This window comes from Strongylocentrotus purpuratus, unplaced genomic scaffold, assembly GCF_000002235.5.
Source record: "Strongylocentrotus purpuratus isolate Spur 01 unplaced genomic scaffold, Spur_5.0 spur5_scaffold_12, whole genome shotgun sequence".
Classification (NCBI taxonomy): Eukaryota; Metazoa; Echinodermata; class Echinoidea; order Camarodonta; family Strongylocentrotidae; genus Strongylocentrotus; species Strongylocentrotus purpuratus.
The window spans coordinates 31,014,279-31,086,367 of record NW_022145597.1 but is presented as its reverse complement, the minus strand read 5'-3'; the positions used below and the strand labels follow the sequence as shown (position 1 = coordinate 31,086,367).

The following is a 72,089-nucleotide window of genomic DNA, read 5'->3' as shown; positions in this document are numbered from 1 at the left end:
TTTGTCAAGATGGCCGCCATTTATAGACAAAGCTTTTTGATCATATAGTATATGTATGTATAGTAGATGATATTTTATCACATAACTTTGTCTTCGATTTGTCAAATCAGAAACAAAAATCAGAAATTGAATGATTTTCTCTCTCTTTCACAGTCCACAAACAAGCACTAAATACTAAAGTGCAAACAGTTAGTGCTTGCCTGTGGTCAATGACTATGTACTACATGTACAAACAAAACACAGTGGCACAGCCGTAAATGATTGTTCTTTAATCAATGAGCAACGTTTAAACTACCGAGTACTAGGATAGAGATGTTAAAAATATCTACAGTGCAAGATGTCAAAATTAGTTGTCAATGACTATGGGACCTCAACATTCAACTACAGTAGCATAGCTACCTCACATTCGACGCCTTCTGATGACGGCTTAAAAAGATTGCTATTAAAAAAGCTTGGTTTGGGCTACAGCACTGAGAAAAATGTCATGGTTTTACAAGTTTTAGTCTCACACTCTTTTAAATACTGACATGAGGAAAGTTAAACATTCTCGCAATAATACGTGCAGATCTGTATTAAAACTCTTAGTACCTGTTAGTTTTCAGTGGTCTAGGACATATCCGTTTAAAGGCGTAGCCGTGCACTGGTCAACCACATATAATTATATTGTGTAAAATATGTATCAAGCAAACCTGAGTAAATTTAAAAATCCTTTCCTCATAAGCAAGTTTGAAACTATTTTTGGGGTTTGGGTTTTCCTGCATGTTCATAGAACTGTTCCCATGTTTAAGGGGATGTAGGGTGTTTCCCCCTTATTTATAAGAAAAAATACATTAATAAGATAAAATAAAGAAGCATCAAAGCAATTATAATATAAGTCCATGCACAGCTCTTTTCTTTTTCTAAATAAGGTGTAAAAACTACGTACTTCTGCACATTTAGATTTTACAAGCACACATTTCTATACCTGATGTAACTTCAAACTGGTTCTATGACATGAAGATACATGGGTAGGGGTGGGGGCAGGGGGCACAGTGCCCCCACTCTTTCGAGTACCCCAAAAGTGCCCCTTTTTACATAGGAAAATTGCCCCTTTAACTTTGTAAGAAGTCCCCTTTTTAACATAAGAAAAGTACCCCTTTTACTTTGACAAATGCCCCTTTAATTTGTAAAAGTGCCCTTCCCCTTTTCACCTCTAGTAAGTGCCCCTTTTATTTTGACACATACCCCTTTCATTTCGACAAATTTCCATTTACCATTGCAATAAGTATCCATTTTCCATTCTCATAAGTGCCTTTGTTAATCTCTAGTAAGTGCCCCTTTTCAGGTACGAGAAGTGTCCCTTTTCACTTTTGATAAATGCACCCTTCACGTCTGATAATTGCCCTAATATAATCTGAGAGGTGCCCCTTTCCTTTGTAAGAATTTCCTATGCCTTTGTTAATAACTACCCCTTTTTAACTCGGATAAGCACACCTTATACTTTCTCATGTGCCCCCTTTCCTTTCTAACAGAAAGAGGAACAGGAAAAGGAAGGAGAGTTATGGACTCTACATCTACAAAGTCCGCAAGCAGGTTCATCCAGATACCGGCATCTCCAGTCGGGCCATGGTCATCATGAACAGCTTCGTCAACGACATCTTCGAGCTTATATTTTCTCATGTGCCCCTTTTTCTGTTGATGAGTGCCTTCATTTGAAACAAGAGACCAGTTCCCCTTTTCACAAATGCCCCTTTTCACCTATGAAAAAAAGTGTCTATTTTCATTCTCATAAGAGCCCCTTTTCATTTCTGTTTCTGGTAAATGACCCTTTGCAGGTACGTGAAGTTACTCGGATACTCGTTTTACTTTGAGAATTGCCCCACCCCCTGATAAGTGCTCTTTTCATCTTTAATGAGCGTCCCTTTTCATCTTAATTAACTGCCCCTTTTATTTTGACACATGCCCCTATTCCTTCCTAATAAACGCCCCTTTTCCTTCTTATAAGTGCCCCTTCCCCTTCTCATAATTACCCCTTTTGATCTATGATAAGTGCCCCGTTTATTTTAACAAGTGCCTCTTCTCATAAAAGCACCCTTTCACCTCCGATAAATTCCCCTATTAAAATCTGATCGGTGCCTCTTTTCTTTCAACAAATTGCACATTTTTCTTTATTATAAGTGCCCCTTTTCATTCTCATGAGTGCCCCTTTTCATATCTGGTAAGTGCCCCATTTCACCTCTGATAATGACCCTTTTAACAATGATACGTGCCCCTTTTCCATTCTAATAAGGGACCTATCCCATTTTCGCCTCTTATAAATGCCCATGTAAAAATCTGATGGTTGCCCCTCTTCCGTCGACAAACGCCCATTTCTCATTCTCATAAGTACCCCTTTTCATCCCTATTGAGTGCCTCTTTTTTAGGTGTAAGAAGTGACACATTTTCACCTCTTTGAGACCTGCTCCTTTTCTATTCTAATAAGTGTTTTATCCCTTTCGATGAGTGTCCCCCTTTTTTTCATCATTAAAAGTGCTCCTAATGTCAAGCGACTAGAAGCAATTTCCCCCAGAGCTCGTTCGCTACGCTCGCTAGCATTTATAGATAATATAATTATGTTACTTATCAAAGGTCTTTCCAGTCTTCCGTTATGAGAATGTGCTTATATCCCCATCAGGATTGTTTTTTCCTCTTTATAACTTTTTAATTTTCGTACTGCGACCTCACAAATCTTTACATTTTTCAGACCATCTCACCCAACTGCAAAGTATGATGCTTAAGTAATATCTTATATCACGTTTATATAAAAAGAAATATTGAAATCATCCCTAATGATGTTACCACAATATAGGGGTATATACCAATGTCTACAAAATTGTTTATTTTCACTTCGAGATTTCCCTTTGTAGGTGCCCTTTTATCTGGAAAGTGCCCCTTTTTACTTTGAAATTCGCTCCATCGTCCCTGCATGGCAACCAATATCTGTATAAACACTCATAAAATTCAAAAGATTTGGAAAACCGATAATCATTAATTCATAAACTTACGAAAATACAGTACACGAGGAAATCTCGTTTTGAGCAGGCAGGACATTATGTGCTTGCACAGAACCATTGACATCTTGAGGTCGCAAATCAAATTATAAGAATACTTTTTAAAATTTCCAGGAAAACTTACCAAACTTTCACCTACCAACTTTCTTGTGTAATTCTCAATAATGGCATCAACCTGAAGTTGTAAACAATATTACAATAATAATTCATTTTATAAGACGGGGCCCAGTTCTGTTTAAAATAAATTCTAATTTCTTCAAAAAAATTATGTTTCAATGCATTTAAATTTTTATTACGTATTCTGAACTGAATGAAATGAAATAAATATTAAAAACCAAATACATTCCTTGAATAAGTCTTTTACTTATGAAGCTTAAAATATATATATAGGGTGCATTGAGATCAAAACACATCAAAAACCAAGAGCAAACAGTCCAAAGACTGACACCTGTCTTGGCTACAAAGTAAAATTTAAATCAAATATACATAATAATCTCGTCGTATTATGAATAGCGACTCTGATTTCATATTATGAATAGCGGTCCTTATGATTAATGACCCTTCATGTGAATTATGAATAGCGACCCTCATCTCCCGTTATGAATAGCGGTCCTTATGATTAACGAACCTTATTTCTTTATGAATAGTGACCCTCTTTTTCCATTATGAATAGCGGACCAGGAAGTACGGGAATTTACACGGTATGAATAGCTTTCCTTATGAATAGCGGACCTTATGAATAGCGGTCCTTATGAATAGCGAATAGACCCCATTTCAATAGTTGTGGGACAAGTCTATTGAAATGGTTTCTCAGTTTTATTTTGCGAAGGTATTTGCAATCTTATATACTGTTAGCATCACCCATCTATCTGTCTCTAAAGTCAGCGGCGTGAGTATAAATTTCGTTTTTTATGGCACCCTGGGAAAATAATAAATTTGCGTCACCCCTGTTCAAACGTATGAGCTCAAAATACAAACAAGCTTACTTCTCATTCACATCATTCAGAAATTATAGCAATGTAGTGAAAATGATTTTAACGCATTTAATCCGGGAATTGGTAACCCAAAGCTTAATTAGTCTACGAGTTATCAAAGCGAGGGATGAAAAGCAACCATGAGGTGAAATTGATTGATTGATTGTATTCGTTAAATACAGTGTAGGCCTAAATAAATTTGTATTATGAAAAATACAACATTGAAAGGAAATACCTTCAGATCATTTGATAACACGTGAAAGCGGAGATCTTGTTGAGATATAAATATAATTACACTGATTTGTTGACAAACTCCTTTAGTTTTTTTGTAGACTGCCAAGTATTTCCAATATAACGAGAGTACTATAAACGGGATAGGCTCTTTTTTTGTTGCATTTCACCATTCAGAACGCGATTTCTTAAGCGTATTACATGTTGGGGGGAAACATTCCAACCGACGGTGTTTCAGAGTTTAGAAATAGAAAAATGCTACTCTATTCAATTCTTTCTATATTTCTAGCAGTATGCTAAGTCACGGTACCCTCTTAAGAAATGAAAAGTCTCTCCCAAATCCCAAAGTCTTTACAGACTATTAATTTTGCATGACTCTGGCTCTCGTCAAGTGCTATGCACACACGTATGGGCACATTTAAGAATAAAAAGGAGAAGACATTTTCAAACTGGTAAAAAATTAGTTTGTAATCCACTCATTAGAAACTATTTAGAGTACTGTATGCGGGCACCTTGCCGCCGAATGTACATAAATAAAAAGTGATATATTCGGTCATGTCACCTTGATACACGAATATGAGGATATTCGGGCCTCTCGTTGCTCTTATTTGCCTTGCTGTCAAAATATTGTCAACGAGCGAGGAAGGAAGACATTTTAGTATCTTCAAAATTTTATTTTCCCATGTATTTACATGTTTTAACCGTTTCTGGTATTTTTTTTTTTTTACAAAATCAACGTTTTCCAAATCATTCTCTTGCGGCACCCCGGTTGAAAAACGCTGTGCTGGAGTTACAAAATCAAATGAGATGAATTACCAAAGAGCGGATATTCATTTTCTTTTGACATGGCACCGTACATATAACTTGAAGGCAATTTCTATTTCAAAATAATTTAACGTACACAAAAATATATTATACTTCAGCATGACAACCAGGGGCGGCGATTTCTGTTCATGACCGGGGGACGAAATGCGAATTTTTTACAAGGATGTTTTGCGAGGGAGCGTAGCGACCGAGCGAAATTTTTTTTGTAATTTTATTAGTCTAAACACTGCACTCTTGGGCCCTCCGGAGCCTAAAAGTGTATTGCAGTCATTATTCAGTATATACTATACAATTTTGTTTGCCTTTTCTCAAATTTTCCGGGGGGGGGGGACGATCCCCCCCCCTAAAAAAATTGAGGGGGGGGGGGGGACATGTGTCCCCCCCCCGTCCCCCCCCCCCCCCGGGATCGCCGCCCCTGATGACAACAGAAATAAATAGATATCGTGAAGAAAACCTTAATTATGGATCATGACATGGATGAGGGCCCATTATACATACAAAGACAAATACACGATCAGATGATTAAAAAAGTTACAGAGGATGCATAAAGGAAATCTTATATCCTAATTTTGTGTTGTGCCATTGTTGGTGAGAGAGGCTGTAACCCGTACTCATCTGCGCGCAATGTATTGTTCAATTTCTAAGAAATGTAATTTCTGTTCTTTACTCGGTAGTAAGACTACAGAGGAATTGGGCAACCCCCCCCCCCCCCCCCCCCCATATCGAAAATATTGAAATGAACTTCATAATTAACAAAGAAAATGAAGGTTCATGCAATTTTCTGTAAATAGCAATTTTGGAGAGAAACTTGCGTTATACGTCACAGAGTTATAAATTCCTCGGGGTGATTGTATTGGGGGTAGTAGTCCTCCGGGGGTTATTGTCCTGGGGGGGGGGGAGTTGTCCTCGAAGGGGGGAGGGGTAGTTGTCCTCGGGGGTAATTGTCCTCAGGGGTGATAGTTGTTCTCGAGGGTAATAATAATAATGTTTTATTTACCCAGGGTAGCCACATTAGTTATGAAACTGCTCTTCCAGCGGGCCCTGCATAACATATTATGTTATTACTACCCTTCTCCAATCTAATTTGCTAAGCGCCTAGCTAGAAGGCAGAAGGTCCCATTGTTATAAGTCTTTGGTATGACTCGGCCGGGGTTCGAACCCACGACCTCCCGTTCATGAGGCGGGCGCTCTAACCACTGAGCCACCATGCCCAGTAGAGTCCATGGGGGGTAATTGTCCTCGGGGGGGGGGGGTAATTGTCCCGGGGGGGAGTTGTCAGGGGGTTAATTTTCTGGGGGGTAATTTTCCGGGGGTAATTATCCTTGGGGGTAATTGTCCTTGGGGGGGGGGGTAATTCTCCGGGGGTAATTTTCCGGGGGGGGGGGTGAATGCCCAGGGGGTTATTGTCCTGATACGATGTTAAAAAGACTGAGACATAATTAGGATACGTGTTATATGACAAGACGTTGTTATTATCTCTCATCTTCCCAGAAACAATAGACTTCTCATCGCCTCCCTAACATTTTCCCCTAATTTAAAGCGACTGAGAGCATGTGTTCCCTTCAAATGTCCTCCAAAACCCGCTCGCTATGTTCGCTTACTTTAAAGTTTATCTCATTAAGAAGCACATTGAAGTTCTCATTTATTATTTCATTATGAAATTGTGCTTAAAACCCCATGTGGATAGGTTTGTCTAATAATGAAAAGTAATCGTTCGTAATGTGACCTCAAAAAACCTTACAGTGTTTCGTCGCTTGCTTAGCTCACTCGCAAAGGAATATTTAGACCATCACACACAACAGCATAGCATGGTACTGAAGCAATATCTTTGACCAAGTAAAGAGTACATCTTGAAGATAATCCCTGGTAATGTATTAATTACGCTTTAGGATAATATCACTTTAACGTTACCCTTTGTAGGTGCCCTTTTCTCTTCCAAAGAGTGCCCTTTTTTAATGGTGCCCCCCCCCCCCATTTGAAAAAGATGATCTGCCGCCGTTTTAATTTTTCAATGTTATTGTCTTGACTATATATGCTTGTAAGAAATCTATTGTTGCATTCTTTGATTTTAGCATGTCTTGTCAAGAAAATGGTCTATACAAATTCAGTTTAAATTAAATTCAAACTTCAACCAATCCGTTGTCCACATTGATTGTCTTCTTTCTACAGAGATAAGCAAGAAAATGAATATAATGATAGGATACAATTTCAAATATTCCAATCTAAAAAAAACATTCTATTTTCAATTTCAATTTCAATTTATTTCATTTGTCATATAAAAACATATATAATTATAACATTGATATTTACATTAATAAATAAAGAACATACAAATAACATAACGAAAGATGAACATAAAATACAAATATATAAACGAATGAGGAACCAGCAAGAAAGGACAATTAAGTCTTATGTATGTGGTGCTGGTCCCTTGCGAAATAATAAAGAATTTTAACCTAAAACACTTAACACCTTACACCTTACACCTTACACCTAACACATATAACAACTAACATCTAACACCTGATTGCATATATATATATATAAAAACTAATAAAATACTATTCACAAAAATGTAATTAGATGCTGCTTGTAAGTGTCGGCTTGCATGGTGATGTAGATATACAGTAGGCTCGCGGGTGCACCATGTGTGAGAGAGAGAGAGAGAGAGAGAGGATTGAGGAGTCCTGAAAAGGACAGTCGGTAATCTTTCTTGAGGATGTGTAGTCCTGAAAAAACTGTTTGTGTAAAACGTAATTGTTTGTATCTCTTTTTAAATGTATTCAGATTTGGACTTGCTTTAACATTCTGTCACTCCTCTGTCTCTCTTCTTTCTCCTCTCTATTATCTCGTTTTTTCCCTCTCCCCCTCTCTCCCTCGCACCTCTGCCTCCCACTCTATCTCTCTTTGTAATTCTTTTAACATACTCCCCCGGTCGCTACGCTCCCTCGCATAATTATGATACGGAATTTAATGCTAAACACTATTAGACATAGCTCACATTTCCAAAAGTTCGTTAAATCCTTCAGAATTATGAACCCCTTTTAATTTTTGGAACTACAAATCTTTTGAATAACAATCATTTAGAATAAGAAAACCTCAGGTTGATAAACTTTTGGACTAACTGACCTTCGCAAATATTCACCTTCGGAAATATAAATCTTTGGGGGGAAAAGACATGTAACCGATCTTGATGACTTCTAGGTTCGTGTATATCTATAGCCTAATAAAGAAGTATAGTTGAATAAGAGATAGATTGATTAATTCTACTTTCCAATGATCCGCCCATATATCTTTATTTCTTTTTCTCAGAGAATACAAAGTCTCTCAAATCAAATAAAGTTATCAGTTATCAAAACATCTGGCCAACCTCATCGGTCCTATCAATCATTACACGCACGCAAGAATGATCAAAGAGGCTCAGATGAAGAAAGTGGTGAGGAATAATTCCATAAAAGCGAAGCCATAATCGGTTCGAGTCATCAATTCAGGAGCTGATCTCACCCGCAACAAGCTGCCTTCAGAACTATCTCACCAGATTGGTAAGCATCTGTTTCCTACTTTGCACACTATATTTAAAGAACTTTACTTTATAAGCGATTTTTCGATAATATTTTTATGGGGACCCATTTTTAAATCTTGCTTCATTCAAATGGCATATTACTTGTTTCTTTATTATTCACCAATACAATGCATATATTTTACAACCTGCCTTATTGGTGTATTTAATTTTAAATTCATAACTTTGATGTACGTTTACGCTAGATTTGTTATGTTTGTTATGTCTTCGGACTACAATCGTGTATCAGTGTATGAAGATATCAATCATGTAGAGGTGATGCGGTCATGTGGATGAGTCAAATCAAGTCTGGATTACGTAACGCATCGTTGTTATGTTCGCACATTTTAATAGGTGTTGGACAAGTCTATTGAAATCGCTTTTCAATTTGATTTTGCAAAGGTATTTGAATCGTATATTACTGTTATCATCACCCATCTATCTATCTCTAAGGTCACTTTTTTATGGCACCCTGGGCAAATAATACATTTGCGCCGCCTCTGATCGAACTTATGAGCTAACAAGCTTAGTTCTCATCAATATCGTTCAGAAATTATAGAATGTATTGAAAATCCGGGAATTGGTAACCCAAAACCTTTATTAGTCTATGAGTTATCCACGCGAGGTAATTCGTTAATTTATTGTTTAGGCTTGAGTAAATTTGCATTATGGAACATATAAAATAGAAAGGAAATACCTTCATGTGATAACGTGTTGGGATAAGAAAAGAATTACACTGATTTGATGACAACTTTCTTAAGTTCAATACTCATGTCAATTTTCCGAAAAATCTGTAGATTGGCACATTCTGTTTTTCTGTATTTCCAATAGAGAGAGTCCTAACGGGAAAGGTTTTTTTTTAATGAAATTAAATCTATGCACAATTTTAATTGTCACCATTCAAAACGCGATTTCTTAAGCGTTTAAAATTATTTGGGGAAAAATTCCAACCGACGGTGTTTCTGAGTTTGAAAATAGAAAAATGCTATTCTATTCAATTCTTTCTATATTCTAGCAATATGATAAGGACGAACATTTTCGAGGAATTTAGCACAGAAATACGGTACCAGAACATTGGGGATAACTCCCAATTCTCGTTTGTTTTGCTCTTCTTTTTAAAAAACCAAACAGAATAGCCTTTCACATATTACAGGCTGCTTCCCAAGTTAAACTAGTCAAGATGATGATGAAACTAGCTGTTGTTCTCTGTGCTATTGTGGCAACCAGTATAGTGTGCGCCAAGGATTTTGAGGAGCAAGATGCATTAGACACTTGTAAGTATGTAAGTCAGCCAGGGACCTCAATGCTTGAAAAGTTTTGACCGCCCCATTAAGAAGTCTGTCAGAAAAGCTGTAAAATTAAGACACTTCGTTAACACATAATATGTCGTACGACCCTGTTTTACTCGAGGGGAGGGGGGCGGTAAGAATATAATGTGTTTTCCAGGCACGGGTACTCTAAATGCATTTTAAAAAACTCAACAAACTTTCCTTGTTTCCCTCTCATTTTTTGCCTATTTATTTGACACCCTAAATGCGTCACTCGCCTTAACTAGCCAAAACTTGTTTTAATCGCGCGTATTATATTTGAAAGCTCACCCCTGGTTTTTTCTTTGTTTTCATTACATCTCGTTTCTATGGCAACCATGCAGTGCTGAATCTGATGCTCTCGGAAGAGGCTGCATCTCCTGATGACGCCGTAGCCTTGCAGAGGTGGTTCAAACACCATCATATACATCATCATTATCATCATTTCATACACCATTATGGATTGCACCGGGGCCTCCAAGTTGCACGGAACGTATGCAAGGGGTTTGCTCATTCTCCAGAAGAAGCTCGTAAGTAGCCACACTAATATTTTTTTTTGCCCCCCCCCCCCGAAATTTTAAAATGGGGGGTAAGGGGTTAAGGGGGTAAGAAGGGTAAGGGAGCGGGGTAATTAGGGCGGTAAGGATTTGTTTTTGTTTAATATATTTTTTTTTACACTAACAGAAAAATTGCGTACGTGTTTGCATGCGATTAACACAGTATTATCCCGTTCGCTGGATTCCATTGCTACTCGGCACGTAATATTTGTCCACACTCCCCGGGGAGTACATATAGTATAACATATATTCCTGACAGGCACAATTTTGTAAGCGCACATGTTATATTATTGACACCCATGTGTGCCGGTGCCTGTTAGTGTCGAGTCCTGCCTAATAATCCAGCCAAATTAACGCTCGCATCCTACCGCGTATACCATTCAAATCGTAGGTGGGGAGAAACAATGAATTAAAATGCCTTGCTTATAGCTTATAGGGACATATGGTTAGTGCCTTGTCGGGTATTAAACCCACAACCTTCGAATCTCCATTAAGTGTTTTAAGCCCCCCCCCCCCCAAACAAAAAACAACAACAACAAAAAAATGTTTGGCGTCCTGCATTTTTGGAAAAAAGGAAGGAGTCCCTTTTTCTTCTCAAAATAGCCGCCCAGCACATTTCCCCAAGACGTCCATGATGGCCGCCAGCATTTATATTTTATTCTAATTTTTTCTCTGAAAAAAAATCATTTTAGCAGTATGTTTTTTGTGTTTTTCCTTTAAAAAAAAAAGTGGCCTGGTTTCATTAAACTTTCAAATTTTATGTTCATCTTAGGTGCTAAAATTCTGGCTGCGATCCCAGAGATGAAAGAAGAGGATCTCAGCGAAGAGTATCTTCGATTGATCTGCGCAGGTCACTACCATCACCACCACCATGGCCGTTAGACTCGGTACGTATATTTGTACAATAACAATAACAATATAATATTAGTGCATTATATTCAACCAATGATTTTCCACTCACAGTATATATATACAGAGTTGCATTTTAATCATCAAATTTCAAATTAGACTCAATCACTTTTTATCAATTTTTTTTTTATGTAGGAGAAGGTGGGGGGGGGGGGGGAGGTAATGGCAAGCGGGCAGATCAAAACTCTAAATGAGTATTAAAACAATCCACCACTTATAAACCTTTTACATGTATTTTGCTTTAACAATTTAGATACCTGTCAAGTCTCAAGTAAGCAATGTTTAAGACTATAATATTATGGGCCTATACGATACTGTGGACATGAGCCAGTGGCGGATCCAGGGAGTAAAAACACGTTAATTTTACTTTTATTTGGAGACGGGCCCCTCCCCTGGTGCTAAAGGTGCTTTTCTCCCACTTTCTCTCTGTCTCACCCTCTCTCTCTCTCTCCCTCTCCCGTCTATCTCTGACTCCTTTTTTCCCACAATTTCCTCATTATTTTTCAAACAAAATATATTGTCTTCTTTTATTTCTCACATAGGAAGAGACCATGAGGCAACATCCGGGACACTTGATGTTGATTCTTCTTGAAGAAACAATGAAATAAAAGCAAGAAATTATCACCATCCATCGTGTTTTTGCAACTTCCTAATATAATTAGAATCTTCTTTATCCCTCCTGTATTGTTTAAACCTTAAACCTTGTTAATCCTCTAAAATGAAATGATGGTGAGTGGTTTTCATTATTATTACATATTTTGCCTTTACTTCCATGTATCCATTCATTATACATCTTTTCAAGGTGTATACAAATATGTAGGGTTACAAGTATAACCATTCTTAAAATCTAGCATAATAATATACATCTTTTCAGCATAAGCTTCAAGTTAAAAATATTCTCCCAGTTTTGCTCTTTTTTCGCCCTACGAAACAATAAGACATTGTAATCATGGTATTAGGGGAATAACTAATAGTATTAGAAATAATGCCGATAATAAACTCACATGAACATGAAAAAACATACCTAGCGTGTTTGTTTTGGGTATTTTGTTATATGCTATAAAGCCAGTAGTGTATTATTAATAGAATAATGTTGGCATACGTGGAAAATACGAAAAAACAACACTTCGATAAGAAAAAGTGAGAGAGGCAAATATAAAACAAAGTGAAAGGTTGAATAGAAGAAAAAAGATAGAGAGAGAAGAGAGGGGGCACGGGAGAGCAGGGAGAAGAGCGCGAAAGAAAGAGAAAGTGTGTGAGAGAGAGAGAGAGGAAGTGAGGCAAAGAAAGCGGAAAAAGAGAAAGAGGAGTGATAACAGAATAGACTCCTAAAGACAGAAAGGGAAAGAATGAAAGAGAGAGAGAGAGAGAGCGCGAGAAATGCAGTGACAGGTGAGAAGCAATAAATAAGCAATTGAGGAGCATTTAAGACGGAGATAAGACTAAGAGAGAGGGGAGCAGAGAGGAAAAGGATAAAAAGAAGGGGAGTAATGGTTTTGTGGGTGTGTGTGTGTTTGCGTGTGCGTGCGTGTTTGTGCGTGCGTGCGCGTGCGTGCGCGTGTGTGTATGTGTATGAGGCACACATATTTCTCAGTTGCCGTGTACGCTCTGTACTTAGTTTGACACAGCATGAAACTGACAGGTCTAGGCTCTGCTCACGGCTTTAAGAATTGTGGGTTTGTAGTAAAGTGTTATATCAGAGTATATGCTTGCAAACTATGGAGAAGCAGAGGAGTACCTAGGCCCGTAGGGTCTTAGGGGTCTGATCCCAAAATATTTGAAAAACTGAAGCCATTTTTATTATAAAGGCATACTAAAATCCACAGCTATAATGGACAAATACATGTATCTGGACCTACAAATGGGAGGGGCAAGATAATGCACAATATTTTATTTCCTTAACCCTATAATCACACATCATGGATATCAAGACTACACATTCAACAGCATTTTGTCTTGAAAACTTGTATTAAAATAGGTAAATGGATCCTTTCGTGCCTCGTGTTCTAGGGGTGATACCATTTTTAACTAAGCATAATTATGGTTGAATATTAGGGGTCGCAAAATTGGCCAAATTTTACTACATAAAAGAAGCTAGATGAAGTTTATTAAAAAAAAACCTTGTTATAACCTTTATAACATTGGGACATCAGCATGATATAAACCCCTCATAAAAGTTTGGAAACTCAGTCATCACTTCCTCTTCTTCTTTAGGATAATCTGCCTCCTTCACTGCTGAAGATTTTTGCAGATGTGTGCGAGTGCATTTTGTTTAGTATCAATAGAAAGTGTGCTAATTCATTTTGTGAATGATGTCATAGTGTAGCCATGGAAAAGCAGTACATTAGAATTAGGGGGCAGTATCAAAAGGAATAGTTGCAAAATGCACTGGTTAGTAGTGGAATTATATGCAAAGAACTATGCAAAAGAACCCATTGTAGTATTCTATTAAATAATGGATTGCTTTGATGAAATCCGAGTGCGGAAAAGTTTGGAACCCCATCCGAGTCTACCCGTTTGTGAAGCCGGCATTATTCTCAAAGTCGCACGCATAGGCATTGATCGTTTTGTCTGGCCAAGTTGGAGGAAAGATCTTATGCGGGTTGTTTGTTGATGGATGGCTGGCGCCGCTGTAAAGGGAGGCCCGGACGGGAGGACTTTCGCACGCATAGGCATTCATCATTTTGTCTGGCCAAGTCGTAGGAAAGATCGTATGCAGGTTGTTTGATGATGGATGACTGGCGCCGCTGTTAATGGAGAACTTAAACAAAAATAATAGTCATTATTTTGTCGAGGTCATAAGTGAATACATTATTAATTTGATATTTTAATCTAACCGATGCCCATTTTACTTTGAAAAGTGCCCCTTTTTCTTTTTAATCAATGTCCCTTTTCCCTTCTTATAAGTGCCCCTCTTCAGGTGTAAGATGTGCACCCTTTTTACCTCTGAAAACTGCATATTTTATTTTAACACGTGCCCATCTTCTTTTCCAATAACTGACCCTTTCTCTTCGATAAGTACCCCTTTTCGTTTTATAAACGTCGTCTTTTCAAATCTGATAAGTACCCCGATCCAGATCTGATAAATTCTCTCCTTTACTTTGACAAGTGTCCCTTTTCATTTGTAATACGTGCATTTTACCATCAAAGAACTGCCCCCTTCGACCACTGATGAGTGCCTCTTTTATGTATGAGAAATGTCCTATTCCCTTCCGATAGTGCCCATTTTCCCTTTTTAATAACTGCCCCTTTCCCCTTCTAATAAATGCCACTTTTCACATCTGATTAGTTTCCTTGTTACTTTTGATGTGATTGGCTTTTGATGTGAGTGCCCATCATTTGTTTTATCCACATTTCCCACTGCCGCTTAAAAATTGTGCCCTTATGCGATCATCTAAAGTCCCATATCTAGTTGGTTGGTTGGTTTTAACGTGACAAGGGGGCGATGGTTTTAAAGTCATTATCTCCGAGGGACTTGGTAGTAAGGACTAATGCCTTATCAAAGGGCACTAGCTCACCGACCTGGTTTCGAACCCTACTAAGCCAATGATTGCACCTTCTAGTTTTATCACCACGATGGCGAGGTGTGGCCTTCAAGGTATAAGGTATATCCAAAGAATCGGAGCAGCTTTGTGTAATAACTGGAAACTTTTTTCTTCTACTAAAAGAAAGGTAGTGGAGCCGGGAGAAGGGCAGGGGGCACAATGTCCCACATTTCATAAGAACGAAGTGTGCCCCTTTTCAGAAAAACAACCGTGTTCCTTTTTTAAAAGCTATAAAACGTCCCTTCCGTAAGCCAAGGTAATCAATTGACCTTTGTTCAAAAATATAAAGTTTGAGACCATGCACCTTTGATTTTTCAAACTCAACTCAAATGCATTTCCATTACCAAATGTCATTCATGTTAAAAAGACTGAGACATAATTACGATACGTGTTATATGACAAGACGTTGTTATTATCCCTCATCTTCCCAGAAACAATACACTTCTCATAGCCTCCCTAACATTTTCCCCTAATTTAAAGCGGCTAAGAGTATTTTCCCCTACAAATGTCCTCCAAAACCCGCTCGCTACGTTCGCTTACTTTAAAGTTTATCTCATTAAGAAGCACATTGAAGTTCTCATTAATTATTTCATTATGAAATTGTGCTTAAAACCCCATGTGGATAGGTTCGTCTTGCTTAGCTCACTCGCAAAGGAATATTTAGACCATCACACACAACAGCATAGCATGGTACTGAAGCAATATCTTTGACCTAGTAAAGAGTACATCTTGAAGATAATCCCTGGTAATGTATTAATTACGCTTTAGGATAATATCGCTTTGACGTTACCCTTTGTAGGTGCCCTTTTCTCTTCCAGAGAGTGCCCTTTTTTAATGGTGCCCCCCCCCCCATTTGAAAAAGATGATCTGCCGCCGTTTTAATTTTTCAATGTTATTGTCTTGACTATATATGCTTGTAAGAAATCTATTATTGCATTCTTTGATTTTAGCATGTCTTGTCAAGAAAATGGTCTATACAAATTCAGTCTAAATTAAATTCGAACTTCAACCAATCCGTTGTCCACATTGATTGTCTTCTTTCTACAGAGATAAGCAGGAAAATGAATATAATAATAGGATACAATTTCAAATATTCCAATCTAAAAAAAAACATTCTATTTTCAATTTCAATTTCAATTTATTTCATTTGTCATATAAAAACATATATAATTATAACATTGATATTTACATTAATAAGTAAAGAACATACAAATAACATAACGAAAGATGAACATAAAATACAAATATATAAACGAATGAGGAACCAGCAAGAAAGGACAATTAAGTCTTATGTATGTGGTGCTGGTCCCTTGCGAAATAATAAAGAATTTTAACCTAAAACACTTAACACCTTACACCTTACACCTTACACCTAACACATATAACAACTAACATCTAACACCTGATTGCATATATATATATATATATATATATATATATAAACTAATAAATTACTATTCACAAAAATGTAATTAGATGCTGCTTGTAAGTGTCGGCTTGCATGGTGATGTAGATATACAGTAGGCTCGCGGGTGCACCATGTGAGAGAGAGAGAGAGAGAGAGAGAGGATTGAGGAGTCCTGAAAAGGACAGTCGGTAATCTTTCTTGAGGATGTGTAGTCCTGAAAAAACTGTTTGTGTAAAACGTAATTGTTTGTATCTCTTTTTAAATGTATTCAGATTTGGACTTGCTTTAACATTCTGTCACTCCTCTGTCTCTCTTCTTTCTCCTCTCTATTATCTCGTTTTTTCCCTCTCCCCCTCTCTCCCTCGCACCTCTGCCTCCCACTCTATCTCTCTTTGTAATTCTTTTAACATACTCTCCCGGTCGCTACGCTCCCTCGCATAATTATGATACGGAATTTAATGCTAAACACTATTAGACATAGCTCACATTTCCAAAGGTTCGTTAAATCCTTCAGAATTATGAACCCCTTTCAATTTTTGGAACTACAAACCTTTTGAATAACAATCATTTAGAATAAGAAAACCTCAGATTGATAAACTTTTGGACTAACTGACCTTCGCAAATATTCACCTTCGAAATATAAATCTTTTGGGGGGAAAAGACATGTAACCGATCTTGATGACTTTTAGGTTCGTGTATATCTATAGCCTTATAAAGAAGTATAGTTAAACAAGAGATAGATTGATTAATTCTACTTTCCAAAGATCCGCCCATTATTCTTTATTTCTTTTTCTCAGAGAATACAAAGTCTCTCAAATCAAATAAAGTTATCAGTTATCAAAACATCTGGCCAACCTCATCGGTCCTATCAATCATTACACGCACGCAAGAATGATCAAAGAGGCTCAGATGAAGAAAGTGGTGAGGAATAATTCCATAAAAGCGAAGCCATAATCGGTTCGAGTCATCAATTCAGGAGCTGATCTCACCCGCAACAAGCTGCCTTCAGAACTATCTTACCAGATTGGTAAGCATCTGTTTCCTACTTCGCACACTATATTTAAAGAAATTTACTTTATAAGCGATTTTTCGATAATATTTTTATGGGGACCCATTTTTAAATCTTGCTTCATTCAAATGGCATATTACTTGTTTCTTTATTATTCACCAATACAATGCATATATATTACAATCTGCCTTATTGGTGTATTTAATTTTAAATTCATAACTTTGATGTACGTTTACGCTAGATTTGTTATGTTTGTTATGTCTTCGGACTACAATCGTGTATCAGTGTATGAAGATATCAATCATGTAGAGGTGATGCGGTCATGTGGATGAGTCAAATCAAGTCTGGATTACGTAACGCATCGTTGTTATGTTCGCACATTTTAATAGGTGTTGGACAAGTCTATTGAAATCGCTTTTCAATTTGATTTTGCGAAGGTATTTGAATCGTATATACTGTTATCATCACCCATCTATCTATCTCTAAGGTCACTTTTTATGACACCCTGGGCAAATAATACATTTGCGCCGCCTCTGATCGAACTTATGAGCTAACAAGCTTAGTTCTCATCAATATCGTTCAGAAATTATAGAATGTATTGAAAATCCGGGAATTGGTAACCCAAAACCTTTATTAGTCTATGAGTTATCCACGCGAGGTAATTCGTTAATTTATTGTTTAGGCTTGAGTAAATTTGCATTATGGAACATATAAAATAGAAAGGAAATACCTTCATGTGATAACGTGTTGGGATAAGGAAAGAATTACACTGATTTGTTGACAACTTTCTTAAGTTCAATACTCATGTCAATTTTCCGAAAAATCTGTAGATTGGCACATTCTGTTTTTCTGTATTTCCAATAGAGAGAGTCCTAACGGGAAAGGTTCTTTTTTAATGTAAATTAAATCTATGCACAATTTTAATTGTCACCATTCAAAACGCGATTTCTTAAGCGTTTAAAATTATTTGGGGAAAAATTCCAACCGACGGTGTTTCTGAGTTTGAAAATAGAAAAATGCTATTCTATTCAATTCTTTCTATATTCTAGCAATATGATAAGGACGAACATTTTCGAGGAATTTAGCACAGAAATACGGTACCAGAACATTGGGGATAACTTCCAATTCTCGTTTGTTTTGCTCTTCTTTTTAAAAAACCAAACAGAATAGCCTTTCACATATTGCAGGCTGCTTCCCAAGTTACACTAGTCAAGATGATGATGAAACTAGCTGTTGTTCTCTGTGCTATTGTGGCAACCAGTATGGTGTGCGCCAAGGATTTTGAGGAGCAAGATGCATTGGACACTTGTAAGTATATAAGTCAGCCAGGGACCTAAATGCTTGAAAAGTTTTGACCGCCCCCTTAAGAAGTCTGTCAGAAAATCCCTAAGCTATTGTCAGAAAAGCTGTAAAATTAAGACACTTCGTTAACACATAATATGTCATACGACCCTGTTTTACTCGAGGGGAGGGGGCGGTAAGAATATAATGTGTTTTCCAGGCACGGGTACTCTAAATGCATTTTTAAAAACTCAACAAACTTTCCTTGTTTCCCTCTCATTTTTTTCCTATTTATTTGACACCCTAAATGCGTCACTCGCCTTAACTAGCCAAAACTTGTTTTAATAGCGCGTATGTACATCGATATATATTTGAAAGCTCACCCCTGGTTTTTTTCTTTGTTTTCATTACATCTCGTTTCTATGGCAACCATGCAGTGCTGAATATGATGCTCTCGGAGGAGGCTGCATCTCCTGATGACGCCGTAGCCTTGCAGAGGTGGTTCAAACACCATCATATACATCATCATTATCATCATTTCATACACCATTATGGATTGCACCGGGGCCTCCAAGTTGCACGGAACGTATGCAAGGGGTTTGCTCATTCTCCAGAAGAAGCTCGTAAGTAGCCACACTAATATTTTTTTTTGCCCCCCCCCCCCGAAATTTTAAAATGGGGGGTAAGGGGTTAAGGGGGTAAGAAGGGTAAGGGAGCGGGGTAATTAGGGCGGTAAGGATTTGTTTTTGTTTAATATATTTTTTTTTACACTAACAGAAAAATTGCGTACGTGTTTGCATGCGATTAACACAGTATTATCCCGTTCGCTTGATTCCATTGCTACTCGGCACGTAATATTTGTCCACACTCCCCGGGGAGTACATATAGTATAACATATATTCCTGACAGGCACAATTTTGTAAGCGCACATGTTATATTATTGACACCCATGTGTGCCGGTGCCTGTTAGTGTCGAGTCCTGCCTAATAATCCAGCCAAATTAACGCTCGCATCCTACCGCGTATACCATTCAAATCGTAGGTGGGGAGAAACAATGAATTAAAATGCCTTGCTTATAGCTTATAGGGACATATGGTTAGTGCCTTGTCGGGTATTAAACCCACAACCTTCGAATCTCCATTAAGTGTTTTAAGCCCCCCCCCCCCCAAACAAAAAACAACAACAACAAAAAAATGTTTGGCGTCCTGCATTTTTGGAAAAAAGGAAGGAGTCCCTTTTTCTTCTCAAAATAGCCGCCCAGCACATTTCCCCAAGACGTCCATGATGGCCGCCAGCATTTATATTTTATTCTAATTTTTTCTCTGAAAAAAGATCATTTTAGCAGTATGTTTTTTGTCTTTTTCCTTTAAAAAAAAAAGTGGCCTAGTTTCATTAAACTTTCAAATTTTATGTTCATCTTAGGTGCTAAAATTCTGGCTGCGATCCCAGAGATGAAAGAAGAGGATCTCAGCGAAGAGTATCTTCGATTGATCTGCGCAGGTCACTACCATCACCACCACCATGGCCGTTAGACTCGGTACGTATATTTGTACAATAACAATAACAATATAATTGTAGTGCATTATATTCAACCAATGATTTTCCACTCACAGTATATATATACAGAGTTGCATTTTAATCATCAAATTTCAAATTAGACTCAATCACTTTTTATCAATTTTTTTTTTATGTAGGAGAAGGTGGGGGGAGGTAATGGCAAGCGGGCAGATCAAAACTCTAAATGAGTATTAAAACAATCCACCACTTATAAACCTTTTACATGTATTTTGCTTTAACAATTTAGATACCTGTCAAGTCTCAAGTAAGCAATGTTTAAGACTATAATATTATGGGCCTATACGATACTGTGGACATGAGCCAGTAGCGCATCCAGGGAGTAAAAACACGTTAATTTTACTTTTATTTGGAGACGGGCCCCTACCCTGGTGCTAAAGGTGCTTTTCTCCCACTTTCTCTCTGTCTCACCCTCTCTCTCTCTCTCCCTCTCCCGTCTATCTCTGACTCCTTTTTTCCCACAATTTCCTCATTATTTTTCAAACAAAATATATTGTCTTCTTTTATTTCTCACATAGGAAGAGACCATGAGGCAACATCCGGGACACTTGATGTTGATTCTTCTTGAAGAAACAATGAAATAAAAGCAAGAAATTATCACCTTCCATCGTGTTTTTGCAACTTCCTAATATAATTAGAATCTTCTTTATCCCTCCTGTATTGTTTAAACCTTAAACCTTGTTAATCCTCTAAAATGAAATGATGGTGAGTGGTTTTCATTATTATTACATATTTTGCCTTTACTTCCATGTATCCATTCATTAAACATCTTTTCAAGGTGTATACAAATATGTAGGGTTACAAGTATAACCATTCTTAAAATCTAGCATAATAATATACATCTTTTCAGCATAAGCTTCAAGTTAAAAATATTCTCCCAGTTTTGCTCTTTTTTCGCCCTACGAAACAATAAGACATTGTAATCATGGTATTAGGGGAATAACTAATAGTATTAGAAATAATGCCGATAATAAACTCACATGAACATGAAAAACATACCTAGCGTGTTTGTTTTGGGTATTTTGTTATATGCTATAAAGCCAGTAGTGTATTATTAATAGAATAATGTTGGCATACGTGGAAAATACGAAAAAACAACACTTCGATAAGAAAAAGTGAGAGAGGCAAATATAAAACAAAGTGAAAGGTTGAATAGAAGAAAAAAGATAGAGAGAGAAGAGAGGGGGCACGGGAGAGCAGGGAGAAGAGCGCGAAAGAAAGAGAAAGTGTGTGAGAGAGAGAGAGAGGAAGTGAGGCAAAGAAAGCGGAAAAAGAGAAAGAGGAGTGATAATAGAATAGACTACTAAAGACAGAAAGGGAAAGAATGAAAGAGAGAGAGAGAGAGCGCGAGAAATGCAGTGACAGGTGAGAAGCAATAAATAAGCAATTGAGGAGCATTTAAGACGGAGTTAAGACTAAGAGAGAGGGGAGCAGAGAGGAAAAGGATAAAAAGAAGGGGAGTAATGGTTTTGTGGGTGTGTGTGTGTTTGCGTGTGCGTGCGTGTTTGTGCGTGCGTGCGCGTGCGTGCGCGTGTGTGTATGGGTATGAGGCACACATATTTCTCAGTTGCCGTGTACGCTCTGTACTTAGTTTGACACAGCATGAAACTGACAGGTCTAGGCTCTGCTCACGGCTTTAAGAATTGTGGGTTTGTAGTAAAGTGTTATATCAGAGTATATGTTTGCAAACTATGGAGAAGCAGAGGAGTACCTAGGCCCGTAGGGTCTTAGGGGTCTGATCCCAAAATATTTGAAAAACTGAAGCCATTTTTATTATAAAGGCATACTAAAATCCACAGCTATAATGGACAAATACATGTATCTGGACCTACAAATGGGAGGGGCAAGATAATGCACAATATTTTATTTCCTTAACCCTATAATCACACATCATGGATATCAAGACTACACATTCAACAACATTTTGTCTTGAAAACTTGTATTAAAATAGGTAAATGGATCCTTTCGTGCCTCGTGTTCTAGGGGTGATACCATTTTTAACTAAGCATAATTATGGTTGAATATTAGGGGTCGCAAAATTGGCCAAATTTTACTACATGAAAGAAGCTAGATGAAGTTTATTAAAAAAAACACCTTGTTATAACCTTTATAACATTGGGACATCAGCATGATATAAACCCCTCATAAAAGTTTGGAAACTCAGTCATCACTTCCTCTTCTTCTTTAGGATAATCTGCCTCCTTCACTGCTGAAGATTTTTGCAGATGTGTGCGAGTGCATTTTGTTTAGTATCAATAGAAAGTGTGCTAATTCATTTTGTGAATGATGTCATAGTGTAGCCATGGAAAAGCAGTACATTAGAATTAGGGGGCAGTATCAAAAGGAATAGTTGCAAAATGCACTGGTTAGTAGTGGAATTATATGCAAAGAACTATGCAAAAGAACCCATTGTAGTATTCTATTAAATAATGGATTGCTTTGATGAAATCCGAGTGCGGAAAAGTTTGGAACCCCATCCGAGTCTACCCGTTTGTGAAGCCGGAATTATTCTCAAAGTCGCACGCATAGGCATTGATCGTTTTGTCTGGCCAAGTTGGAGGAAAGATCTTATGCGGGTTGTTTGTTGATGGATGGCTGGCGCCGCTGTAAAGGGAGGCCCGGACGGGAGGACTTTCGCACGCATAGGCATTCATCATTTTGTCTGGCCAAGTCGTAGGAAAGATCGTATGCAGGTTGTTTGATGATGGATGACTGGCGCCGCTGTTAATGGAGAACTTAAACAAAAATAATAGTCATTATTTTGTCGAGGTCATAAGTGAATACATTATTAATTTGATATTTTAATCTAACCGATGCCCATTTTACTTTGACAAGTGCCCCTTTTTCTTTTTAATCAATGTCCCTTTTCCCTTCTTATAAGTGCCCCTCTTCAGGTGTAAGATGTGCACCCTTTTTACCTCTGAAAACTGCATATTTTATTTTAACACGTGCCCATCTTCTTTTCCAATAACTGACCCTTTCTCTTCGATAAGTACCCCTTTTCTTTTTATAAACGTCGTCTTTTCAAATCTGATAAGTACCCCGATCCAGATCTGATAAATTCTCTCCTTTACTTTGACAAGTGTCCCTTTTCATTTGTAATACGTGCATTTTACCATCAAAGAACTGCCCCCTTCGACCACTGATGAGTGCCTCTTTTATGTATGAGAAATGTCCTATTCCCTTCCGATAGTGCCCATTTTCCCTTTTTAATAACTGCCCCTTTCCCCTTCTAATAAATGCCACTTTTCACATCTGATTAGTTTCCTTTTTACTTTTGATGTGATTGGCTTTTGATGTGAGTGCCCATCATTTGTTTTATCCACATTTCCCACTGCCGCTTAAAAATTGTGCCCTTATGCGATCATCTAAAGTCCCATATCTAGTTGGTTGGTTGGTTTTAACGTGACAAGGGGGCGATGGTTTTAAAGTCATCATCTCCGAGGGACTTGGTAGTAAGGACTAATGCCTTATCAAAGGGCACTAGCTCACCGACCTGGTTTCGAACCCTACTAAGCCAATGATTGCACCTTCTAGTTTTATCACCACGATGGCGAGGTGTGGCCTTCAAGGTATAAGGTATATCCAAAGAATCGGAGCAGCTTTGTGTAATAACTGGAAACTTTTTTCTTCTACTAAAAGAAAGGTAGTGGAGCCGGGAGAAGGGCAGGGGGCACAATGTCCCACATTTCATAAGAACGAAGTGTGCCCCTTTTTAAAACGTCCCTTCCGTAAGCCAAGGTAATCAATTGACCTTTGTTCAAAAATATAAAGTTTGAGACCATGCACCTTTGATTTTTCAAACTCAACTCAAATGCATTTCCATTACCAAATGTCATTCATGTTAAAAAGACTGAGACATAATTACGATACGTGTTATATGACAAGACGTTGTTATTATCCCTCATCTTCCCAGAAACAATACACTTCTCATAGCCTCCCTAACATTTTCCCCTAATTTAAAGCGACTAAGAGTATTTTCCCCTACAAATGTCCTCCAAAACCCGCTCGCTACGTTCGCTTACTTTAAAGTTTATCTCATTAAGAAGCACATTGAAGTTCTCATTAATTATTTCATTATGAAATTGTGCTTAAAACCCCATGTGGATAGGTTCGTCTTGCTTAGCTCACTCGCAAAGGAATATTTAGACCATCACACACAACAGCATAGCATGGTACTGAAGCAATATCTTTGACCTAGTAAAGAGTACATCTTGAAGATAATCCCTGGTAATGTATTAATTACGCTTTAGGATAATATCGCTTTGACGTTACCCTTTGTAGGTGCCCTTTTCTCTTCCAAAGAGTGCCCTTTTTTAATGGTGCCCCCCCCCCCATTTGAAAAAGATGATCTGCCGCCGTTTTAATTTTTCAATGTTATTGTCTTGACTATATATGCTTGTAAGAAATCTATTATTGCATTCTTTGATTTTAGCATGTCTTGTCAAGAAAATGGTCTATACAAATTCAGTCTAAATTAAATTCGAACTTCAACCAATCCGTTGTCCACATTGATTGTCTTCTTTCTACAGAGATAAGCAGGAAAATGAATATAATGATAGGATACAATTTCAAATATTCCAATCTAAAAAAAAACATTCTATTTTCAATTTCAATTTCAATTTATTTCATTTGTCATATAAAAACATATATAATTATAACATTGATATTTACATTAATAAGTAAAGAACATACAAATAACATAACGAAAGATGAACATAAAATACAAATATATAAATGAATGAGGAACCAGCAAGAAAGGACAATTAAGTCTTATGTATGTGGTGCTGGTCCCTTGCGAAATAATAAAGAATTTTAACCTAAAACACTTAACACCTTACACCTTACACCTTACACCTAACACATATAACAACTAACATCTAACACCTGATTGCATATATATATATATATATAAACTAATAAATTACTATTCACAAAAATGTAATTAGATGCTGCTTGTAAGTGTCGGCTTGCATGGTGATGTAGATATACAGTAGGCTCGCGGGTGCACCATGTGAGAGAGAGAGAGAGAGAGAGAGAGGATTGAGGAGTCCTGAAAAGGACAGTCGGTAATCTTTCTTGAGGATGTGTAGTCCTGAAAAAACTGTTTGTGTAAAACGTAATTGTTTGTATCTCTTTTTAAATGTATTCAGATTTGGACTTGCTTTAACATTCTGTCACTCCTCTGTCTCTCTTCTTTCTCCTCTCTATTATCTCGTTTTTTCCCTCTCCCCCTCTCTCCCTCGCACCTCTGCCTCCCACTCTATCTCTCTTTGTAATTCTTTTAACATACTCTCCCGGTCGCTACGCTCCCTCGCATAATTATGATACGGAATTTAATGCTAAACACTATTAGACATAGCTCACATTTCCAAAGGTTCGTTAAATCCTTCAGAATTATGAACCCCTTTCAATTTTTGGAACTACAAACCTTTTGAATAACAATCATTTAGAATAAGAAAACCTCAGATTGATAAACTTTTGGACTAACTGACCTTCGCAAATATTCACCTTCGAAATATAAATCTTTTGGGGGGAAAAGACATGTAACCGATCTTGATGACTTTTAGGTTCGTGTATATCTATAGCCTTATAAAGAAGTATAGTTAAACAAGAGATAGATTGATTAATTCTACTTTCCAAAGATCCGCCCATTATTCTTTATTTCTTTTTCTCAGAGAATACAAAGTCTCTCAAATCAAATAAAGTTATCAGTTATCAAAACATCTGGCCAACCTCATCGGTCCTATCAATCATTACACGCACGCAAGAATGATCAAAGAGGCTCAGATGAAGAAAGTGGTGAGGAATAATTCCATAAAAGCGAAGCCATAATCGGTTCGAGTCATCAATTCAGGAGCTGATCTCACCCGCAACAAGCTGCCTTCAGAACTATCTCACCAGATTGGTAAGCATCTGTTTCCTACTTCGCACACTATATTTAAAGAAATTTACTTTTAAATCTTGCTTCATTCAAATGGCATATTACTTGTTTCTTTATTATTCACCAATACAATGCATATATTTTACAACCTGCCTTATTGGTGTATTTAATTTTAAATTCATAACTTTGATGTACGTTTACGCTAGATTTGTTATGTTTGTTATGTCTTCGGACTACAATCGTGTATCAGTGTATGAAGATATCAATCATGTAGAGGTGATGCGGTCATGTGGATGAGTCAAATCAAGTCTGGATTACGTAACGCATCGTTGTTATGTTCGCACATTTTAATAGGTGTTGGACAAGTCTATTGAAATCGCTTTTCAATTTGATTTTGCGAAGGTATTTGAATCGTATATACTGTTATCATCACCCATCTATCTATCTCTAAGGTCACTTTTTTATGGCACCCTGGGCAAATAATACATTTGCGCCGCCTCTGATCGAACTTATGAGCTAACAAGCTTAGTTCTCATCAATATCGTTCAGAAATTATAGAATGTATTGAAAATCCGGGAATTGGTAACCCAAAACCTTTATTAGTCTATGAGTTATCCACGCGAGGTAATTCGTTAATTTATTGTTTAGGCTTGAGTAAATTTGCATTATGGAACATACAAAATAGAAAGGAAATACCTTCATGTGATAACGTGTTGGGATATGAAAAGAATTACACTGATTTGTTGACAACTTTCTGAAGTTCAATACTCATGTCAATTTTTGAAAAATCTGTAGATTGGCACATTCTGTTTTTCTGTATTTCCAATAGAGAGAGTCCTAACGGGATAGTTTCTTTTTTAATGTAAATTAAATCTATGCACAATTTTCATTTTCACCCTTCAAAACGCGATTTCTTAAGCGTTTAAAATTATTTGGGGAAAAATTCCAACCGACGATGTTTCTGAGTCTGAAAAAAGAAAAATGCTATTCTATTCAATTCTTTCTATATTCTAGCAATATAATAAGGACGAACATTTTCGAGGAATTTAGCACAGAAATACGGTACCAGAACATTGGGGATAACTCCCAATTCTCGTTTGTTTTGCTCTTCTTTTTAAAAAACCAAACAGAATAGCCTTTCACATATTACAGGCTGCTTCCCAAGTTAAACTAGTCAAGATGATGATGAAACTAGCTGTTGTTCTCTGTGCTATTGTGGCAACCAGTATAGTGTGCGCCAAGGATTTTGAGGAGCAAGATGCATTAGACACTTGTAAGTATGTAAGTCAGCCAGGGACCTCAATGCTTGAAAAGTTTTGACCGCCCCATTAAGAAGTCTGTCAGAAAAGCTGTAAAATTAAGACACTTCGTTAACACATAATATGTCGTACGACCCTGTTTTACTCGAGGGGAGGGGGGCGGTAAGAATATAATGTGTTTTCCAGGCACGGGTACTCTAAATGCATTTTAAAAAACTCAACAAACTTTCCATTTTCCCTCTCATTTTTTGCCTATTTATTTGACACCCTAAATGCGTCACTCGCCTTAACTAGCCAAAACTTGTTTTAATCGCGCGTATTATATTTGAAAGCTCACCCCTGGTTTTTTCTTTGTTTTCATTACATCTCGTTTCTATGGCAACCATGCAGTGCTGAATCTGATGCTCTCGGAAGAGGCTGCATCTCCTGATGACGCCGTAGCCTTGCAGAGGTGGTTCAAACACCATCATATACATCATCATTATCATCATTTCATACACCATTATGGATTGCACCGGGGCCTCCAAGTTGCACGGAACGTATGCAAGGGGTTTGCTCATTCTCCAGAAGAAGCTCGTAAGTAGCCACACTAATATTTTTTTTTGCCCCCCCCCCCCCCGAAATTTTAAAATGGGGGGTAAGGGGTTAAGGGGGTAAGAAGGGTAAGGGAGCGGGGTAATTAGGGCGGTAAGGATTTGTTTTTGTTTAATATATTTTTTTTTACACTAACAGAAAAATTGCGTACGTGTTTGCATGCGATTAACACAGTATTATCCCGTTCGCTGGATTCCATTGCTACTCGGCACGTAATATTTGTCCACACTCCCCGGGGAGTACATATAGTATAACATATATTCCTGACAGGCACAATTTTGTAAGCGCACATGTGCTATTCCATGGGTTCAGACTTATATTATTGATACCCATGTGTGCCGGTGCCTGTTAGTGTCGAGTCCTGCCTAATAATCCATCCAAATTAATTTAACGCTCGCATCCTACCGCGTATACCATTCAAATCGTAGGTGGGGAGAAACAATGAATTAAAATGCCTTGCTTATAGCTTATAGGGACATATGGTTAGTGCCTTGTCGAGTATTACACCCAAAACCTTCGAATCTCCATTAAGTGTTTTAAGCCCCCCCCCAACAAAAAACAACAACAACAACAAAATGTTTGGCGTCCTACATTTTTGGAAAAAAGGAAGGAGTCCCTTTTTCTTCTCAAAATAGCCGCCCGGCACATTTCCCCAAGACGTCCATGATGGCCGCCAGCTTTTATATTTTATTCTAATTTTTTCTCCGAAAAAAGATCATTTTTGCAGTATGTTTTTTGTCTTTTTCCTTTAAAAAAAAAAGTGTCCTAGTTTCATTAAACTTTCAAATTTTATTTTTATCTTTAGGTGGTAAAATTCTGGCTGCGATCCCAGAGATGAAAGAAGAGGATCTCAGCGAAGAGTATCTTCGATTGATCTGCGCAGGTCACTACCATCACCACCACCATGGCCGTTAGACTCGGTACGTATATTTGTACAATAACAATAACAAGATAATTGTAGTGCATGTGTTCAACCAATGATTTTCCACTCACAGTATATATATATACAGAGTTGCATTTTAATCATCAAATTTCAAATTAGACTCAATCACTTTTTATCATTTTTTTTTAATGTAGGAGAGGGGGGGGGGGGGGAGGTAGTGGCAAGCGGGCAGATCAAAACTCTAAATGAGTATTAAAACAATCCACCACTTATAAACCTTTTACATGTATTTTGCTTTAACAATTTAGATACGTGTCAAGTCTCAAGTAAGCAATGTTTAAGACTATAATATTATGGGCCTATACGAGACTGTGGACATGAGCCAGTGGCGGATCCAGGGAGTAAAAACATGTTAATTTTACTTTTATTTGGAGACGGGCCCCTCCCCAGGTGCTAAAGGTGCTTTTCTCCCACTTTCTCTCTGTCTCCCCCCCCCCCCTCTCTCTCTCTCTCTCTCTGTCTCCCCTCTCCCGTCTATCTCTGACTCCCTTTTTTCCACAATTTCCTCATTATTTTTCAAACAAAATATATTGTCTTCTTTTATTTCTCACATAGGAAAGGACCATGAGGCAACATCCGGGACACTTGATGTTCATTCTTCCTGAAGAAACAATGAAATAAAAGCAAGAAATTATCACCTTCCATCGTGTTTTTGCAACTTCCTAATATAATTAGAATCTTCGTTATCCCTCCTGTACTGTTTAAACCCTTTAACCTTGTTAATCCTCTAAAATTAAATGATGGTGAGTGGTTTTCATTATTAATACATATTTTGCCTTCACTTCCATGTATCCATTCATTATAGATCTTTCCAAGGTGTATACAAATATGTAGGGTTACAAGTATAACCATTCTTAAAATCTAGCATAATAATATACATCTTTTCAGCATAAGCTTCAAGTTAAAATATTCTCCCAGTTTTGCTCTTTTTTCGCCCTACGAAACAATAAGACATTGTAAGCATGGTATTATGGGAATAACTAATAGTATTAGAATTAATGCCGATAATAAAATCACATGAACATGACAAACCTACCTAGCGTGTTTGTTTTGGGTATTGTGTTATATGCTATAAAGCCAGTAGTGTATGATTAATAGAATAATGTTGGCATATAGGGAAAATACGAAAAACAACACTTCGATAAGAAAAAGTGAGAGAGGCAAAAATAAAACACAGTGAAAAGGTTGAATATAAGAATAAAGATAGAGAGAGAGAAGAGAGGGGACATGGGAGAGCAGGGAGAAGAGCGCGAAAGAAAGAGAAAGTGTGTGTGAGAGATAGAGAGAGATAGAGAGAGCGAGAGAGGGAGTGAGGCAAGGAAAGCGGAAAAAAGAGAGAAAGAGGAGTGATAACAGAATAGACTACTAAAGACAGAAAGGGAAATAATGAAAGAGAGAGAGAGAGAGAGAGAGAGCGAGAGATGCAGTGGCAGGGGATAAGCAATAACTATGCAATTGAGGAGCATTTAAGACGGAGAGAAGAGAGAGGGGAGCAGAGAGTGTGGGTGCGTGCGCACGCGTGTGCGTGTGTGTTTGTGAGGCGCACACATTACTCAGTTGGTATGTATCAAAGTATCTGCAAAGTGAGACTACAATACCCTCTGTACTTAAGTTTGACCATGGACCTATTACGGATGGACATTCAACGTGATTCTTTTTCTGATCCAATGATAGTCACCGCCTTCTGATTATGTGCATCTTAATGAGAACATTTAGCTGTTTTAACAATAACGACTGCGTAAGCATTTTCGGTCATTGACAAAGGAGCAGTTTCACTCTCTTGGGTGTTGTTCGGATGGCGTGCTCTGTAAGAGTGTGTCTTAAATAAAAAAAAAACATCCCCAATGGGGAGCAGCAAAGTTGAAAAGCAGACGATTTTGGTGATATGAAATGTATTATTACTGATTTATACACTTTCGCACACACCCATGACCTTACTATAAAATAAATAGAAGGCTATGATCTTTATAAGCCCTGTGCGTTGCAACTCTGGAATATTATTAGGAAATTGGGGGAAACGGGATTTTAAATCACAACCAATCCAAATATAACCTCTATCTGGTTATCAACATGTTTTTCAAATAAAATATAGTACACAGAACAACAATTTCCCATTATAAACCAGAACTGCACATCGATTTTCCATGATTTAAGCGAGTTATTATCTTCTGCGCATGTAGATTAACATGTGTAAAATCACTATCTTGATTCTGTCCCGGCTTTTTGGCGGTGTCCATTATGAGATCAAAGTGAAGAAACATGTCCGGAAGGTTATAAGACGACATTGACGGAGACAATCACAATGAATTCGTTAAGAAAACGATGAATGTCCATCCGTAATAGGTCCATGGTTTGACACAGCAAGAAACTGACAGGTCTAGGCTCTGCTCAAGGCTTTAGGAATTGTAGATTTGTGGTAAAGTGTTATATCAGAGTATATGCTTGCAGACTATGGAGGAGCAGAGGAGCAACTAGGCCCCTAGGGTCTTAGCATGGACCTACTACATGATCTTAGGGGTGTGATCCTAAAACAAATCAAAAACTGAAACCATTTTCGTGTAATGGCGTCCTGAAATCCACAGCTATAATGGACAAAATGCATGTATCCGGACCTACAAATGGGAGGGCCAAGATAATGCACAATATTTTATTTCCTTAACCCTAATCACACATCATGGATATCCAGACTACACATTCAACAACATATTGTCTTGAAAACTTGTATTAAAATAGGTAAATGGATCTTTTTGTGCCTTGTGTTCTAGTGGTAATAACCATTTTAAAGTAAGCATATGGTTGAATATTAGGGGTAACAATTTGGCCAAATTTAACTACATAAATGAAGCTAGATGAAGTTTATTCAAATAATACCTTGTTAAAATCTTTATAGCATTGGGACATCAGCATGATATAAACCCCTCATAAAAGTTTTGAAACTCAATGATCATCACTTTGTTTAGTATCAATAGAAAGTGTGCTAAATCATTTTGTAAATGATGTCCTATATTGTAGCCATGGAATAGCAGTACATTAGAATAAGGGGGCAGTATCAAAATGAATAGTTGCAAACTGCACTGGTTAATAGTGGAATTGTATGCAAAAAAACTTTCCTTTCTTTGAAATAAGATCATTTTAGCGGTATGTAGCCATATACTGGTCAATCACATTTGTTTGATGTAGTATCAAGCAAACCTGAGTTAAATTAAAAATACTTTCTTCATATTAAAGCGAGTTTAAAATGCATCTGTTAGTTTTTGTAATTACTGCTCATAGAACTGTATGTAGGATGTTTCCCTTTTTTTAATAACAAAAAAAAAATACAAATTAGATAAATAAAGTAGCACCAAAGCATTTGTAATATAAGCCCACAGCCGTTTTTTTTCTTCTAAAAAAACAAGGTGTAAAAACTACTTACTGCTGCACACTCACATTTTACAAGCACACATTTCTATATCTGACAAATACAAGTTTGATTCTTTTAAATGCCCTGATGCAACGCTGACTTCCAGTATAACTATGATTTCTATTTAAAAACAAAAACAAATAAGGAATTTTTGAAAAATAAGAAATAACAAAAATATTGAAGCGCCACCAAAAATTGGTGCGGGCGGGGAAGAAAATTACGTAATTTGTTATACTTGGCAGTATTACAATCAGAGGTATTTAAATTATAACAAATATTTATATCAGTTACAGTAAAATATATATCTGGTATAAAAGATGTTATACATAATAGAAGTAGATTATGCCTGATTGTTTTGATCCTCAAACTTAAAGATACACAAGGCACCCAGTTTTTGTATCTACACTTATAATATATCAGACTTATTACTAAAAATTCAGACCTACAATTAAACAGATTTGGAAAAACAATTATAGAAAGCGGCAAGACATTTGTGCTTGTATAGAGAACCATGAAAATCTTGAGGCCGCAATTCAAATTATAAGATTACTGTCTAAAATGTTCAGGAAATTTTACCTAACATTCACCAGCCAGCTTTCTTGTGTGTAATTCTGAACAATGGTCTCAACCTGAAGTTGGAATAATATTACAATAACAATTCATTACAAAAATAAACAGGGCCTAGTTCTGTTTAAAATAGTTTCATATTTCTTCATATAAATTATCTTTCAATGTATTTTAATTTTTCTTATGTACTCAGAACTGCATAAATAAATGAAATAATATATATAAAAAAATATTAAAAACATAATACATTCCATTACCTAAAAATAAAAACTGTCTTCTGCTTATGAAGCTTGAAATGAACAATATAAAGATAGGCTATAACCAACATAGATAAATATTAAAAGGACCCATTGCAGTATTCTATTAAATAATGGATTGCTTTGATGAAATCCGAGTGCGGAAAAGTTTGGAACCCAATTCGAGTCTACCCGTTTGTGAAGCCGGATATATTCTCAAAGTTGCACGCAAAGGCATTGATCGTTTTGTCTGGCCAAGTCGGAGGAAAGATCTAATGCGGGTTGTTTGTTGATGGATGGCTGGCGCCGCTGTAAAAGGAGGCCCGGACGGGAGGACTTTCGCACGCATAGGCATTCATCATTTTGTGAGGCCAAGTCGTAGGAAATATCGTATGCAGGTTGTTTGATGATGGATGACTGGCGCCGCTGTTAATGGAGAACTTAAACAAAAATAATAGTCATTATTTTGTCGAGGTCATAAGTGTATACATTATTAATTTGATATTTTAATCTAAACAATGCCCCTTTTACTTTGACAAGTGTCCCTTTTTCTCTTAAATCTATGTCCCTTTTCCCTTCTTATAAGTGCCCCTGAAAAGTTACCTCTGAAAAGTGTATATCTTACTTTAACACGCGCCCATCTTCTTTTTCAATAACTGACCCTTTCTCTTCGATAAGTACCCCTTTTCTTTTTGTAAAAAGTGTCCCTTCCCCTTTCTTATAAATGTCGTCTTTTCAACTATGATAAGTACCCCGATCCAGATCTGATAAGTTATCTCCTTTACTTTGACAAGTGCCCCTTTTCATTTGTAATAAGTGCATTTTACCATCAAAGAAGGGCCCCTTTCCATCTCTGGTGAGTGCCTCTTTTAGGTATGAGAAATGACCTATTCCCTTACGATAGTGCCCCTTTCCCCTTCTAATAAATGCCACTTTTCACATCTGATTAGTTTCCTTGTTACTTTTGATGTGATTGGCTTTTGATATGAGTGCCCATCATTTGTTTTACCCACATTTCCCACTGCCGCTTAAAAATTGTGCCCTTATGCGATCATCTAAAGTCCCATATCTAGTTGGTTGGTTGGTTTTAACGTGACTAGGGGGCGATGGCTTTAAAGTCATCATCTCCGAAGGACTTGGTAGTAAGGACTAATGCCTTATCAAAGGGCACTAGCGCATCGACCTGGTTTCGAACCCTACTGAGCCAATGATTGCACCTTCTAGTTTCATCACCACGATGGTGAGGTGTGGCCTTCAAGGTATAAGGTATATCAAAAGAATCGGAGCAGCTTTGTGTAATAACTGGATTTTTTTTCTTCTACTACAAGAAAGGTAGTGGAGCCGGGAGAAGGGCAGGGGGCACAATGTCCCAAATTTCATAAGAACGAAGTGTGCCCCTTTTCAGAAAAACAACCGTGTTCCTTTTTTAAAGCTATAAAACGTCCCTTGCGTAAGCCAAGGTAATCAATTGACCTTTGTTCAAAAATATAAAGTTTGAGACCATGCACGTTTGATTTTTCAAACTCAACTCAAATGCATTTCCATTACCAAATGTCATTCATGTTAAAAAGACCGAGACATAATTACGATACGTGTTATATGACAAGACGTTGTTATTATCCCTCATCTTCCCAGAAACAATACACTTCTCATAGCCTCCCTAACATTTTCCCCTAATTTAAAGCGGCTAAGAGTATTTTCCCCTACAAATGTCCTCCAAAACCCGCTCGCTACGTTCGCTTACTTTAAAGTTTATCTCATTAAGAAGCACATTGAAGTTCTCATTTATTATTTCATTATGAAATTATGCTTAAAACCCCATGTGGATAGGTTTGTCTTGCTTAGCTCACTCGCAAAGGAATATTTAGACCATCACACACAACAGCATAGCATGGTACTGAAGCAATATCTTTGACCAAGTAAAGAGTACATCTTGAAGATAATCCCTGGTAATGTATTAATTACGCTTTAGGATAATATCGCTTTGACGTTACCCTTTGTAGGTGCCCTTTTCTCTTCCAAAGAGTGCCCTTTTTTAATGGTGCCCCCCCCCCCCCCATTTGAAAAAGATGATCTGCCGCCGTTTTAATTTTTCAATGTTATTGTCTTGACTATATATGCTTGTAAAAAATCTATTATTGCATTCTTTGATTTTAGCATGTCTTGTCAAGAAAATGGTCTATACAAATTCAGTCTAAGTTAAATTCGAACTTCAACCAATCCGTTGTCCACATTGATTGTCTTCTTTCTACAGAGATAAGCAGGAAAATGAATATAATGATAGGATACAATTTCAAATATTCCAATCTAAAAAAAACATTCTTTTTTCAATTTCAATTTCAATTTATTTCATTTGTCATATAAAAACATATATAATTATAACATTGATATTTACATTAATAAGTAAAGAACATACAAATAACATAACGAAAGATGAACATAAAATACAAATATATAAACGAATGAGGAACCAGCAAGAAAGGACAATTAAGTCTTATGTATGTGGTGCTGGTCCCTTGCGAAATAATAAAGAATTTTAACCTAAAACACTTAACACCTTACACCTTACACCTTACACCTAACACATATAACAACTAACATCTAACACCTGATTGCATAATATATATATATATATATATATATAAAAACTAATAAAATACTATTCACAAAAATGTAATTAGATGCTGCTTGTAAGTGTCGGCTTGCATGGTGATGTAGATATACAGTAGGCTCGCGGGTGCACCATGTGAGAGAGAGAGAGAGAGAGAGAGAGGATTGAGGAGTCCTGAAAAGGACAGTCGGTAATCTTTCTTGAGGATGTGTAGTCCTGAAAAAACTGTTTGTGTAAAACGTAATTGTTTGTATCTCTCTTTAAATGTATTCAGATTTGGGCTTGTTTTAACATTCTGTCACTCCTCTGTCTCTCTTCTTTCTCCTCTCTATTATCTCGTTTTTTCCCTCTCCCCCTCTCTCCCTCGCACCTCTGCCTCCCACTCTATCTCTCTTTGTAATTCTTTTAACATACTCCCCGGTCGCTACGCTCCCTTGCATAATTATGATACGGAATTTAATGCTAAACACATTAGACATAGCTCACATTTCCAAAAGTTCGTTAAATCCTTCAGAATTATGAACCCCTTTCAACTTTTGGAACTACAAAACTTTTGAATAACAATCATTTAGAATAAGAAAACCTCAGATTCATAAACTTTTGGACTAACTGACCTTCGCAAATATTCACCTTCGGAAATATAAATCTTTGGGGGGAAAAGACATGTAACCGATCTTGATGACTTCTAGGTTCGTGTATATCTATAGCCTTATAAAGAAGTATAGTTGAACAAGAGATAGATTGATTAATTCTACTTTCCAATGATCCGCCCATTATTCTTTATTTCTTTTTCTCATTGAATACAAAGTCTCTCAAATCAAATAAAGTTATCAGTTATCAAAACATCTGGCCAACCTCATCGGTCCTATCAATCATTACACGCACGCAAGAATGATCAAAGAGGCTCAGATGAAGAAAGTGGTGAGGAATAATTCCATAAAAGCGAAGCCATAATCGGTTCGAGTCATCAATTCAGGAGCTGATCTCACCCGCAACAAGCTGCCTTCAGAACTATCTCACCAGATTGGTAAGCATCTGTTTCCTACTTTGCACACTATATTTAAAGAACTTTACTTTATAAGCGATTTTTCGATAATATTTTTATGGGGACCCATTTTTAAATCTTGCTTCATTCAAATGGCATATTACTTGTTTCTTTATTATTCACCAATACAATGCATATATATTACAATCTGCCTTATTGGTGTATTTAATTTTAAATTCATAACTTTGATGTACGTTTACGCTAGATTTGTTATGTTTGTTATGTCTTCGGACTACAATCGTGTATCAGTGTATGAAGATATCAATCATGTAGAGGTGATGCGGTCATGTGGATGAGTCAAATCAAGTCTGGATTACGTAACGCATCGTTGTTATGTTCGCACATTTTAATAGGTGTTGGACAAGTCTATTGAAATCGCTTTTCAATTTGATTTTGCGAAGGTATTTGAATCGTATATACTGTTATCATCACCCATCTATCTATCTCTAAGGTCACTTTTTTATGGCACCCTGGGCAAATAATACATTTGCGCCGCCTCTGATCGAACTTATGAGCTAACAAGCTTAGTTCTCATCAATATCGTTCAGAAATTATAGAATGTATTGAAAATCCGGGAATTGGTAACCCAAAACCTTTATTAGTCTATGAGTTATCCACGCGAGGTAATTCGTTAATTTATTGTTTAGGCTTGAGTAAATTTGCATTATGGAACATACAAAATAGAAAGGAAATACCTTCATGTGATAACGTGTTGGGATATGAAAAGAATTACACTGATTTGTTGACAACTTTCTGAAGTTCAATACTCATGTCAATTTTTGAAAAATCTGTAGATTGGCACATTCTGTTTTTCTGTATTTCCAATAGAGAGAGTCCTAACGGGATAGTTTCTATTTTAATGTAAATTAAATCTATGCAAAATTTTCATTTTCACCCTTCAAAACGCGATTTCTTAAGCGTTTAAAATTATTTGGGGAAAAATTCCAACCGACGGTGTTTCTGAGTCTGAAAATAGAAAAATGCTATTCTATTCAATTCTTTCTATATTCTAGCAATATAATAAGGACGAACATTTTCGAGGAATTTAGCACAGAAATACGGTACCAGAACATTGGGGATAACTCCCAATTCTCGTTTGTTTTGCTCTTCTTTTTAAAAAACCTAACAGAATAGCATTTCACATATTGCAGGCTGCTTCCCAAGTTAAACTAGTCAAGATGATGATGAAACTAGCTGTTGTTCTCTGTGCTATTGTGGCAACCAGTATGGTGTGCGCCAAGGATTTTGAGGAGCAAGATGCATTGGACACTTGTAAGTATATAAGTCAGCCAGGGACCTCAATGCTTGAAAAGTTTTGACCGCCCCCTTAAGAAGTCTGTCAGAAAATCCCTAAGCTATTGTCAGAAAAGCTGTAAAATTAAGACACTTCGTTAACACATAATATGTCGTACGACCCTGTTTTACTCGAGGGGAGGGGGGCGGTAAGAATATAATGTGTTTTCCAGGCACGGGTACTCTAAATGCATTTTTAAAAACTCAACAAACTTTCCTTGTTTCCCTCTCATTTTTTTCCTATTTATTTGACACCCTAAATGCGTCACTCGCCTTAACTAGCCAAAACTTGTTTTAATAGCGCGTATGTACATCGATATATATTTGAAAGCTCACCCATGGTTTTTTTCTTTGTTTTCATTACATCTCGTTTCTATGGCAACCATGCAGTGCTGAATATGATGCTCTCGGAGGAGGCTGCATCTCCTGATGACGCCGTAGCCTTGCAGAGGTGGTTCAAACACATACATCATCATTATCATCATTTCATACACCATTATGGATTGCACCGGGGCCTCCAAGTTGCACGGAACGTATGCAAGGGGTTTGCTCATTCTCCAGAAGAAGCTCGTAAGTAGCCACACTAATATTTTTTTTTGCCCCCCCCCGAAATTTTAAAATGGGGGGTAAGGGGTTAAGGGGGTAAGAAGGGTAAGGGAGCGGGGTAATTAGGGCGGTAAGGATTTGTTTTTGTTTAATATATTTTTTTTTACACTAACAGAAAAATTGCGTACGTGTTTGCATGCGATTAACACAGTATTATCCCGTTCGCTGGATTCCATTGCTACTCGGCACGTAATATTTGTCCACACTCCCCGGGGAGTACATATAGTATAACATATATTCCTGACAGGCACAATTTTGTAAGCGCACATGTGCTATTCCATGGGTTCAGACTTATATTATTGATACCCATGTGTGCCGGTGCCTGTTAGTGTCGAGTCCTGCCTAATAATCCATCCAAATTAATTTAACGCTCGCATCCTACCGCGTATACCATTCAAATCGTAGGTGGGGAGAAACAATGAATTAAAATGCCTTGCTTATAGCTTATAGGGACATATGGTTAGTGCCTTGTCGAGTATTACACCCACAACCTTCGAATCTCCATTAAGTGTTTTAAGCCCCTCCCCCCCCCCCCCAACAAAAAAAACAACAACAACAACAAAATGTTTGGCGTACTGCATTTTTGGAAAAAAGGAAGGAGTCCCTTTTTCTTCTCAAAATAGCCGCCCGGCACATTTCCCCAAGACGTCCATGATGGCCGCCAGCTTTTATATTTTATTCTAATTTTTTCTCCGAAAAAAGATCATTTTTGCAGTATGTTTTTTGTCTTTTTCCTTTTAAAAAAAAAGTGTCCTAGTTTCATTAAACTTTCAAATTTTATGTTTATCTTTAGGTGCTAAAATTCTGGCTGCGATCCCAGAGATGAAAGAAGAGGATCTCAGCGAAGAGTATCTTCGATTGATCTGCGCAGGTCACTACCATCACCACCACCATGGCCGTTAGACTCGGTACGTATATTTGTACAATAACAATAACAATATAATTGTAGTGCATGTGTTCAACCAATGATTTTCCACTCACAGTATATATATACAGAGTTGCATTTTAATCATCAAATTTCAAATTAGACTCAATCACTTTTTATCATTTTTTTTTTATGTAGGAGAGGGGGGGGGGGGAGGTAGTGGCAAGCGGGCAGATCAAAACTCTAAATGAGTATTAAAACAATCCACCACTTACAAACCTTTTACATGTATTTTGCTTTAAAGCTGATACTCTAAGACAATCCCAAATACTGAGATAATTACATAAATAGAAAGCTTTTAACCCCCATAATAACACCAAATGGTGTCCACCCGACAAAACAAGTTTAGAATAATGAATTTATTCGAGTAAACTCTACCAAAATATCTAAGTCTGAAACCCGGAAGTGCACGTAGAGTCGGGCCTCTATCCGTGACGTCACGAACGGGAGTCGTGGGCTAAGTAAGAGTGAATGGCAGTGATATCCCTACGTAAATGATATCCTGTCAGAGCTTAGATTTGTTGTTGTTAAGGAGTATATTTGATGGATTTTCTGTTTTCATTTGAATGAAGAATAACGAAGCAACATTTTCCAGTCGCTGATTTGTTTTTATATCCTCATATTCACCTATTTGGTAGAGATTTAAGACGAGTTTACAGCTTAGGAATTAAAGTTAAATCGTGCACGTATGAATAGGCGGATGCATTATATTGTCATCAGATAAGGTACAGGAGCAGTTTTGTAAAACGAATAGGTCTAGAACTATGATAGTACTTATCATAGATGTGTGTGACTGCCTCAAAAAAGGATACAGTACCAGTTAAACATTTTATGTTGTAAAATATCAAACTTGAACGAGATCATGCAAGCGCGCTTCCTCTATAATATTTTGGCGAGTGACGCGGCTCTTGCATGAACGTTCGTGAAGCGAGCAGAATCGGGAGGTAAGACCAAGCCGCTGCTCTAGGCGCTGCTTGCTTGTGATGGAACGTACGTGCGCTAGTTATATGTTTATCGGCAATTGCAAGAGAATGAAAGCGACGTTGCCAGCTAAGAAAAACAACTAACAAAGACTTGCTCCTGACTACCGGTGTCAGAATTGGTAGATGAAGGATCTTCAGGGCCAAGGAAGGCGAAAGACATGGGGAAAAAGGAAGAAGAAACCATCGGGAGATCGCTGTAGTGTATGGTAATGAACTGTGCATGGATAGACAGCTACTGTTCACTCCGTGCCTGGGCCGATTTCAACACCAAAACAAAAATTACATGGTGAAAATATCGACTAATAGCACATCGTTGGCATGTATATGTCATAATTTTTAAAAGGGGAATTGACATTAATACTATGAAGTACTAGAGGAAGGTAAAGAATTGTACATAGAATTATAATTTATTAGACTTTTCAGCCTTTGAAACAAAAATATGCAGAAAATCGTATCACTCTGCACATGTTTGCTATGGAACATCCGGGTACGTGAATATACTCTTTCCCGGACGTGAGGTCATAAATAATAGACCAGCGCCGTGACTAATTTTCTATGCAAAGAGAGGCGGATATTTTCGACATTTCAATTGAGGATTTCGAGTAGACAGAATTTTTTTGTGATATACTAAGTAATTGAAAAACTTAAAAATAACATATACTTGACGTAGGTAACAAATTAAGGGACATTTATTTGCTTAGAGTATCAACTTTAACAATTTAGATACCTGTCAAGTCTCAAGTAAGCAATGTTTAAGACTATAATATTATGGGCCTATACGAGACTGTGGACATGAGCCAGTGGCGGATCCAGGGAGTAAAAACATGTTAATTTTACTTTTATTTGGAGACGGGCCCCTCCCCAGGTGCTAAAGGTGCTTTTCTCCCACTTTCTCTCTGTCTCCCCCTCTCTCTCTCTCTTTCTCTCTCTCTCACCTCTCCCGTCTATCTCTGACTCCCTTTTTTCCACAATTTCCTCATTATTTTTCAAACAAAATATATTGTCTTCTTTTATTTCTCACATAGGAAGGGACCATGAGGCAACATCCGGGACACTTGATGTTCATTCTTCCTGAAGAAACAATGAAATAAAAGCAAGAAATTATCACCTTCCATCGTGTTTTTGCAACATCCTAATATAATTAGAATCTTCTTTATCCCTCCTGTACTGTTTAAACCCTTTAACCTTGTTAATCCTCTAAAATGAAATGATGGTGAGTGGTTTTCATTATTAATACATATTTTGCCTTCACTTCCATGTATCCATTCATTATAGATCTTTCCAAGGTGTATACAAATAATGTAGGGTTACAAGTATAACCATTCTTAAAATCTAGCATAATAATATACATCTTTTTAGCATAAGCTTCAAGTTAAAAATCTTCTCCCAGTTTTGCTCTTTTTTCGCCCTACGAAACAATAAGACATTGTAAGCATGGTATTATGGGAATAACTAATAGTATTAGAAATAATGCCGATAATAAAATCACATGAACATGACAAACCTACCAAGCGTGTTTGTTTTGGGTATTGTGTTATATGCTATAAAGCCAGTAGTGTATGATTAATAGAATAATGTTGGCATATAGGGAAAATACGAAAAACAACACTTCGATAAGAAAAAGTGAGAGAGGCAAAAATAAAACACAGTGAAAAGGTTGAATATAAGAATAAAGATAGAGAGAGAGAAGAGAGGGGACATGGGAGAGCAGGGAGAAGAGCGCGAAAGAAAGAGAAAGTGTGTGTGAGAGATAGAGAGAGATAGAGAGAGCGAGAGAGGGAGTGAGGCAAGGAAAGCGGAAAAAAGAGAGAAAGAGGAGTGATAACAGAATATACTACTAAAGACAGAAAGGGAAAGAATGAAAGAGAGAGATAGCGAGAGAGAGCGAGAGATGCAGTGGCAGGGGATAAGCAATAACTATGCAATTGAGGAGCATTTAAGACGGAGAGAAGAGAGAGGGGAGCAGAGAGTGTGGGTGCGTGCGCACGCGTGTGCGTGTGTGTTTGTGAGGCGCACACATTACTCAGTTGGTCTGTATCAAAGTATCTGCAAAATGAGACTACAATACCCTCTGTACTTAAGTTTGACCATGGACCTATTACGGATGGACATTCAACGTGATTCTTTTTCTGATCCAATGATAGTCACCGCCTTCTGATTATGTGCATCTTAATGAGAACATTTAGCTGTTTTAACAATAACGACTGTGTAAGCATTTTCGGTCATTGACAAAGGAGCAGTTTCACTCTCTTGGGTGTTGTTCGGATGGCGTGCTCTGTAAGAGTGTGTCTTAAATAAAACCAAAAAAAAACATCCCCAATGGGGAGCAGCAAAGTTGAAAAGCAGACGATTTTGGTGATATGAAATGTATTATTACTGATTTATACACTTTCGCACACACCCATGACCTTACTATAAAATAAATAGAAGGCCATGATCTTTATAAGCCCTGTGCGTTGCAACTCTGGAATATTATTAGGAAATTGGGGGAAACGGGATTTTAAATCACAACCAATCCAAATATAACCTCTATCTGGTTATCAACATGTTTTTCAAATAAAATATAGTACACAGAACAACAATTTCCGATTATAAACCAGAACTGCACATCGATTTTCCATGATTTAAGCGAGTTATTATCTTCTGCGCATGTAGATTAACATGTGTAAAATCACTATCTTGATTCTGTCCCGGCTTTTTGGCGGTGTCCATTATGAGATCAAAGTGAAAAAACATGTCCGGAAGGTTATAAGACGACATTGACGGAGACAATCACAATGAATTCGTTAAGAAAACGATGAATGTCCATCCGTAATAGGTCCATGGTTTGACACAGCAAGAAACTGACAGGTCTAGGCTCTGCTCAAGGCTTTAGGAATTGTAGATTTGTGGTAAAGTGTTATATCAGAGTATATGCTTGCATACTATGGAGGAGCAGAGGAGCAACTAGGCCCCTAGGGTATTAGCATGGACCTACTACATGGTCTTAGGGGTGTGATCCTAAAACAAATCAAAAACTGAAACCATTTTCGTGTAATGGCGTCCTGAAATCCACAGCTATAATGGACAAAATGCATGTATCCGGACCTACAAATGGGAGGGCCAAGATAATGCACAATATTTTATTTCCTTAACCCTAATCACACATCATGGATATCCAGACTACACATTCAACAACATATTGTCTTGAAAACTTGTATTAAAATAGGTAAATGGATCTTTTTGTGCCTTGTGTTCTAGTGGTAATAACCATTTTAAAGTAAGCATATGGTTGAATATTAGGGGTAACAATTTGGCCAAATTTAACTACATAAATGAAGCTAGATGAAGTTTATTCAAATAATACCTTGTTAAAATCTTTATAGCATTGGGACATCAGCATGATATAAAGCCCTCATAAAAGTGGAAACTCAATGATTATCACTTTGTTTAGTATCAATAGAAAGTGTGTTTATTCATTTTGTAAATGATGTCATATTGTAGCCATGGAATAGCAGTACATTAGAATAAGGGGGCAGTATCAAAATGAATAGTTGCAAACTGCACTGGTTAATAGTGGAATTGTATGCAAAAAAACTTTCCTTTCTTTGAAATAAGATCATTTTAGCGGTATGTAGCCATATACTGGTCAATCACATTTGTTTGATGTAGTATCAAGCAAACCTGAGTTAAATTAAAAATACTTTCTTCATATTAAAGCGAGTTTAAAATGCATCTGTTAGTTTTTGTAATTACTGCTCATAGAACTGTATGTAGGATGTTTCCCTTTTTTTTAATAACAAAAAATACATACAAATTAGATAAATAAAGTAGCACCAAAGCATTTGTAATATAAGCCCACAGCCGTTTTTTTTTCTTCTAAAAAAACAAGGTGTAAAAACTACTTACTGCTGCACACTCACATTTTACAAGCACACATTTCTATATCTGACAAATACAAGTTTGATTCTTTTAAATGCCCTGATGCAACGCTGACTTCCAGTATAACTATGATTTCTATTTAAAAACAAAAACAAATAAGGAATTTTTGAAAAATAAGAAATAACAAAAATATTGAAGCGCCACCAAAAATTGGTGCGGGCGGGGACGAAAATTACGTAATTTGTTATACTTGGCAGTATTACAATCAGAGGTATTTAAATTATAACAAATATTTATATCAGTTACACTAAAATATATATATGGTATAAAAGATGTTATACATAATAGAAGTAGATTATGCTGGATTGTTTTAATCCTCAAACTTAAAGATACACAAGGCACCCAGTTTTTGTATCTACACTTATAATATATCAGACTTATTACTAAAAATTCAGACCTACAATTAAAAAGATTTGGAAAAACAATTATCATCAATTTATAAATTTACGAAAATACAGTACATGGGGAAATTCAATTTTGATAGAAAGCGGCAAGACATTTGTGCTTGTATAGAGTACCATGAAAATCTTGAGGCCGCAATTCAAATTATAAGATTACTGTCTAAAATATTCAGGAAAATTTACCCAACATTCACCAACCAACTTTCTTGTGTGTAATTCTGAACAATGGTCTCAACCTGAAGTTGGAATAATATTACAATAACAATTCATTACAAAAATAAACAGGGCCTAGTTCTGTGTAAAATAGTTTTATATTTCTTCATATAAATTATCTTTCAATGTATTTTAATTTTTATTATATACTCAGAACTGCATAAATAAATGAAATAATATATAAAAACTATTACAAACATAATACATTCCATTACCTAAAAATAAAAGCTGTCTTCTGCTTATGAAGCTTGAAATGAACAATATAAAGATAGGCTATAACCAACATAGATAAATATTAAAAGGACCCATTGCAGTATTCTATTAAATAATGGATTGCTTTGATGAAATCCGAGTGCGGAAAAGTTTGGAACCCAATTCGAGTCTACCCGTTTGTGAAGCCGGATATATTCTCAAAGTTGCACGCAAAGGCATTGATCGTTTTGTCTGGCCAAGTCGGAGGAAAGATCTAATGCGGGTTGTTTGTTGATGGATGGCTGGCGCCGCTGTAAAGGGAGGCCCGGACGGGAGGACTTTCGCACGCATAGGCATTCATCATTTTGTGAGGCCAAGTCGTAGGAAATATCGTATGCAGGTTGTGTGATGATGGATGACTGGCGCCGCTGTTAATGGAGAACTTAAACAAAAATAATAGTCATTATTTTGTCGAGGTCATAAGTGTATACATTATTAATTTGATATTTTAATCTAAACAATGCCCCTTTTACTTTGGCAAGTGCCCCTTTTTCTCTTAAATCTATGTTCCTTTTCCCTTCTTATAAGTGCCCCTGAAAAGTTACCTCTGAAAAGTGTATATCTTACTTTAACACGCGCCCATCTTCTTTTTCAATAACTGACCCTTTCTCTTCGATAAGTACCCCTTTTCTTTTTGTAAAAAGTGTCCCTTCCCCTTTCTTATAAATGTCGTCTTTTCAACTATGATAAGTACCCCGATCCAGACCTGATAAGTTCTCTCCTTTACTTTGACAAGTGCCCCTTTTCATTTGTAATAAGTGCATTTTACCATCAAAGAAGGGCCCCTTTCCATCTCTGGTGAGTGCCTCTTTTAGGTATGAGAAATGACCTATTCCCTTACGATAGTGCCCCTTTCCCCTTCTAATAAATGCCACTTTTCACATCTGATTAGTTTCCTTGTTACTTTTGATGTGATTGGCTTTTGATATGAGTGCCCATCATTTGTTTTACCCACATTTCCCACTGCCGCTTAAAAATTGTGCCCTTATGCGATCATCTAAAGTCCCATATCTAGTTGGTTGGTTGGTTTTAACGTGACAAGGGGGCGATGGCTTTAAAGTCATCATCTCCGAGGGACTTGGTAGTAAGGACTAATGCCTTATCAAAGGGCACTAGCGCATCGACCTGGTTTCGAACCCTACTGAGCCAATGATTGCACCTTCTAGTTTCATCACCACGATGGCGAGGTGTGGCCTTCAAGGTATAAGGTATATCCAAAGAATCGGAGCAGCTTTGTGTAATAACTGGATTTTTTTTCTTCTACTACAAGAAAGGTAGTGGAGCCGGGAGAAGGGCAGGGGGCACAATGTCCCAAATTTCATAAGAACAAAGTGTGCCCCTTTTCAGAAAAACAACCGTGTTCCTTTTTTAAAGCTATAAAACGTCCCTTGCGTAAGCCAAGGTAATCAATTGACCTTTGTTCAAAAATATAAAGTTTGAGACCATGCACGTTTGATTTTTCAAACTCAACTCAAATGCATTTCCATTACCAAATGTCATTCATGTTAAAAAGACTGAGACATAATTACGATACGTGTTATATGACAAGACGTTGTTATTATCCCTCATCTTCCCAGAAACAATACACTTCTCATAGCCTCCCTAACATTTTCCCCTAATTTAAAGCGACTAAGAGTATTTTCCCCTACAAATGTCCTCCAAAACTCGCTCGCTATGTTCGCTTACTTTAAAGTTTATCTCATTAAGAAGCACATTGAAGGTCTTATTTATTATTTCATTATGAAATTGTGCTTAAAACCCCCATCTGGATAGGTTCGTATAATAACGAAAAGTAATCGTTCGTAATGTGACCTCAAAAAACCTTACAGTGTTTCGTCGCTTGCTTTATAGCCACTCGCAAGGGAATATTTAGACCATCACACACATCAGTATAGTATGGTACTGAAGCAATATCTTTGACCAAGTAGAGTAAATTTTGAAAATCATCCCTGATAATGTATTAATTACGCTCTAGGATATTTAAATATTTCGCTTTGATGTTACCCTTTGAAGGTGCCTTTTTTCTTCCAAATAATGTCATTTGTTCATGGTGCCACTCCCCCCACTTTGACAAAATACGCTCTGCCGCCCTTTTATTTGTCCAATGTTATTGTCTTGACTAAAAATCTATTATTACATTTGATGCCTTTTGCATGTACAGTGTGAGTCAAAAAAAAGTTTACACCTAGAAAATTGCCAATTGTTTTAAAAATCGTCTAAGAACAGTAAATTATTATATATCTTATACATGAGTGTTTTATCCCAAATCATTTGGAACCAATTTCGTGGGTATGTATTCACGCTTGGATGAACAGGAGGCATTGTTTGCGAGAGTGCAAAAATCGACTTGCGCCAAAGTTGCTTATGTGATGTTTGAATAAAACAATTGGGATCTGGGTATTAAGTCGGTCTTTGCAGATCCAAATAGCATCCCTAACAAAATTAATCATGCCACACATATCAAATATCGAAAATCAAATATCAACGAACATTTGTGCGCGTGTGTGTGGGTGTGTGTGACTTTGCCCTTTGCAAAAAGAATATGCAATGCATTTCATTTGATACATTCAATTCATTCTCTCACTCTGCTAACCCTAACATAATACATACTGTATGCATCACTTTGGCGCAAGTCGATTTTTGCACTCTCGCAAACAATTCCTTCTGTTGATCCAAGCGTGAACACATACCACACAAAAATGAAACCAAATGATTTGGGATAAAACACTCTTTCATAAGATGTATAATAAATTACTGTTCATATATGATTTTTAAAATAATTAGCAATTTTCTAGGTGTAAACTTTTTTTTGGCTCACACGGAATCATGAACCCCTTTTTAATTTTTGGAACTACAAACCTTTTGAATAACAATAATTTGGAATAAGAAACCTTCAGATTGATAAGCTTTTGGACTAACTGACCTTGGCAAATATTCACCTTTGGAAATATGAATCTTTGGGGGGAAAAGACATGTAACCGATCTTGATGACTTCTATGTTCGTGTGTATCTATAGCCTAATAAAGAAGTATATAGTTGAACAACAGATAGATTGATTAATTCTACTTTCCAATGATCCGCCCATATATCTTTATTTCCTTTTCTCATTGAATACAAAGTCTCTAAAATCAAAATAAAGTTATCAATTATCAAAACATCTGGCCAACCCCAGAGGTCCTATCAATCATTACACGAACAAAACTGATCAAAGAGGCGCAGATGAGGAAAGTGGCGAGGAATAATTCCATAAAAGGAAAGCCAATCGGTTCGAGTCGTCAATTCATGAGCTGCTCTCGCCCGCAACAAGCTGCCTTCAGAACTCTCTCACCAGATTGGTAAGCATCTGTTTTCTACTTTGCAGACTATTAATTTCAGAACTTCAGTTCAAAACTGATTTTCAATAATCTGTTTTTTGGCCCACTTCTAAATCTTGCTTCGTTCAAATGGCATATTACTTGTTCTTTATTATTCACCAATACAATGCATATATTCTACAACCTGCCTTATAGGTTTAATAACTTGTAATTAAAAACTTTGATGTTTTCTTTACCCTTGATTTGTTATGTTTCCTATTACATATTATAATGATGATATTATTAGTCTTCGGACTACAATCGTGTATCAGTGTATGAAGATATCAATCATGTAGAGGTGATGCGGTCCTGTGGATGAGTCAAATCAAGTCCGGATTACGTAACGCATCGTTGTTGTGTTTGCACATTTTAATAGGTGTTGGAAAAGTCTATTGAAATCGCTTTTCAGTTTTATTTTGCGAAGGTCTTTGCAATCGTATACACCGTTATCATCACCCATCTATCTGTCTCTATTAAAAGTCAGCGGCGTGAGTTTCTTTTGTATGGCACCCAGGGCAAATAATAAATTTGCGCCGCCCCTGTCCAAACTTATAGGTTCATAATGATAACAAGCTTACCTCATTCACATCATTCAGAAATTATAGCAATGTACTGAAAATGATTTTAACGCATTTAATCCGGGCATTGGTAACCCAAAGCTTAATTAGTCTACGAGTTATCAAAGCGAGGGATGAAAAGCAACCATGAGGTGAAATTGATTGATTGATTGTATTCGTTAAATATAGGCCTAAATAAATTTGTATTATGGAAAATTCAACATAGAAATGAAATACCTTCAGATCATGTGATAACACGTGAAAGCGAATCTTCAGAAAATCGTGTTGAATATAATTACACTGATTTGTTGAAATGACAAACTTCTTTTAAAAGTTTGATACACATGTCAGTTGAAAAATCTGTAGATTGGCATGTATTTCCAATATACCGAGAGTACTAACGGGATAGGCTCTTTTTTAAAATTATTATAAATTAAATTTATGCAAAATTTGCGTTTCACCATTCAAAACGTGATTTCTTAAGCGTTTTACATTTTAGGGGGAAACACCGACGGTGTTTCTGATTTTGAAAATAGAAAAATGCTATTCTATTCAATTCTTTCTATATTCTAGCAGTATAATAAGGACGAACATTTTCGAGGAATTCAGCATAGTAACATGAAACCAGCAAAATAGAACTCCCAATTCTCGTTTCCTTTGTTCTTCTTTTGCTAAACCAAACAGAATAGCCTTTCACATATTGCAGGCTGCTTCCCAAGCTAAACTAGTCAAGATGATGATCAAAGTAGCTCTTGTGCTCTGTGCTATTGTGGCAACCAGTACGGTGTGCGCCAAGCATTTTGAAGAACAAGATGCATTGGACACTTGTAAGTATATAAGTCAGCCAGGGACCTCAATGCTTGAAAAGTTTTGACCGCCCCCTTAAGAAGTATGTCAGAAAATCCCCAAGCTATTGTCAGAAGAACTGTGAAATTAAGACAATTCGTCAACACATGATCTTGTCTTTCGACCCATGATACAACTTACCACTAGAACAAGGCGAATACATCGTCTTAAAAAAGAGCATTTCGAATTTGTGCCAACGCTCATTATCTAGCCCCTTCTTTACCTTTATTCCGCCGTTTTTCAACATTGAATGTGTAATGATTCTTACAAATTATCGATTGCTTCTTTGATGTACAAGTTTTTTACCAAACTTCTCCCTCCTTAAATCATTCAAATATTTTGTATAAATTAAAATGTCCATTCTTTCTATACTCGACAGTCAGCCAAATTTCATCTCAGCGATATGTATTTGACTGTCACCCCCCCCCCCGGGGGGGGGGGGGGCTTTTGCTTTATTTTCATTACATCTCGTTTCTATGGCAACCAGTGCTGAATCTGATGCTATCGGAGGAGGCTGCATCTCCTGATGCTGTACCCTTGCAGAGCTGGTTAGGTGACAAATTTGGTAGTTTATTCACTGGAGTCCTCCGCGCTGATCAGGGTGTATGCAAGGGGCTTAGTTATTCTCCAGAAGAAGCTCGTAAGTAGCCACAGAAATATAATAATGAAAAAAGAGAGAATAATAATGGTAGTAATAGCAATGATGATGATGATAATAATATGTAGTAAGCATGGGTGTCGATCCTTACGTAATACCTATTCATCAGAGGGGGATGAATGAATAGATCATCCCCCCCTGATGAATAGGTATCAGTTACGTATCGACACCCATGGTAGTAAATAAAAATCAATAGTATAGCATTATTATCATCATCATTATCATCATCACCAATAATGAACGTCGACGATACTATCAATTTTTCATCATCGTTACTATAACTTGAAATAATTCAAACGTTTGGTTAATGTTTGATGTGTATTATAATCCAACAATTCCAATATTTTGAAACACTGGACTCATTGAACGGAAACAAGGAAATTTTTGGTTAAAGATAATTTTCACATACATGTATGTAGAATGCTTAAAATTGTGGTTCTTAGCCCCGGTTCTTAGCTCATTACATTATGAATATCACAGTATTGTCCCGTTCGAAGGGTTCAATTGCTACTCCGCACGTATTAGAGTACATGTTCCACTCTCTGGGGAGTACATATAGCCTACATAATTATATTCCTGACAGGCACATTATTTTTAAAAAAGCGCACATGTGCTAATCCAATCCAAAATATATTTGATATAGCGCCTTTTCCCTGTGGCTACAAAGCGCTGCACACACCGCTCCACAATGTTTGGGCAACTTATAATCAAAAGTTAGTCAGGGGTTCAGACTCCTCGTTTCATCATATTTTCACATTCCATGTTCATCTTAGGTGCTAAAATTCTGGCTGTAATCCCAGAGATGAAAGAAGAGGATCTCAGCGAAGAGGATCTTCGAGCGATCTGCGCTGGTGCACATGCCCTTGGCCGTTAGACTCGGTACGTATTTTTAAAAAAACAATATTAACATGAAACAATATTATTATACTGGCGAGCACTATTTTTTTTTGCCTTCAAAAATGGCTCCCCGCCCCCTCCCTCCCCCTTTGAGCACCAAGGGGAGGGACTCAGTACGTATTTTGGAACAATAATAACATGAAACAATATGATAGTAGATCGAGCAGATGTTCAACCAATGATTGTCCACTCACAGTATGGAGCTGCTTGATAATCATCAAATTTTGAAATTAGACTCAATCACCTTTTTAAAACAGTTTTTTTTAAATGTAGGGGAGGGAGAGGGTGGTGGCAAGGGAGCGAATCAAAACAAAGGCGAGTAAACGATCCACCACTTATAAACCTTTTACATACATTTTGCTTTAACAATTTAAATACCTGTCAAGTCTCAAGTAAGCAATGTTTGATAATACAATATTGTGGGCTTATACAAGACTGTGAACATGATCATACTTAAGTTCTTACTCTGACATTAAAAAAGATAGTTCTCTCAATTTAGATGTTCCAGCAGTATCAATTGATCAATATAGTGATAAATATGGAGTCATTAAGATTTTTTTCTTCTAATAAGAAATACAATATACATGTAGAGGTCTATTACATATTATATATGCTTCTTTCTTCTCACTGTGCCCCTCTCCCTTTCCCATTCTTTCTATGGTATCCCTTTCTCCCCCTCTCTCTTTATCTTTCTACCCCTTTCTCTCACTCCCCTTTCTTCGTCTTCATTTCTCCTACTCTCTCTTCCCTTGTTTATGTCTCCCTTTCTTCCCCTCTCTCTCTTCTTTTCTCTGTCTCCCTTTCTCCTCCGTTCTCCCGTCTTTCTCTGATTCCCTTTTCTCCACATTTTCCTCAATATGTTTCAAACAAATGATATTGCCTTTTTTTTATTTCTCACAAAGGAAGGGACCGTGACAAAACTTCTGGGACACTTCATGTCGATTCTTTCTCAAGACACAATGAATCTTCTTTATCACTCCTGTGTTGTTTAAATCGTTAAACCTTGTTTTCCCTCTAAAATGAAATGATTGTGAGTGGTTTTCATTAATAACACATATTTTCTGATTCTTCCATGTTTTTATTCATTATACATCTTTCGAATATGTGCAGGGTTAACTGTACACCACCCTTAACATCTAGCATAATACTGTTTTGCTTCTTTTTCCTAAAGAAAAGTACCAACAACAAGACACTGTAAGCATGGTATAAGGGGAATACCTAATAGTATTAGTAATGATGCTGATAATAAAATCATATGAACTTGCAAAACAAACCTAGTGGTTTATTTGGGGTATTTGTTATATGCTATAAAATCAGTAGTGTATGATTATGTTGGCATACAGGGAAAATACGAAAATCAACACTGTGATAAGAAAAAGTGAAAGAGGCAAAAATAAAACAAAGTGAAAAGGTTGAATAGAAGACTGAAGAGAGAAAGAGAAGAAAGGGGAGCACGGGAGAGCAGAGGGGGGGGGGGGGGGGGGGGGGCGGAGGGAGGCAAGGAAAGCGGACAAAAAGAGAAAGAGGAGTGATAACAGAAGAGACAACTAAGGGCAGAAAGGGAAAGAATGAAAGAGAGAGAGAGAGAGAGAGAGAGAGAGAGAGAGAGAGAGCGAGAGATGCAGTAACAGGGGAGAATCAAAAATATGTAATTGAGGAGAATTTAAGATGGAGAGAAGAGATAGGGGAGCAGAGAGGAAAAGGATAACAAGAAGGGGAGTAATGGATTGTGTGCGTGTGTGTGTGTGTGTGTGTGAGAGGCACACACATTACTCAGTTGTTGAGTGTAAAAGTATCTGCAAAATGAGACTACAATACGCTCTGTACTTAGTTTGACACAGCAAGAAACCGACAGGTCTAGGCTCTGCTCATGGCTTTGGGAATTGTGGGTTTTTGGTAAACTGTCTTATATTGGAGTCTATGAATGGGCATGGGAGCACCTAGGCCCCCTGGGTCTTAGGGGTCTTATCCCAAAATATTTGAAAAACTGAAGCCATTTTCTTGTATTGGCATACTGAAATCCACAGCTATGATGGACAAAATACATGTATCTGGACCTACAAATGGGATGGCCAAGATAATAAGCAAATGTTAACCGACTACGAGGGTAATATAATATGAATATTTTGTTGCCTTAATCCTCATCATGGATATCTAAACTACACATTCAACAACATATTGTCTTGAAAACTTGTATTTAAATAGGTAAATGGATCTTTTTGTGCCTTGTGTTCTACTGGTGATAACCATTTTAAAGTAAGCATATGGATGAATATTAGGGGTAGCAATTTGGCCAAATTTAACTACATAAAAGAAGCTAGATGAAGTTCATTCAAATAATACCTTGTTAAAACCTGTATAGCATTGGGACATCTCAGCATGATATAAACCCCTCATAAACGTTTGGAAACTCAATGTGTGTGTGTATTGGGTTTTTACAGACGTGTATCAATCAGATACGATTATTTACGTCTGGGGACCGACATTTAAACGTCACCATCCGAAAGACGTGACTCAGTTTCGAACCTGCGTCCTCATCTGAATCAGTTTGTAACTTCCACTGTTAGCTGGATTACATGCGCACGCCAGGCATGATCATCACTTTGTTTAGTATCAATAGAGAGTGTGATTACCGATATTCATTTTTTAAATGATGTCATATTTGTTATGATTTTGTAGCCATGGAATGGCAGTACATTGATGGTAATGGTAATGGTAATGGTAATGGTTTTATTAAAAATTCATTTGCAGCCAGATGGTTGAATTGCAGAACTTTGTACATTGTAAAAACATAAATATTTATACAAACATCACTGGCGTACTGGTGGGGGTGCTTGGGGGGGGCTTCAGCCCCCCCCCCCCCAAATAAAATTGAACCACGACTTTTTTTCACAAGTGATGTATATGTTCGTGATATCACATGATTTTCAACAAAATGCCAGTTTTTCCATTAATTCTTGCAAACTGACCCATTCCCCAAAAAAGCCAGGAAGAGCTTATGTTTTTATTGTCACTAAGGGCCTTATAGTGGCCACCAACAGTAACACTGGTAAAAAAAATCCTTTCCAGAAGCTTTGTGCAAAGCACTGCCGGGAGATAACATGCTACCTACCACTCGGGCTGAGCGTGCACAGATTTGCGAACGAGCGTTCCATACTTACATCATGTAACACTGCACATATAGTGGGGGAAATTGAATTCAGACAAGATTAAGAGTACTAACGGTACAACGAATCGTCTTCCGCGCTTTGCACGGGAGGGGGGGGGGGAATTGAATTCAGACTAGGATTAAGAGTCGAGAACGGTTTCGATGAAACGCGAAAATGATTTCAGACAAGGATTAAGAGTAATAATTAAATAAAACGACAAAGCTTCCGCGCTTCGCGTGGGAGGGGGAAAACTGAATTCAGACAAATACACGATAAAATGAATCGTCTTCTTTCTCTATAAATTTAATGAAACGTGATAGCTTCCGCGCTTCGCGCAGGATGGGCGAAAATGAATTCAGACAAGGGTTAAGAGTAATAATTTATTGAAAGACAAAGTTTCCGCATTTCGCGCGGGAGGGGGACTGATTTCAGACAAGGATTAAGAGTCGAGACCGGTACAACGGATCGTCTTCTTGCTCTAATAATTAAATGAAACGTGAAAGCTTCAGCGCTTCGCGCAGGATGGACGAAAATGAATTCAGACAAGGATTAAGAGTAATAATTTATTGAAACGTCAAAGCTTATGCGCTTCGCGCGGGAGGGGGGGGAGAACTGAATTCAGACAAGAATTAAGAGTCGGGGTTGGAACAATGAATCGTCTTCTTTCTCTAATTATTAAATGAAACGTCATAGCTTCCACGCTTTGCGCAGGAGGGGCGAAGAACGGTACAACGGATCGTCTTCTATCTCTAATAATATAATGAAGTGTCAAAGCTTCCGCGCTTCGCGCGGGAGGGGGGGGGGGGGGACTGAAAAAATTAATTAGTTCCTGGCCCCGGGTTTATGGGGTTAAAATTGTAGGCATTTGGACATTGGCATTTTTATATTTGTTGGTAATTGGTGGCTCGTTTTGTCGGTAATCGGTGGCCTCTACACCTTCCCCCCTCCCCCACTGAAAAAGATCTAGCCGCGCCCCCGATAACGACACAGTTTATACACTCGAGATAATTTTTGCAAGTACTACAGTCAAGTACCGGCATCAAAGCATAATCTATACAACGTCTCACGACGTGTCAGATCACTTTTCTCTAACTTCTAACGAATCCCCTCTCGCGCAAAGCGCGGAAGCTTTGCCGTTTCATTAAATTATTAAAGAAAGAAGACGATTCGTTGTACCGGTCTCTAATCTTAATCTTGTCTGAATTCAAGAAGGCCTCTTTTTTTCCAGGAAGTGCCGGTGGACATTAATGCGCCAAATGTGGTTCTCAAATTGCAAAAGATCCCTACTCTTGGAAGGGGTAGGAGAAAGCAATTTTTACGTCATATTATATTACTCCAGGAAGCAGGGGCGTCGCCAAGGGGGGGGGGTGAGGGGTGCGACACCCCCCCCCCCCCACCTGTCAGGATATTGTCGGTAAAATTGCGCTGCCGTCGGAAAAAAGAGAAAAGGGGGAGGGAAAAAAAGAGAGGGGAAAAAAAAAGAGGGAAAAAAAGAGAGGGAAAGGGGAAAGAAAGAAGAAAAAAAAAGGAAAAGAAAAGAAAGAAAGGAAAAGAAAGGAAAAAAAGAAAAGAGAAGAAAGAAAGAGAAAAAAGAAAAAGAGGGAGGAGAGGAAAGAAAGGAAAAGAAAGAAAAAAAGAAGAAAAAAGAGTGAAAGGGAAACAAACGAAACGGGAGATGAAAGAGAGGAGAGAGAAGGGAGGTAAGAGTCTGAGAGAGGAGGAGCGGGAGTAAAAAGAGAGAAGGGAGTTGTTGGGGGAGTCGTCTCGTCGAGGGAGCAAGAAAGAAACGGGTAAATATGTTGCTGTGTTTGGTCAGCTGTGTCGGTATTCTTGATCGATCCTCGTGTACTATATCAATGCAGAAGTTTGAAGTCGGTGAGATGTATATTGTCGGTCGGCCGACAAGTTTTTTTCCCTACGAACTGTGTCTTCTTATCCGCTGTGACGACTTCGAGAGTGACTACAACTACAATACTTGTTTTTTCTCGAAGTTTCACTTTTCTATAATATCAGCTAAAGAAATCAGAGGTTTAAAATTTTCGGGAAAACTAATTTCAAACAAGGTTTAAGAGTCAACAACGGTACGACGAACCGTCTTCCTTTCTATATATTGTGATAAAACGCCAAAAATTCCGTGCTTCGCGCGGAAGGGAAACTTCATTTAGTCGAGTCGAGAACGGTACAACGAATCGTCTTCTTTCTCTAATAATTTAAGGAAACGTCAAAGCTTCCGCGCTTCGCGCGAGAGGGAAAACTGAGTTCAGACAAAATTAATAGGGCTTATTTAGAGTCGAAAACGGTACAACGAATCGTGTTCTTTCTCTAATGATATGAGGAAACGTCAAAGCTTTCGCACTTTGCGCGAGAGGGGGGAAACTGAATACAGAAGAATAGGGCTTATTAAGAGTCGAAAACGGTACGACGAATCGTCTTCTTTCTCTAATAATTTTAATGAAACGTCAAAACTTCCGCGCTTCGCGCGGGAGGGGGAAGCTTCATTTAGATAAGGATTAAGAGTCGAGAACAGTACACCGAATCGTCTGCTTTTTCTCATAATTTAATGAAACGTGAAAGAGGGGGGTGGGGGATGGGGAGGGGGTGGGGGAACTTCATTCAGCCAAGGATTACTAGTCGAAAACGGTACAATTAATCGTCTTCTTTCCTTATAATTAGAGGAAACGTCTAAGCTTCCGCGATTCGCGCAGGAGGCCCATCACCCACACCCCCTAATGAGCGCGCTTTTAAGTGATTCTCTTGCTCACTACCGCCCCTCCCTAAAATAAGATCCTAGCTCCGCGCCTGCATTAAAATATATAGCTATGATGCTGACTAAATTGAAGAAATAATACGTATATTTATGTCTTCGAGGAAAATGACCATTTCGCGCATATGCAAGTACTATAGATAGTCCATATGAAATTTTTTTTTAGCTTCGGCCCCGGGTTTATAGGGTTATTTGTAGATATTGAACATTTAATTTTGTCGGTAATTGGTGGCTAGTTTTGTCGGTAATCGGTGGCCTCTACACCCCCCCCCCCCCACTAAAAAAGGTCTAGCGACACCCCTGCCAGGAAGTGCCTGAAAATACGTCTAATTTGGTTTTAAAATTGCAAACGCTTCTTACTCTGGGAGGGGGCCAGAACCCCTCCCAGACCCACCCCCTGCTTGGTCACTCCACTCCCTCGCCGTTAAAGCCTCGTTCTGTCGCTTCATCGTTTTACATTTCAACCCTCGCCATTTTGTGCCCCCCCCCCCCCCGTAAGAAATTCCTGGATCCGCCACTGAACCCTTGAGCTTAGGGGCTCCGCCCCTTGACCCCCGCCGGGCTTTGCCACTAGACCCAATTTCGAGAAACGTTCAGCAGGGACTGCATGTTAGAGTGGGGGTGATTTGGATTTTTTTGTCAGCCCCCCCCAAACGTTTTTGCTCATTACGCCACTGACAAACATAAAACGTATTAAGACATATCACGCAGTGAATGAATTAAAAAATCAGTGTACACATATATATATATACAAATTAATACAATTCATAAAATTCGCTTAACATTCTATTCCACAATCATCATAGGGCTAGAGGGAAATATAGAAGAGAGGTAGGGAGGATAATAGTGCAGACAGCACGGGAGACCGAGGAAAAGTGTGAGATAGAGACAGACAGAGAGGGAGAGAAAGAGAGAAAGGGAGAGAGGGAGAGAGAACGAGAGACAAAGCGAGATATATATATATATATATATATATGTATATATATATATATATAAGATAATGCTGAGGATGAGAGTGTATGATAATGCTGAGGATGAGTGTGTATGATAATGCTGAGGATGAGAGTGTATTGAGGATGAGAGTGTATTAGAATAAGAACATTAGAATAAGGGGGCTGTATCAAAAGGAAAAATTGCAAATGCACTGGTTAGTAGTGGAATTGTAAGCAAAGAACTTTCCTTTCTTTGAAATAAGATAGTGTAATTGTTTGTAAATTACTGTGGGCTATTGTTCCCAACTGGTCATCCTTGAATGTCGCGTTCAAAAAAATCTCCAAATAAAATTCATTCACTATGGTGACATTTCAGGCACGATTCAGTACTACTTGTATGGTCATAAACTTTCCAAGGCATCGTGCCTAGGTTAACTAATGTTGAAAAGGCCCGGGCCATAAGAGTACTCAAAGCTGAAGTTCTCCAAAAAGATGTTGCAGCCTTCCCCTGCTTTCTTTTTTGCCGAGATAAATTCATGTGAATTGTAGTGTATTGCATGTTTGTTTGCATATGCTCATGATCATTAATTTTGTCTAAGTTATGACGCATGATTGTTTTTCGTGAAGTGGAAGATCATCTGAAAACACAGCAGCCCTTTACTCTTCGAAGAAAGAAGATTGCACAGCCGAACAAGAGCAGTGCATTTTGCAACTTTTCACTTTTGACTTGCCCTTTATTTTGATGTACTGCACATTCCATAGGTGAACAAAAATCATACGAAAAAGGGTATCATTTTAGAGAGGAACAAACACTCTTTCTTATTGTGATATACACAGCGATAGTTATGCTATGGCAAGATAGATATAAGCAATCAAACTTTTTTTGAGGGGTTTAAATCAACAAAGGGTGAATCTTTCCAGACAAGGTTACTTAAAAGGGTAATAAATCTTTCAATACATAATTTCCATATGCAAAGTTGCTTTGGTCCTCAACTCCTCATTCACCAACCCTCTGAAAGCTGTAAAGCTGTTGTAAATGGGGATCAAAGGTAAACAGATCCTTCCCAATAACCGTGGACAATTTCTTCACAGTGTACGTTTGGCTAAATCCAGCAGGAAGCATCTTTTATGGTTTTTATGGCGTTTTCCATCGTAGTTGGATGACTGTTGCCATTATTGTTCATTCACTTCTTTTACCTCTTTTACCCTTGCCCTTCTTTCCTTTCAAGGCTTTACTGATAATCTTGACATGCATAACACTGGTAGACTGGAAAGGCATCTTTGCAGTCTTGTTCCTCTTGCTCTTGGCATCATCTTTGCCAGGAGAGGTGGATATTTTGGATAGCTTCCTCTTCTTTGTCGCTTGTGGCTGTCTATCGGTACCCTCGGGGTCATCATCAGAGTCCTCATTTTGGCACAGTTTATCCTCAATCCCATCAACTCTCTCGTTGGTCGTTCCTGCATTTTCATCCATCATGCTTCCGCCATCTCTGCAGAGCCCATTACCATCCGTCCTTTCAGTCGTTCCCTGCTGAGGTTCTTCTTCTTCCCTTTGTGAGTCTTTGAGAACTGTTTCCTCAGAAGCACCTGCTTCGGTCTCCCTGGTCTCTGTAACTGCACTTGTAGTAGCTGACTCATCCTTTTTGCCCTGCTGTGTTTCCCTAACAGCTGCATCAATGACAGAGTTCCTCTGATAGCTGAAGACTCCCTTGGACAGTTCTGCAGCCAGTTCCTCCAGGGGTAAGTGCTTGAGGTCCATTCAAGGAACCTTGATTGCAGGACACTTCCCACTGACATGTGACACAATGCCTGCAAAGTCTTGGTTGGCTCCATTAGAAGGTTTCTGCATGAGACATGAAACACAATGTGCATTTAGAAGGCATTTTTGAGCGAGAGAATGTGCCATAAATTTGTTATAGAAGTAGTGATGTCATAAACGGTATGCCTATATATATATATATATATATACCAGTTTATAAACATATTAACATTTATGGATGTTATTTTCCTCAGGACCTAGTGACGAGTTATTCCATTAACCTTTTATTAATGAATGAACTACAATACTTGGAATCCAGAATCCACAATACTTTTTGCTATGTCAGGCAAGCCTTAGGGTCAACACTGATTGAAATATTTCTAACAAACTGGATGGTCCTCATGTTTGAGAATGGAGCAAAGGAGCAGTGCTAGCAGAAACACCCTCTTAAGGTGACCAGGGTCAGGGTCAGAGTCAGGAGGTGTGAGGTCATGAGGTCAAGCTTGTTGTAGATCGGTTTATCTTCTCTTCAAACATATGGCTAGGACAGTCTTTGTGTATGAGAAAGGAGCAAGGGATCATTACCACAGTAGGTATACCCATTAATGTGGGTCAGGAGGTGAAAGTTCATGAGGTCAAGCTCGTACATCCGTTTATCTTACCTTGAAACCTATTAGTTTCATTGAATAAGAACTTATACTTTCAAAATTATATCATTGGTTAAATATTTGATGTTGACGCTGCTCTCTCGCTTTTGCTATGCAGGCAGAACAAAAATTGATGTCAAGACAAAAGTTTTTGAAATTTAAAGGTGTTATTGGTATCAAATGAACCTTCTTTACCATATTTTTCACTTGATTAAAAAAAGAGAAGTTTTATAGGTAGTAAGGAAGTATTAGACGATGAAATCTTCCTTGTTGGGATGGGAATTTACCTCAAGGCCGATCTCCTCTGTTCTTCTTCCTTCCTCTCTGGGTTGCTCTCCATCTCTGCCTTTCGTTTCTTGGTCTGTTTTCGATTCTTGCATCTTCGTTTTCCAAGCAGGCATTGCAAAGGCTGAAATGTTCTGAAATAACAATCAAATTTCACTTTTTTCTTTAGCTGTATAAATTTACATTCTGAGGAATTTTCATCATATTTGGTCTAAAATGATATATATTTTTTTTACAAAGCCAATCTACAATTGAATTGCAATATTGAATTTTGATGGCAAAAAGAAAAGAAAATTTGAATGAAACTCGTTGGATACTTATTGTATATGTTCACACATGTTCCATCTGTTTGATTAAATGCATTCAATATTAGTTAACTACATTATGTCCATGAATAAAATAGAACTTTAGTGACGAAAAAAGTGAAAAAATCCTAATTATGGCCAACTCTGTCTACACCTAAGCTCACTACACAACCACTCCCCAGAGTTTTTTAAAAGCCCACTAAAAATGAAAAAAACTATCATAATATTCAATATATAATCAACATAATCATTATGCTTTATTAGTTGTGATCTGGTAGAGAATTTGGCAGACTGTGAACCAAAGGGTATGTTTGTACAGTTGTCACACTTGACCCAGATGAGGTAAATAGGTACCTGGCAGGAATTAATAACTTTAAAAGCTAGAGCGCCATAATGGCAGCCATGTTTAAGTTGTGGTAATATTTGTGGAGTGCCAGGACTGAAGTTTGACAGACATGTGCGCTATACAAGAAATTGTCATTTTCATTAATGATCTTGTAAGCTTTCCTGCATATAAGTGTATTTAAGACTTGCATACAGAGACCCAGACTGAGCAATGGACTGTGCCTCTGAGCAAAGAAAGAGAGATGTCAAGAGAGTTAGCAGATCAAAAGAGAAGATGCAAATATGCTCTCTTACCTCTGGATTTCAGATAAAATATCTGGAGTGACGCCACTTGGGAGCGGCGGCCTGCAGCAAATAAAATCAAGAAAGGATTTGTATGACAAAATCAATAACACAACACAGTAAATATTAGAACCAAAGCTTTGCCAGTCGAAACTGAGATGTCTGGCTCCACTGAATGCCTCACATTAAAGAATTCCCCGTACCAGCTGATTATTTTCATCCAAGTAAATATTATCAAAAAAACAACATCTATAAAAAATAATTTTCTTTTGCATTTATTTTGAAGATTCAAGATAAGGACATTGGTATTAAATTTATTCAGGGTCCATCCCAGGAAAGGAAAAAAACATGGATTACACACTAAGAAAAGGTCATAGAGAGCATGAAAGATAATAAAGGAGAAAAAGTAAAGTAGGAAGGAAAGTAAACAAAATACGGCTGCAAGAATTTCAACACGGAGCTCAATTTTGACGAAGAAATTCCGGATAAAAAAACCCTTAAACAAATCATACAAGATATAGTCAATCTGGTAAGTAGAACCGATGTATATTAGCCTAGGACTAATTAAAAAAAAAAAAGCATCGCCATCGGATTCGGATAAGAATCCGCTAAAAATTGAGTAATTTGGGCGAATAAGTTTTGTGGCCATAAATGGCCACAACGTTTACTCAGGAGGTCCTATGGTCGGCTTCTGTCTCTAAAGAGAGGAGCTGACCCTACCCAAATAAGAGGCTAATAAACGAAAGAGACTAATAAACGAAAGAGACAGACATTTTCGGTCTACTGGTAACTCAAAACCACTCCAGCAAAGCATAGAGAGTGAACGCTAATGCGTATTGACCTCTAGCAATGGTTCCATGACACATGCTCCGCCGACGATTGCTCCGCCGACATTTACTCCGCAAAACGCGACAATTGCTCCGCGACATTTGCTCCGCGACATTTGCTCCGACGTCAAATGCTCCGCCGACAGGTGCTCCGCCGACAGTTGCTCCGCCGACAGTTGCTCCGCCGACAATTGCTCCGCCGACAGATGCTCCGCCGACAATTGCTCCTCCGACAATTGCTCCGCCGACAATTGCTCCGCCGTCAATTGCTCCGCAAAACGCGACAATTGCTCCGCCGACATTTGCTCCGCCGACATTTGCTCCGCCTGAAGCGACACTTGCTCCGCCGACATTTGCTCCGCCGACATTTGCTCCGCCGTCAATTGCTCCGCCGACAATTGCTCCGCCTGAAGCGACAATTGCTCCGCCGACATTTGCTCCGCCGACATTTGCTCCGCCGACATTTGCTCCGCCGTCAATTGCTCCGACGACATTTGCTCCGCATGAAGCGACACTTGCTCCGGTGACATTTGCTCCGACGACATTTGCTCCGCCCAAAAAGTGTCCCATTAAATACAAATGCTACTAGTACTACGACTAATGCTTCGCCGACAATATTTTTTTTTCACGGGTTGTTTTTGTTTCTTTCTTTTTTTCTTCATTTTTTGAATGCATTTCATGACATTATGTAAATGAAATGAAATGAATGAATGTTGATAATGTGGGAGGAAAAAGCAGTTGCCTAAAAGTCATTTCGAATATACTGAAATAACTTTCCATCTATCACTGTACGTCCCACATAATGTACACTAAACACTCATTACATGTCATGGGAAGTTGTTTTTTTTTTAAAGTAGAGCAGCAAGCCACATTCCCCAATACGCGCATACCTCCTAATTAATTTCAAACAGCTCATCAATATGTAATACCTGAAATTACCTCAATGAAAGAAGACTAATAACATGAGAGGAAAGAAAAGAGCAAAAAAGACAACCGTTTTTTGCTATTCCCCATAATGTTTGATTTAAAAAAATAAAAAATAAAATTATAGCTCCTTACGCAAGTTCTCCGGCGAAAGATAATTACTCCGCTCAAAATCTGTTTCATGTATTACTCATTAGCTGATCCAAAGCTCAAGGCTATCTCTCTCTCTCTCTCTCTCTCTCTCTCTTTCTCTCTCTCCCATGCTCCTCCTTTTCCTGTTTACACCGTTTTCTTGTCTTCTTTGCTCTTTTCTTTCCTCTCATGCTATTAGTCTTCTTTCGTTTCCATCACTTCTTCTCTGCTCCCCCTCTCGAGTTCTATTTCTCTCGTGAAATTGAAACGTAAAGTAATACAATCATGTAGTACATTCTTGTTTAGAATAATATTTTCAATAATATCCAGTCCATTTTCTAAAGGTTTCTTTCCTTTAGTTAAGTGTATGTAGCTTTAATATATTAGTGTGCAAAACACTCCGTTTCATTCGAGTACTTTGTTTTCACTAAATAATTTAAGGGACTCACGAAGCCACCGGAAGAAGAGCAATTGGCTTATCATGAAGAACTAACATCAAACTGCAACAAAATGATTTGTATAAATGTGAATAAGCAGAAAGGCTGCCATCTCATTTTCCCGTCTGAATGGGTTCTCTTCCTTACGTATATAAGTGCCCTTATTTTCTAAACTTTTTTTTATATTTGTGTGTTTATTAAATTTTCAATCATATAAAAATTACATATTTACAAGTCATTGGTAATAATTAGACAAACAAAAAAAACCAATATGTATAAGAACAACTAACAATAATGAAAGGACAAGAAAGTTATAAAAAAAAAACATTATAGTAAAAAAAAAATACACTGTACACATATAAATCATAGTTTGAACTCCAGTGCATAAAGGGGAGTGAGGGGGCACAGGAATAAAAGTTAAATCAACATGAGTATCATAAGTCAAATCGCCATTTCTTAAAATGCGAAACAAGCTTGTTCCTTTTTTTCGCTGAGAAATATTCAATATCTTTTTGTTTCTTTATAAAACTCTTAAAAAGATCAACACTTGGTAAATCCCCCTTACTTATTTTCTAAACTTCCATGATGACCTATTACATTGTATAATGCTTTACCTAGTAAGACGCATTGATCGAGGTAATTTCAGGTATTACATATTGATGAGCTACTTGAAATTAACTAGGAGGTATGCGCGTATTGGGGAATGTGGCTTGCTGCTCTACTTTTTTTTTAAAACTTCCCACGACATGTATTTATATGGGACGTACAGTGATACACATGTACACGGAAAGTTATTTCAGTATATTCGAAATGACTTTTAGGTAACTCCTTTTTCCTCCCACTTCATCAACATTCATTCATTTCATTTCATCTACATTATTTCAAGAAATGCATTCAGAAAATGAAGAAGAAAAAAAGAAACGAAAAAAATAGGTGTAAAGAAAATATTGTCGGCGAAGCATTTGTCGTAGTACTAGTAGCATTTGTAGTTTATGGGACACTTTTTGGGCGGAGCAAATGTCGTCGGAGCAAATGTCGGCGGAGCAATTGTCGCTTCAGGCGGAGCAATTGTCGGCGGAGCAATTGTCGGCGGAGCAAATGTCGGTGGAGCAAATGTCGGCGGAGCAAGTGTCGCTTCAGGCGGAGCAAATGTCGGCGGAGCAATTGTCGCTTCAGGCGGAGCAATTGTCGGCGGAGCAAATGTCGGCGGAGCAAATGTCGGCGGAGCAAGTGTCGCTTCAGGCGGAGCAAATGTCGGCGGAGCAAATGTCGGCGGAGCAATTGTCGCGTTTTGCGGAGCAATTGACGGCGGAGCAATTGTCGGCGGAGCAATTGTCGCGTTTTGCGGAGCAATTGACGGCGGAGCAATTGTCGGCGGAGCAATTGTCGGCGGAGCAATTGTCGGCGGAGCATCTGTCGGCGGAGCAATTGTCGGCGGAGCAACTGTCGGCGGAGCAACTGTCGGCGGAGCAACTGTCGGCGGAGCATTTGACGTCGGAGCAAATGTCGCGGAGCAAATGTCGCGGAGCAATTGTCGCGTTTTGCGGAGTAAATGTCGGCGGAGCAATCGTCGGCGGAGCATGTGTCGGGTTACCCTAGCAATGCACTACATGAATAGGTCTAGTCAATGCACTCATAACACACAGATATGATGCACACTATCATGCCGATGCAGTTGATCGGCAAGTTTGACAGTGGACTCACAATTTTAATTTTAAAATTATTCTTTTTAACGTCGGTTAAGTTGAAAAAAAATTGTATTTTAGATCTAGACCTAGGTCTAGAGTCTACTGCTATTTTAGGTGTCATCAATCGTCACTAAAGTAGACCGATTTTGAGTGAAATCAGTTGAGTTTAGTACAATGGTGTTTGAAATATTGGAAATCAATAGCACAGCTTGTAATACACAGCCAGGATAGTGATGCACCTATGTGTGCTCAAAACGTGACGACACTGCATTGGGAAAATGATACATGATGGTAGGCCTACATGATGTAATAGTACAACGTAAATCACAGCGTATCGGACTACGTACTGAGTTTAAACTTACCATTATATATCTCTATGGTTCTCATTCACCGACGCCATTACCACCAGTCAGCTGTCAACAGAATTATTGCTAGTCGAAGCAAAAAGAAAGCATGCGGAAACTTCAGGTCAAATGAAAACGTGCAGTAGTCTGCAAATGCAGACTATATTTTGATTTTCATACACATTTTCATACACCATGACCGTGAGCCAATTAAGTCTAGATCTAATGTTTTTTAAATAATTTTCTCAGACATGCTATAAGCTCCACCCTAAAAATTGCTCCAGATCTCATTTCCCTGATGATATCATATATGTCAATCATGAGTGAGCTAACAAGACTCAAGAGACGGAATTTCCAAATGGACCAATAAAATTAATCTGAATCTGATCTGAATAGTATACCCCAGCTCAGCACATGCTGAACAAAAGAATTGCATGCTTTCCTTTCTTTTGGTGATGCTACAGCCCCGGGCTACAGCATGTCTGACATAGCAACTCCTATGTTGGTATTATATGGTTTGTGTACAGGTAGTCAGCTCTGGTAAATTACATACCGGTACCATATTGTCTTTTGATAGCTCACTGATTGAGAATGTGGAGCATTTTTCAGGGTGGAGCTTATATTAGCAGGTCTGAGAAAATCATTTTTAGAAATATTTAAAAATCTATGAAATTTATTTAGATGTTTGAATAATAAAATATGAGTTGTAGCCCTCGGCGGCGGAGCGTCATTCAAAGTGGGGGGGGGGGGGCATCAACAAAAAATTAAGGGGCAATTTCTGGGAAAAGGGGCACCTACAAAGGGAAACCTCAAACCAAAATATGCAATTTTTAGACATTGGTATATACCCCTACACTACATTGTGATTACATTATAAGAGATTATTTCAATTACATGGACTTTGCAGTTGGCCATGATGGTATGAATATTTATTTGCGAGAAAACAAAGCGAGCGAGCAACAATTTTGAGATGTGTGCCGGTCGCAGTGCAAAAAAATTACATCTTCTGAAGATGAAAAGGTTCTAATGGGGTTTTAAGCACAATCTAATCATGGCAGACTGAAAACATCTTTAATAAGAAACATTATTATATCAACTTTAAATGCGAGCGAGCGTAGCGAACAGTTGGGTGAAACTAAAGAGAAAGTTGCTCAGTAATTTATGGGGCAAGCCTAAAGCGGGCACATATCCAAAGGGGATATACATACAGCCTAATAGAAAAGAAAAAGAGCACTTTCAGATCGAGTAAAAAGGCGAATCAGCAGAGGTGAAAATGTGGCACTCCTCGCACTTAATGAGGGAACCAGAGATGAAAAATGGCACTTATGACAACGAAAAACGGACACTTCTTACAACGGGAAAACCTCTACAGGCAATAATCAGGATTTTTCGCACGGGGACGCTTGCAAGTGCTGACTACGGGGTATTTGGGGACTTTTAGATTTGCACGACGAAAACGGAAAAGAAAAAGGTCGAGTTTTGCTACATCTGCAACAATAAGTATAATCATAACAGGACAATGTAGAATAGCTAGAGAAAGACGAGGAGACCTTGGTTGAAGCACAGCTTGCTAAGTTAAGGCCCCCTCATATGATGTGACAAAGATAACTGATTCATGAATACAACAACAAATATGGAATATATAAAACTATTTTCAAAATACTCTCAGAGAACAAATACCAACGACGCATCGACCACAGCATGGGTGACTACAACAAGACAGTATACCGGAAGATGCGCACATCCCCATCACACCGGGTGAGCTAACAAACTCACCGTTTGTGTGAAAAAAATGTATCATATGAGCAAAAATCAACCCACCCATGGGAGGGCGATCTAATATGGACAAACCCAAGCTGACACCAAATCGAGACATTAATGAGTTATCGCTCTCTGAGTGCAGAGGTCAAGAACGACAAGTAGGAATATATGGTACATGTACAGATGAGAAAGAAGAAGAAAAAAGAAAAGGGATAAATTAGGGGATTATGTCAAAGTCAAGAAATAACAAAAAATAGATCGAGAGTGAGGTTAAATATGCTACAGTACACGAAAAATAAAGCTTGATAACATATTCATGTGTCATCGACATACTTGTGAAGTAAATATGACTTAAGTCTACGCTTAAAAGCTGACGGATACTTGAAGCATTTGTTATAGTAGGATACAGGGGCGGCGATTTCTTTTCATGACCGGGGGGGGGGGGGACGAAATGCGAGGAACGAGGGAGGAGTGACGTAATAAGCAAAAACTTTTTTTTGGGGGGGGGGGGGTAGAAAAAAAATCGGCATCATCACCGCGCTTACATGTTACATACAGGCCCCGCGGAACGTTTTTCAAAGTGGGAGTGGTGGGGGGCTAAAGTATTTGCGATCGGATAGAGCAAAGCAAGTTTTTAGGCTCAGCGGTTTTAGGCATTAAATTACGATCAGGTGAGCATCCAGGGGCCGCCTTAGGCCCTTGGTGTGATCTAGGGGCGGAGCCCCAGGAAGCTCAGGGTCTTAGGCTTTTGAATATGGTCAGATGAGCATCCAGTGGCCCGCTTAGGGCCCTGGTGTGGTCCAGGGGCGAAGCCCCAGAAGCTCAGGTGTTTTAGGCATTTATTTATGGTCAGCTGAGCAACCAGGGGCCCACCATAGGGCCCTTGGTGGGGTACAGGGGACAGAGCCCCCGGAAGTTCAGGGAATTACCATGCCATTTAAGCAACATTTGTAAATTAGTCACTGGTATCGAATTAGAAATAAACCACGTTCGAATTTTATCGGGATGGGGAGAGGGGACTGCCCCAAGCCCGAGTGAGTGAGCATAGTGAATGAGAGGGGTGAAGGGGACGAATGTGAGTACCCCCTCACAGGTTTTGAAGTTTTGTTGTATTACAAAATTATATTCCTTGGCAAAACTATAGTATGAAAACAAACAATGTAATTTTTTCACACTTCACTTTTCTACAATATTTACTTGTACATTTTGAAGGATGTTATGCGAGGGAGCATAGCTCCCGAGCCAGGAGATTTTTGCATTTTTATTTGTCTAAACGCTGCACTCTTGGGCCCTCCAAAGCCTAATAGTGTGTTGAAGTCTTTAGTCAGTATTTGTTGTACATTATTTTTTTGCACTTTTTCAAATTTTCCGGGGGAGACGATCCCCTCCTACAAAAATCGAGGGGGACGTGTCCCCCCCCCCGTCCCCCCCCCGGGATCGCCGCCCCTGGTAGGCTAGTATCAAGTGAATTCCAGAACCTGGGGCCAGTGGACATTAGAGTAGGCCTAATCAGAGTGAAGGTTGTCCTTGCATATGGTAAATGGAGAGCAGAAGCCTGTCTAGTATTATACCTGTGAATTTAGTTATTTCTTCTAAAGATTTGAGCAAGGGCAGGAGGGAGGTCCTCAGAGTGAATGCTAAACATTCAAAATTGCATTGAATCAGGGGCGTATATCTGGGGGGGGGGATGCATCCCCCCTCGCTTGAAGGAGGGGGATGGTCTGTACAAATATCCCCCCTGAGATTACAACAACAAAAACAGAAAAAAGGAAGAAGAAGAAGGAAAAAAATGTGATTGTTTCAATTTCAGCATAATGCATGAGAAATTAGTGGGGTTTTTTAATGTATGTATAACTGTATAGCCTACACGAATACAGTATGTCACGATCATTAAGAGTAGTTGCGCGACGTGCGCGAACAAGCACTTCATAAACTTCAGAATAATTTTTCGTTATTTTGCAAGGTATTATTATAGCCTAGACGTAAAGTGCGCCAGCGCGCTACCGCTTAAAAAGTGCAATCATGTACAGTAGATGCACGGCTCCCCCTCCACACTGCACTCAGTGTTATTTAGGGTACGCGTATGCTCGTTCACTCCCTTTGAAAGCACCCCTCCCCATCCCCCTCAGGACTGCCAACATTTCTGAATCCCCCTTTCGTCCGCTTTTCGCTGGCTTTTCCTGCCTTGGAGACCTCCCTCCCCTGAATCCGGAACACTGCTAAATGTACCACTCTCCCCCCCCCCCCCCCCCAATTTCAGGTGAGCTCTAGTCGATCGAGGGGGACTGGGAGCCAATGTTTTTGCTTTTCAAAATGAAATAATCCTGAATGAGCTTTCAAAGCTAGCAGGAATTTCAGGAATTTGTTCCCGGGAATTGATCAATTTTTCTATGATATTTAAGATATTATATAACCCCCTTTTTACATTTCTCAGGAGTCCAAAGAGAGAGAGAGAAAAAAACCCACCCCTTTTTAAAGAAATCTCCGGGTGAAAAGTCAAATACACCCCCTTTTTTTACAATAATTCTCGGGCCGGATTTTGTCGTGCGAAAAAGTACCCCTTTCCTGGAGATTTTAGGAACGCGCATGCGGTCCCTCCAACCCGGAGTGTGTGTGTGTGTGTGTGTGTGGGGGGGGGGGGGTATAGATGAAGACTGAAGTTCCAGACCTGGCGTTTTTAAGACGTACAGTGGCCGTTTGTCTCAGTTCAGTTATTTCAAGGTAAGCCTGTACACATTCTTATTATTTTTATATTTGAGAAAGGATTTGACTGAGATAATTAAAGAATTCATTAGATTTAATTAATAAACACAGTACATGTATCATTATATGAATTCCAGAAACATTTTTTAAGAGGTGTGAAAGCTGTGAACGCATCTGATTGAGAGTGATACATAATACAGTAACTGTTGAATTGCCTACTCGGTGGTTGTCATTTGTTCACACCTAAAACTTAAGGGACGAGGGGATGATATTTAAGGGCTGCAATGCATGTGATGCTTGTGTAGCTCTATGAATGAATTAATGTGTTGTTTATATTGAACGAATTGAATCGAATTCGGATAAATAGGGCTTAATAAGAAACTAAAACAGTGCAACGAATCGTCTTCTTTCTATAAAATCAAACGTCTAAACTTTTCGCGCTTCGCGCGGGAAGGGGGGAACTGAATTCAGACATAGATTAAGAGTCGAGAACAGTACACCCAATCGTAAGCTTTTTCTAATAATTTAAGGAAACGTCAAGGCTTCCGTGCTTCGCGCGAGAGGGGGAAACTGAATTCAGATAAATAGGGCTTATTAAGAGTCGAAAACGGTCCAACGAATCGTCTGCTTTCTCTAATAATTCAATGAAACGTCAAAACTTCCGCGCTTTGCGCGGGAGGGGTAAACCGAATTCAGACAAAGATTAAGAGTCGAGCACGGTTTAACAATTCGACTACTTTCTCTAATAATTTAATGAAATGTCAAAGCTTCCGCGCTTCGCGCGGGAGAGAGAGGGAGAAACTGAATTCAGACAAAGATTAAGAATCGAGCACGGTTTAACGATTCGTCTACTTTCTCTACTAATTTAATGAAACGCCAAAACTTACGCGCGGGAGGGGGGTGGGCGGGGGGAACTGAATTATTAACAGTCGAGAACGGTACAGCAAATGGTCTTCTTTTTATAACAATTTAATAAAACGCCAAAGCTTTCGCGCTTTGCGCAGGAGGGGGGGGGGAAATTCATTCAGGCAAGGGTTAGCAGTCGAGAACGGTACAATAAATCGTCTTCTTCTCCTAATAATTTAAGGAAACGTCTAAGCTAAGATTGGCAATGTGACACATTTAGTCTAGTGGTAGGCAATTGCCTGG

The 72,089-nt window shown here is 38.1% G+C and overlaps 4 protein-coding genes across 4 annotated transcripts in view; 3 read left to right on the top strand and 1 right to left on the bottom strand.

Annotated features, from left to right (window-relative positions):
- The first annotated feature begins 9,798 nt into the window (after positions 1 to 9,798).
- LOC115922519 (centrocin 2-like) lies at positions 9,799 to 11,364 on the top strand. The gene is made up of 3 exons (XM_030981487.1): positions 9,799 to 9,892; positions 10,270 to 10,455; positions 11,255 to 11,364. Exons 1-3 carry the CDS (start codon positions 9,799 to 9,801, stop codon positions 11,362 to 11,364), a joined length of 390 nt encoding a protein of 129 aa, XP_030837347.1.
- A 15,908-nt stretch (positions 11,365 to 27,272) lies between these two features.
- LOC115922518 (centrocin 2-like) lies at positions 27,273 to 28,861 on the top strand. The gene is made up of 3 exons (XM_030981486.1): positions 27,273 to 27,366; positions 27,743 to 27,928; positions 28,752 to 28,861. The coding sequence occupies exons 1-3, from the start codon at positions 27,273 to 27,275 to the stop codon at positions 28,859 to 28,861; spliced, it is 390 nt and encodes a 129-aa protein (XP_030837346.1).
- A 19,777-nt stretch (positions 28,862 to 48,638) lies between these two features.
- On the top strand, positions 48,639 to 51,640 carry LOC100891654 (centrocin 1-like). The gene is made up of 4 exons (XM_003729694.3): positions 48,639 to 48,680; positions 49,940 to 50,082; positions 50,589 to 50,741; positions 51,533 to 51,640. Exons 2-4 carry the CDS (start codon positions 49,989 to 49,991, stop codon positions 51,631 to 51,633), a joined length of 348 nt encoding a protein of 115 aa, XP_003729742.1. The 5' UTR covers positions 48,639 to 48,680; positions 49,940 to 49,988; the 3' UTR covers positions 51,634 to 51,640.
- Positions 51,641 to 59,681: 8,041 nt separating this feature from the next.
- LOC754147 overlaps positions 59,682 to 72,089 on the bottom strand; it is a 24,883-nt gene continuing 12,475 nt past the window's right edge. The window contains exons 2-5 of the mRNA XM_030981485.1: positions 66,495 to 66,563; positions 62,137 to 62,187; positions 61,195 to 61,326; positions 59,682 to 60,344 (exon numbers count right to left, since the gene is read on the bottom strand). Of these exons, the coding sequence (XP_030837345.1) occupies positions 59,682 to 60,260 (579 nt within the window). The 5' untranslated portion in view covers positions 60,261 to 60,344; positions 61,195 to 61,326; positions 62,137 to 62,187; positions 66,495 to 66,563. The remainder of the gene's footprint in view (positions 60,345 to 61,194; positions 61,327 to 62,136; positions 62,188 to 66,494; positions 66,564 to 72,089) is intronic.

Excerpts from the sequence above, each read along its gene's own strand:
- LOC115922519 (XM_030981487.1), top strand. The coding sequence starts at position 9,799 with ATGATGATGAAACTAGCTGTTGTTCTCTGTGCTATTGTGGCAACCAGT. Across the intron at positions 9,893-10,269 it reads GCAAGATGCATTAGACACTT|TGCTGAATCTGATGCTCTCG; the intron begins GTAAGTATGTAA and ends GCAACCATGCAG. Across the intron at positions 10,456-11,254 it reads TCATTCTCCAGAAGAAGCTC|GTGCTAAAATTCTGGCTGCG; the intron begins GTAAGTAGCCAC and ends TGTTCATCTTAG.
- LOC115922518 (XM_030981486.1), top strand. The coding sequence starts at position 27,273 with ATGATGATGAAACTAGCTGTTGTTCTCTGTGCTATTGTGGCAACCAGT. Across the intron at positions 27,367-27,742 it reads GCAAGATGCATTAGACACTT|TGCTGAATCTGATGCTCTCG; the intron begins GTAAGTATGTAA and ends GCAACCATGCAG. Across the intron at positions 27,929-28,751 it reads TCATTCTCCAGAAGAAGCTC|GTGGTAAAATTCTGGCTGCG; the intron begins GTAAGTAGCCAC and ends TTTTATCTTTAG.
- LOC100891654 (XM_003729694.3), top strand. The coding sequence starts at position 49,989 with ATGATGATCAAAGTAGCTCTTGTGCTCTGTGCTATTGTGGCAACCAGT. Across the intron at positions 50,083-50,588 it reads ACAAGATGCATTGGACACTT|TGCTGAATCTGATGCTATCG; the intron begins GTAAGTATATAA and ends TATGGCAACCAG. Across the intron at positions 50,742-51,532 it reads TTATTCTCCAGAAGAAGCTC|GTGCTAAAATTCTGGCTGTA; the intron begins GTAAGTAGCCAC and ends TGTTCATCTTAG.